General features: G+C 42.9%; 4 protein-coding genes across 7 annotated transcripts; 3 read left to right on the top strand and 1 right to left on the bottom strand.

The window, feature by feature from the left end:
• The first annotated feature begins 2,462 nt into the window (after positions 1-2,462).
• On the top strand, positions 2,463-3,429 carry LOC105355331 (ecto-ADP-ribosyltransferase 5-like). Its single transcript, XM_078956439.1, has 2 exons — positions 2,463-3,279; positions 3,367-3,429. Exons 1-2 carry the CDS (start codon positions 2,713-2,715, stop codon positions 3,427-3,429), a joined length of 630 nt encoding a protein of 209 aa, XP_078812565.1. The 5' UTR covers positions 2,463-2,712.
• A 5,429-nt stretch (positions 3,430-8,858) lies between these two features.
• pdzph1 (PDZ and pleckstrin homology domains 1) lies at positions 8,859-21,318 on the top strand. The gene is made up of 13 exons (XM_004075133.5): positions 8,859-9,000; positions 9,384-9,466; positions 11,836-13,725; positions 13,799-13,954; positions 15,145-15,306; positions 15,374-15,475; positions 16,762-16,872; positions 16,986-17,164; positions 17,238-17,395; positions 17,498-17,540; positions 17,617-17,803; positions 19,971-20,106; positions 21,015-21,318. The coding sequence occupies exons 2-13, from the start codon at positions 9,406-9,408 to the stop codon at positions 21,112-21,114; spliced, it is 3,285 nt and encodes a 1,094-aa protein (XP_004075181.1). The 5' UTR covers positions 8,859-9,000; positions 9,384-9,405; the 3' UTR covers positions 21,115-21,318.
• Positions 21,319-37,965: 16,647 nt separating this feature from the next.
• reep5 (receptor accessory protein 5) lies at positions 37,966-43,414 on the top strand. Its single transcript, XM_004075122.4, has 5 exons — positions 37,966-38,166; positions 38,305-38,398; positions 39,195-39,333; positions 42,691-42,859; positions 43,091-43,414. Exons 1-5 carry the CDS (start codon positions 38,049-38,051, stop codon positions 43,138-43,140), a joined length of 570 nt encoding a protein of 189 aa, XP_004075170.1. The 5' UTR covers positions 37,966-38,048; the 3' UTR covers positions 43,141-43,414.
• A 2,211-nt stretch (positions 43,415-45,625) lies between these two features.
• Positions 45,626-70,311, bottom strand: syk (spleen tyrosine kinase). 4 transcript variants are annotated; one of them, XM_023960615.2, is made up of 15 exons: positions 65,679-65,892; positions 58,619-59,076; positions 56,117-56,277; positions 53,396-53,534; positions 53,122-53,203; positions 52,985-53,040; positions 52,369-52,431; positions 50,888-50,972; positions 50,425-50,584; positions 49,541-49,750; positions 49,126-49,315; positions 47,347-47,487; positions 46,077-46,189; positions 45,908-46,000; positions 45,626-45,808 (listed from the first exon to the last, which is right to left on the bottom strand). In XM_023960615.2, exons 2-14 carry the CDS (start codon positions 59,018-59,020, stop codon positions 45,928-45,930), a joined length of 1,875 nt encoding a protein of 624 aa, XP_023816383.1. In that variant the 5' UTR covers positions 59,021-59,076; positions 65,679-65,892; the 3' UTR covers positions 45,626-45,808; positions 45,908-45,927. The 4 variants fall into 4 exon arrangements, with proteins under 4 accessions (XP_023816383.1, XP_023816382.1, XP_023816381.1 ...); XM_023960614.2 differs by lacking the exon at positions 65,679-65,892 and adding an exon at positions 70,123-70,311 and having other exon boundaries at positions 45,626-46,000; XM_023960613.2 differs by having other exon boundaries at positions 45,626-46,000.
• Positions 70,312-70,950: the final 639 nt, after the last annotated feature.

Raw genomic sequence — 70,950 nt, 5'->3', positions numbered from 1 at the left:
GGAAAACTTCAAAGAGCACTGTGGACCTCACAGGTGGAGTTTGCAGAATAAGAGTTGACCAAGATCTGGTATTGGATATCTAGGACCTAATGTTAGTTGTCTTTTTAATAAAATTATTTGCAAATTGCTCACAGATTACTGGGGAAGCTTCACTTAGCTGAGTTATGACCTTAAAAAGGTACTCAGGGATTATTTCTATTAGCATCTATTAATTGTGAGACATATGATCTTGCCTTTCTCATTTGACGGTTCAAATTATTCGTGTGATTTTTCGAGATTTCCAGTTTGCAGTTGACTTAGTAGCTTTCCACCTGCGCTCCGCTCTGCCATAGATTCTCTTCGACCTGCAAATACTGTCAGTTATTCAAGGCATGGATCTATTTTGGACTTTTCTGATCATAAAAGGAGCGAATTGGTCTAGGATGCGTGCACATGCGGGGTTAAAATTGGATAAAATACTGCTTACATCAGGATTTTAAATCCAAGGGACCGAGAAGACATTTCCAAATTTTGCCACAGTAGATGAGCTGCAAACCCAAGAGTAAATAAAGTTAGGCTTCAACTGTAGAGGAATACCATTTAGTTCTGGAGAAGATAAACACACTTATGGTCAGACATGATCAAATCAAAACATCTTACATGGGAGACTGAGATCCCACATGTAAGAATGATGTTTAGTGTATGACCTTTGAGATGGGATGATCCAAAAATAGTTCGGTCAAGGTTAAAAGAATCAATGATGTTTAAAATTCCCTTGCTAGGTGATTATCTGAACAGCACACACGGATGTTATAATCTCCAGCAATGTTAACATTATCATGTAATGGCATAACCAAGGACAGAAGTTCTGCAAACAGCGTTGAAAATTACGCTTGTCTTATGATGCTATCAGGGTAGTGGGAGCAAATGGGGGCAGGGTGGAGGCATGTGGGGCTCAGAGTTTGCTGAGTCCATACCACTTGGCTGGACAGGTGATGGTTCCTCCTTGGCTTCCTGCTGCCTAGGGGAAAAGCTCCTCGGTGACTGCAGGGATGGGAGCCTCTCGAAGTGACATAGTATGGCGTTTTTCAGGATCTGCCGCTGTGAGGAAGAGGTGGAGCTGCGTTGAAAAGTTACAGGAGACTTTCTGGAGATGTTCTCTGTATCCATCCTGATTTGCTTCTCCCCTACAAGACGGCGGGGAGCAGCGGGCTATTTACCATTGTGGGAGGGTTCTGATCCAGTTAGTGAGGAGCTGCTAAGTCATTGGCCCCGTGCATCACGATTGACAACTTCTGATTCAGGGTAGGACGCTGTGGAAATTCACCAGCAAGAATGTTCAGTGCATGACCTGGGCTGATAGGGAACGGCTTGGACCTTTTTGATTGCCACATACGACCACCTCAGTTCTTGTTGACCCCACATTAGGTGTTGAGTAGGACGGTGGTTTCCCAGGAGTCCAAGGCAATGTGTCCTGGAGGATTTGGTTTAGCGTGGCTAGCCTCTGGGATTGACTACTCGCTAGGTCCATGTAATTCTGTATTTCCAAACCTAGACTGTGTAAAGAACGGTTGTGCGTTTTATGTATTAAAAAGTTTAGTTTTAGTGTGTTCAGTAAATGCTTATCCTTCAGCGTGTTTTGTCTTTTGGCCCCCTGAGCAATCGTGTTTGACACCCCTGACATAGGGAATATAATTAACTTGTTCTGTTTATGTTGTTATTGGGGGGGTTACTAAGTGGAAACCCAAGTGCAGGGATAAATTGGTCCAGAACAGAGTTTAATAACAACAAAAAAAATCATCACTAGAAGTGGGAAAAGACAAAATAAACAAAATAGAAAAAGAGCCCAGAAACTAACCGCCCTACCGTGGTGTAGCGGTAGGGCGGTCAACCCATGGTGCCAACCTTCTGGTAGAAGGTTAGCGCCAGTGTTCGGCAGCGGAGCCGCCACCATTGTGTGAATGGGACTGTGACTGTAAAGCGCTTTGGGCCTCCGAAAGAAGGTAGAAAAGCGCTTTATAAGTACACGGCATTTACCTAGGTTAATGTAGGGGCCAGTGACTTATATTAATTATCTTTAAAAGGAAATGGCTAGCTAACCCTAAAAGTTCACCACTCCAAGGTGTTGTTTACACGTGGGTGTGACTGCCTGTATGAGTGTACATGTGAAGACACTTGTGGTTTTGGCCGCCTTCCTGATCCAAGCATATAAGACCCCTGAACTACAGACCAGCTCTCACTCGCTACCTAAAGATCTTTATCTTTTAGGAAACCGCTTCAAGATTGTGGTAAGCTGAACTTTCTGTTATTCCTCATTCCATTATTATTTTAATCTAATAGAACAATAAAAAAGTTTGCTGCATGTCTTCAAGCATTATGCTGATTTTCTTTCTGTGTCTAAAATCCAAAGGTTTTTTTTAGAGCTGCAAAGATGAATCTGTTGGCTTTTGCTCAGCTGTCTTTACTATTTAGTTGGACTTATGTTCATTCAATGAAGGTGAGTTTGGTTTTGTAATCTTATGACATTTACATTCTTACTTTACTATTTCATTTAACCACTTTCACTTTACCTAATGACATTTCAACAATGTTGGTTTTCTTCAATGTTTTCTTGACACAGATAGTCTACCTTTTCAAACCTCTTTCTCCTCATTTTTATTAGGTAGTATTAGCTACCATTTGGATTATGAATTTTTACTAAAGTTTGTTGTTCCCCCCGTCTAGATCCGCCTCATGACTGGGGCAAAAGAAACCTTCCCCTTAGACATGGCTGATGATTCTGTGGATGACATGTACTTTGGCTGCAGCAAAATGATGGAAACAAAGATCAACAACGAATTCTTTAAGAAAGAACTCAAAACAAATTTCTCTGATATTTGGAGAAAAGCACAAACTTGTGCAGATAGACCCACAAACAACAAGTTGTTGACTAGGAATCACAGACAGGCAATTTGTGTTTACACGTCCAGCCACAACAACTTTTACCAAACCTTTAATTCAGCTGTCAGGACCCAGAGAAATGCCTATGGCACCTCTTTCCCCTATCATTCCTTACTTTTCTGGCTCACAGATGCCGTTCAAATCCTCAACAAAGAAAAGGAGTGTTTGACAACTTACCGAAGAACCGATCTAGCATTTACTGGCAATGTTGGTCAACTGATTCGTTTCGGCAATTTTGCATCTACCTCTAAACTAACCAACCTGACCGACTTTGGTACTAAGACTTGCTTTGAAATTAGGACATGTCTGGCTGCGTATTTCGGAGAACTCTCAGAATTTAATGATGAACAAGAGGTGCTCGTACCTCCATATGAGTTGTTTAATATAACTGAAAAAGACACCACTAGAAAAAAAATCCCTCATTGTGAAACTGTTTATAATTTGCAGTATGCAGGAGTCCACAGCAATCTGAACTGCTACACTGCCAAGAGCAACATCCTTGATAAATGATACATGACACATGACCAGAATTTCCTTCTAACATTGAAATGCAGCAGTTGCTTGAACCCAAAGCACCAGATATGTGACTTCCTAAAGAGCAGGAGAGCACATGGTGGAGGATGAGAGCAGAAAAACACTTTGTCCTTGCTGGCTTTATCTTTCATCCATCAGATTGGTGTGTTTCTTTTGTTGCTTTTGAACAAATATAGAAATTCCCATTTTCAGAAGGGTCATTAATATCATTATAAAGCTTTTATTTTGATTTGTAGTGTGGAAGACTATTTTTAATGATCATTTCAATGCATTCTGTTTCAACATACATTGTACCACATTGTCCTGTTTTCCAACTTTTGCTATGGTTTTTGCAAAGCAATGCTTTTGTGTGCTGTATGTGTCTCAAATAAAGCTCATTTCAAGCAGCATTATGTGTGTTTTTCTTGGTATGAGTCATGTGATACTTTATTCATTCATTATTGATAGGAGTACTTTTCAAACTAAATCATAAAAGATTTCTATTTATGGTAACATAACACTTTTTTAAATGTAGATCATTTAAATATATACATACAAATATATATACAAATTTTTGACTTCAAACTAGTGTTATACAAATTCAACACTCTTTGTGTTAAAGTTCTACTACGAAGAGTGTTGCTCAAACTCTGTCCTGGTCTAATATGTTTTCAAAGGTGCCCAAATCCAGGCCTCAAGGGCCGGTGTCCTGCTGGTTTTCCAGAAACTCTCCCTTATCTGCCTCTGATTGGCTGGATCAGGTGTGTTTAGCCAACAAAGAGCATCAAAGGCAGGTTGGTTGGAAAACATGTAGGACACCAAACTCAGTGTCGAGTTAAATTCACTGTTAAAGTGTTGAATTTAAGTGCGTGAGAGTTGCTTGAGTTGACACATCACTGCTCTACGCCACATCAGATGAGGGTTAACACTGGTGGAGCTAACAACAGGCAGAAGCTGTTCTGGAGCAGAGATGACATCATTATTGAAAGAATCTAAATAGCTGCATTGCTGACATTAAAACCTGGATGGCTCAAAGTTTTCTGCAGTTGACTAATATAATATGTAACATATTTATATTTTTAATATATTTTCTTGTGTGGACTATTGTAACACACTCTGCACATGCCTCTCACAGCAGAGTGTGTATAAACTCCAGTTAGTCCACACTCCTAACCAAAACCAGAATGAGAGATCATATCAGTCCAGTTTTAGCGTCTCTGCACTGGCTCCCAGTCCATTTTAGAATAGATTTTAAGATTTTAATGATTGCTTTTAAAACACACTTTGGTCTGGCCCCTAAATATACGTATAGCTGATCTCCTCTTTCCTTATGCACGTGGTCGCAATCTTAGATCTTCGGCAAAAGGCTGCTGGAAAGTTGAGCTCTGACTTTTAGGGGTTTTACATTGTTTGGCTTTTCTTGATGTTTTACCACATTTTCAACAACCAACAACTTTATGTGTGAATAGATTTAGAAAAGTGGTACAGATCTGCTTTAATGTGACTCTTTCCCAATATGTAAACATTTGAATGCTACAGTGGAGAGGATGCTCACAGGTCAATTTGAATCAAACCTTCCTGTCACAAAGACTGTCTGCTCATGGATCACACGACTCTGCTCTTCCTTCGATCTTTGCTAAAGCTGCATCACTGTGACACAAAGGTTACCTTAGCAGTAACGTTAATGCATCTTGGGTACTGGTACCCAGCTTTGGAGGATTATTATCACTAGTTAGCAACACCAGAAAAGGCACTTGCAGTAGGGAAAGAGGTAGTTTGGGGAATGGGAAGCGCGAGCGGGGATCGGTTGCCATCGAAATGTGCATATGATGCTTTCATGTCAGGAAGCTAAATGTCATGGACCTTTCTGATCAGAGGTGGGTTCTGAGGAACAAGACGGTCATGGACCTTCTTAGTCAAGAGGATGTACTTGACTGATGGTACTGGAGCTTCCCACTCAGGTTGTTCAGGAGGTCCCTCTGGCTCAATGTCTGGATTTCCAAAATATTACAGAATTGCTCCTGCAGATGCAAAGCTTATTAGATCATCAAGCGAAAAAATGACGAGTGCATATTCCTATTTTATTATTCCGGTGATGTTGCAGTAACACAAGAAAATTAATGTTAATTGTGTGTGTTTTTTTAAATACATTGTGATTGCAGTGCTTAGTTTACACACTGTACTAATTAAAATATTAAATGATTAAGATAAATGATCCACTGCAACAATAGTCTAAAATAGTGAACACAATTCTTAATGAAGTATTTGCATATTTCTTTCTTTGAATTTTTAAACATTAGTAAACTTCTAGTAAGTGGCCAATAAAACACACAATAAGCTTAGTAAATAATCCTAAATAAAGCTGAAATAACATTAAGTGTGAAAATAACTTCCACTGAGTCTGTCCTCGGTCATTTCCCCATGCTACTGTGACAGAATGTGGCATCCGCAGGTTTTCAACGTTAGCGGCCAGCAGGACAACGTTTTCACTTCCACCTCTACAGCCACAAAATGTAACTTTATCTCATTTTCTTCATCAGTTTTTAGCATTTTTCACAACGCTGATATAACTCAATGTCATCACGGTGTTTGTTTTTAACCCCCAGCTGTCAACCACTCCCTACCTGAGGGCGTTGGTGGCTACATCAATGACTGTGTGACTCTGGGATTCAGAGACAGAATAATGCCAAAAAACAGCACAGCGTATCATTGCAGTTTGTTGTATTTATTGCAAACAGTGATTTTTAATCAACAAAGGGGTTTGATAAACACAGGAAATAACTACAGGTAAAAACTGACATTTTCATTCTCCTCAGAAGCCACTCAGCTTTGGGGCCCTCTGGTGGCTTGGGGGCCCTAGACAGTCGCCTAGTACACCTGTAGCAAGACACAGGCCTGCTAGCACCCATTCACAAAGACTGTCTGCTCATGGATCACATGACTCTGCTCTTCCTTCGATCTTTGCTAAAGCTGCATCACTGTGACACAAAGGTTACCTTAGCAGTAACGTTAATGCATCTTGGGTACTGGTACCTAAAGATCGCTACAACCAAACTTCCAGCCAACAGTGGTCACAAGATACTGTTCTATTGGAAAATACGCTCACCGGTCAGTTTACTAGATTCACCGTAATAATACTGGGTTTAGGACCCATTTTGCCATCAGAACTGCCTTAGTCTTTCAGTTGAATGGGTCAGTTCAAAAGGGGCCCAAGTGCACAATTTTTCAAAATAGAGATATTTTATGTTCTACGGTCTTCAAGGGAAAAGCTATCTGATTATGTGCAAAGAAGTCCCAAGTCCTTTGTAATGTATTGAATATGCATGGCATTTAAAATGCATTGAGTGCAAGAGAGGCCCAATTCCTGGACTTGGGCCTCTCTTGCATGGGTTTAGCTTTATCCCATAGATGGCAGCACTTCTTCTTCCACTTTTGGCTTCTCCCATCAGGGGTCGCCACAGCAAACAAGTCGCATGGTAAATTTTGGCAATGTTTTTACGCCGGATGCCCTTCCTGACGCAACCTTCTCAAGCCGGGCTTGGAACCGGCAGAGGTAGAGAAGGGAACAGGGAGCAGCCCGGAGTCGAACCCGGGTTTCACGAACGGAAGGCGCCGCAAACCAGCACGAGCTAAACTGGCTCAGCACTAGTTATCCAATATGGCAGCGCCCCTGTTTAATTCAAGAAGGGCCCAAGTCTAAAGATTTTAGTTTGCTAGTCCTCTGATATTATAAAAGTGAGGTGCTTCATATTATAGTATTTGTAAGCTATGAACTGGTGCTAAATCTGGGTAAAGTATTAATCATTTAGTATAGCCTCCCTTTAAGCTATGCAATTCAAATCATTTCCTGGAAAAAAAAAACTCTTGGACTTAGGCCCCTATTGAATTCACCGATTCAATTTAACAAGGTCATAGTTACAGGTTGGAACTCTGACCTGTGCATAAATGTGGTTTTGTCTCTGTGTATCAGGCAATTGGTGCGTACTATTTAATGATTTGTATGCGCAGAATCCATTATGATTTATTTTAATGCTGCAGTAACTTCAAGTTGTGCATGTGAAACTTTATATTTGTATATTCGTGATATTTGAGTGCACGTGTGGACGAATTGCAAATACACACAGTTACGCAAAAAAATAATCGTATGAGCTACTAATCAAATATAACACACAAACACAAATAGGGTAAGGCGGTTTTCTCCCCATAGGTTTTAGACCAAAAACAAACAAAAGTACAGCCCGGGACTCAAACAGAAAACAAACTATTAAAAAACTAAAACCAGAGCTTTACTGTTACTTTTCTGATCCTGAACAAGTTTCAGTAATTTCAGAAATCCACACTGGGTTACCAAACCCTTAACCTTGAACAGGACCACCCAAAAGTTCCCACATGATCCTCAGGGCAGCTCACCAGAGAGTCCTGCAGAGGGTCCAGCACGGGACAGACAGGTGGGGTGCGCCGGCGGGAGGCAGGGGGGCTGGCTGGGGGCAGAGGGCGCCGGTGGAAGGCGAAGGACCCCAAAGAGAAGAGGAACGGTAAGCCAAGAGCTTAGTGAAGAGATCTGACTGAAGGTTATTTTAAACCTCTTCTCATGCTTCGAGTGTTTTGCACGTAGTCCATGCTTTCATGATGGAGTCCATCTTTGCACATTCGTAGTTAAATTGAAGTGAAATATTCATTTATATGACTGCAGAAATTTTGTTTGCAGATAGATCTATGTCTCAATTTGAATAATTAATGTCTTCTCTCCTTAAAGACCTGACGTTTGCTGAAGAACTAAGGAAAAAGTGGTGGAAAGGAGGATTTTTGGGGGATTTCTCTTACAAGGACTTTGCAGCATCTTCTCTGGGCAGAAGATGGAAATAAGTGCAGCAAACTGGAGCTGTTTAAATGAACTGCAAAGAGATGAAAAGAAACCAGAACAGCCTGACATTTCTGGAGCAGGGAAAGAATGAAACTAGTGTTTAGCTGGATATTTTATTTTCGTTCATTCATCCATCGTCTAAACCCGTTTTGTCCCTTTTGGGGTCACGGGGCTGCTGGGGTCTATCCCGGCCACTCGTGCTAAAGCAGGGAACATCCTGCCTTCTGACAGGTCGCCAGTCTGTCGGAAGGCCACAATCACACACCCATACACACTCACTGTCAAATCTAGGGGAGATTTTATTTTAATAAGATAAATGTTTAAGGTCTGAATGTAATTCTTTGTCCTATAAATTCATCTCAGAAAAGATGGAGAAAGTACACTTTTAAAAAAACCAGAGAACCTGGGCTTCTACAATAAGGAGCATGTTTAAAAAATAACAACCGTGATGTAAGGGGGTAGAAAAATGGGTTTTGAGTTTGGTCTCTGAGGAAGATGTCATCATTTATCAGCAGACAATGAAGAGCGGCTGCATAAACAACCCAGCCTCACCTGAGCTCAGGGATTTCTGCAGTAAGCAGCTTAGGGTTGAGAATAGTAACAATAAGAAGTGGAGCAGTCTGAGACGTGCAGACAGCATGAGCCACGGGACCAGCAACAGCTGACTTCAGGGTCTGCAGGAGCAGAACAAACATCACCCACAGGTAAGTCGGCTGCTTTTATAGGGGAAAAATATATATGTGAGACAGACGGGGCTCCAACTGAGTTTCTTTGCTGTTGTTTACATTTGTAAATATCTGATTATTGAGTGTTTGAATGTTTTGTTTTAGAGTAAAACTGAAACACTTGATCAGTTTTTGATGGCAGACGGAATGAAGGTTTGTTCATGAGACTTTTTCATGGTGCAGCTGATCTGAAAATAATGCAGAGGCTCGTTGAAAACGCACAAAAGTTTCATGACGAAACCATGGAGATCAGTCCTGAGTTTGTGTGTTCAAATGTGGAGTGGAGACCACACACAGAATGTCTTCGATGTAAAGTCACGGCTTCGGGGAAAACACGCAGGTTTCTGTGCTTTTTGTTTCAGCATTGGCGTCCTAGGTTTAAGAATGAGCAAAAGAGGGAGGAGGAGGAGCAGCAGGAGGAGGAAGAGCTCCACCAGCAGCAAACGTGAGTGCAGACTAATCCTCTTTTAAACTCTGTCACGTTTTTCTCCACACCTCACAGGCCTGCTACACCCGGAACAGTTCCGTTTAAATCCAGCCTGATCCGTTTACAGCCTGGTTCTATCTTAGGTCACTTTGGGTTGTTTAAGTCACTTCAAGGAGCCGCACAAAGAAATTCAACAAGGGAGCTGTGGAAGACGCATATGGAGTTAAAATGGTTCTGTGAAGGACAGATTTCTTGCAAATGTTCAGACAAAGCTAGACAGAAACTATCCTGACAACAGGGAGGTCCGATGCTCCAGAGTCTGCTGAGAGGATGAAAGCTGCAGAAACATGTTCCAGTTCATGAAGAACATCTCTGCACATTGTCAGTTTGATTGCTTCATAAAGGTGTAGCAATTCATGTTAACAACAATTCATATCATAATTTGTGGTTGACAATATGATTTGTAGTCCATATTGGTACATTTTGAACAATCTGATTCTCTGACCTAAAATGGATCCAGGGGATCTTTATCCAAAACTTCAACCAGTGTGACTGAGAGAAAAATTCCTGCTACTAAACAGCTGAAGTTTTCCAGTTTCCTTGGATTTTTTTCAAGATAATCAAGTGTAAATGAAATATGTGTCCAAACAAACAAGTAAACAAGAATGAATGTCAAATCCAATCACATGGTCCTGCGACAGACTGGCGACCTGTCCAGGATGTCCCCTGCCTTCGCCCACAGGTGGCCTGGTTTGGCTCCGGCAGCCCCGTGACCCCAAAAGGGACAAAACGGCTTTAGGAAATGGATGGATGGAAAAAAATGGATCCATTCACATTTTAGCTTCCTAAAGTTCAGCCCACTGTTTTTTTTCCACATCCAAAGAATCCAAAGGGAACATTAGAACATTCTAGACACTGGATGGTCACATGACTTTGTGTTTCCACACATTGGACTGGAATGATGGTTTTTGCTGACTCACATGTGTTGTTTGTCCACCGTCATGCACTTCGTGGTTTTTATGTCATAGTCATATTAACCTACTGAACCTCATTCATTCATTCATCTTCTAAACCCGTTTTGGTCACAAGGCTGCTGGAGCCTATACCAGCCACTGGTGGGCAAAGGCAGGGGATGCCCTGGACAGATCGCCAGTCTGTCGCAGGGCCACAATCACACACCCATGCACACTCACATGCACACCTAGGAACAATATAAAGTAACCAATAACCTAATAGTATTTTCCAATATTGATTTCATCAATTTCTTTTATTTTGAAACTTTTTTATATTTTCACAGGTCAATTCGATTTGATGAAAATCTTGCCTTAGATCGATCTGGTTGGCTCATAGGAATAGAAATTGGTTTGTTGATTATTCTTTGAACCCCTGTTGCTTACAGCAGATCAAATCCCCATCGAATGAGCTTCAGAACTCTTATTTGGGCTTTTTTCGTCACTTGTGTGGCTCTTAACCTCTTATGTCAGCCGTTCAAAGCTCAAAAGGATACCAACCTCATTCATGTCAGTTCTTGGACACTTGCACTACATTTCCCTCTTTTTTCTTTATTTTTCTGTTCATATTGTATTTAGTTATTTGGAATATAGCTCTTACCGTACTTTACAGGTACATTTCTTTTTGAATCTTTATAAAACGTAAACCTTTTGGTCTGTTTAAATTAGCAGCTCCTACTGGCTCAGTGAATGAGCTGCTTCCGTTTTTGAGGCAGAGGAACCAGTTGAGAGTTGTTGTTTTTCCCCCACTTTTCTTTATCGAACATTTTGTATTAACAGACATTCCAGTGAAAAACATTTACAATTTTGAATGACAAAAAGAATCAGAGAACCAGTTCAGAGTTTTTAATGCAGTCGAGGCACGAGGCCATACATTTCCTCTATTATAGACTACTATCTTTGTTGCATTGTTCTGTTAAATGAAGTTGTGAGTTTACTGTGTGGAGAAAAACTCAACATGTTTTGTGATCCTGTGTTGTTTTTCAGCCATAACTTCAGAACCTTTTTCCACATAATAAAACTGTTTTTTATTTTTTATGAAAAGGCGTTTCAGGACCCACGTTAGCCCAGTGTTGTTCACATTTTTTACTGTTGGAAACAGTTTGGGTGTAGATGCATGACGCTGGCACAGACTGAAAAGCTTCCATAACTCCCACAGGCAGCATGACTCAGCATAAAAGGTTCAGATGGTCTTTCAGGTCTGAGGGTCTGTTGGGATGTTCAGCTGCATGACTGCATTTTTATGCTGGATTCAGGTTAATCATAACGGCAAAAAGGTTTAACAAGGCAGCAATTTTGCACAGGAAATGCATTTGTGTAGGCGAAGGATTTGAAGCTGTCAGCTGTAACCATGCATGTTTTCTTACATTCCTGCAGAGAGTCTGTCTCCATACATCTTCAAAAAGCAAAGCAACAGCATCTGCTGCTCGGATGATGTGGTTGAAAAGGGGGAAACTGACTCTCTCAGAAAGGAGAACATTCCTCTGGGATTTGAGGAAAAGGAAGCTGACAGCAGCGCCCCCCCTGAGGGGAAAAGGTTCAAGCACGGCTGTGGCTGGACTCTGTTTCCAGGCTGTGAGAGAGTTCACTCAGAAACCGTACGGCTGGAGGAGGCGGCGGTGAAAATAGTCACATCTGTGTCAGTCTCTGATCTGGGAAACCCCTCCTCCAAGGTCACGTTCTTGCAGTCCCACCAACCCTCAGGGGGAGAATCCCCACATGAGGTCACCAACACCTTCAGGGTCCACAGCAGTGGGGTACATGTGACCCTGGAAATACAGGAAAGGTTTCAGCTGGGTCCACGAATCCCAGAGTCCTCTCTTGCGTCGAACATTAGCAGAGCCGACGTGCCAACGGTGTGGTCTTCCACTCCTGACAACGAGTCATGTGACGGCAGGTGGCAGCACAGTATCAGAGTGGGCCCCCCCTCCTACACGTTCACAACAGACGCTTGCACAGACACGGGCGTCTCCTTCAGTCCGCAGGAGTGTCCCTGCTGCAGACATTACCTTCATCAGCACCGCCCTGCAGACCTCATGCTCCTCACAAACACAAAGGCAGAAGAGAACCTCAGCCCAGACCAGCTCTGGGACATCCCCCCACCACCACAGTTTGCAGACGTCCCCTACGGCAGTTTGGAGGACCTGACAGGAGAACTGGCCTCTTTCAGGATCGCCGCTCACAGTCCTGTGCTCAAGCAAAGGCTCTTCCACTACCCCACCCACAGCACCATGCCGGTAGGCATGTGTCCTGTTCAGGGGGAGGAGGGTGGAGATCAGGGCTCTTCCTCAGCTCAGCTGTCAGAGCCCGAGAACTACGATTCCCTGTTCCCCAGACCGTCCCTGTCCACCAACAGGTCCAGCTTCACCACAGACTTCATCTGTTGTCAGAGGCGCCGGTCCTGGGTCAGAAACAACAGCATCGCCACAGTGGAGCACAGATTCTGCTCCCTTCTGCAGCAAAGACGACAGACCTTTCCTGGGGTGTCCCAGGGCCCCTCTTTGACTCAGGAGGAGCTCCCGCAGCCCCTCAGCGAGTCCTTCTCCTCCTTGATCATGTGCTCTCTTCCTTACCTGAGCGAGGGGCTGGGAGGGGTTAAAAAATGGAGCGGCAGGTCTTCAAAAACCAGAGAAAGCCTGGAGATTTTCTCAGAAAACCCAGATGGGCTCGAACGGGGGGGGCTCTTCGTCAGTCCGTTCCAAATGAGGACCTGGGATGAAAATCCTGACACCTTCAGTCAGCAAAATAGAAGCAGCATCCTGACCGTTTACCTGGAAGCGGACAGTCCTCCAGATGAAGACACCTTTAACGTTGAAGCTATCGACCAAAAAACCAAGTATGAGTACCAGGACCCTCAGGGAGGTGGGGGCAATCATTGGGGGCTTGCCATCCAAGTTACTCCTCCATCCTGCAGTGGCTCAGAAGAGCAGATGCTGGACAGTCAGCCCTTCATGTCCCTGCAGGTGGCAAACCTAGAAAATCCCCATTCAGGGTTCTCAGTCCAGACAGAAACCAGTAGAGAGCATCAGGACCCCCTCCAGCAAGCGGACGCTGGGCTGTTCCCGGGAAGCTGCACACTCACGGACGTGAACTCCTCAAACAGGAATGAGATCACAGCGTCAGCTGAAGGAGTGGACAGCAGACCGTCTGAGAAGCTGCAGGAGGATCCAGGAGGAGCGGGAGACCCAAACACAGCTCCAGACAAACCCCCAAAACAGCTGTCCATCAAAGTGGACACGGCAAACCGTGCACACACTCTGCACAGATGTGAGTTAAAGCCTGGATTTCCTTCAAGTCGGTTCTGTGAAGGGATCCTAACATTCTTTCATGACTCTTTCAGCTTCTTCTGAGAGCAAAGAGCATCTGAAGCCTCTACCTCACAAAGACAGAGACGTGTCCGAGCACTGGGCCAAGAGGAGGAAACTCTTCAAAGAGAGCAAGCAGTCGAGCTCTGCAGGAGGGAGCTCCTTCACCAGTGACCTTACCGAGGAGTCTGGTAATGTCTGCACCCATCTGTCCACGCTGACGCTGCCCACAGACACCGAGCGTTCCTGAACGCAGCGAATACCAGACTCTTTGAAGCAATTCAGCCATCTTTAAATAGACAGGAGAACAGAGAAAACTAATATTGTGATGCAGACAATCACGTTCAGATGCAGTGGCACACTAACAAAGGTGCTGTTGTAACCATAGCAATGGTCATCGTATGCACGTCCCATATTTTTACTGCGGCTCTGTAAAGAGCAATCTTGGTTCTCTGTAATGGACTCCGAGTCTGATCAGGCTCCCACAAGTCTGACCTGATGATGACATAACAGGCTTCTTCATCCACATGGACCTCTCTGACCCTTTGCACAACACCAGGACCCAAAAATGTCTCAGAAACTGTCACTGTGAGTCAACTCCAGGCCTTAAAAGGCCGGAGCGTCTGCATGTTTTCCAGATATCATTGCCATGCTCACGGCTGACAACCTGGATCAGGTAGTGTGAGAACATGCTGGGAAACACACAGGAATGTGACCCTCATATGAACATTTGTTTCACCCATAAAGTAGTGTTCAATTCTCGATTGACAATTCTATTTGCACTTTAAAAATGCATTTGCCATAAATAATTTTAAAATGCAATTCAGGCTCGCAATTGAACTTAGCAAATGTTTGCAGTTGGCCGTAATGAGAGGCTGACAGATTCAATTATCAGTTTGAATTTTAGGGCAAAAATAGTGTAACACATTACACTATGGGGGGGGGTTACACAAAAACACCATGGCAAGTTACAATTGGATGGGCTGGATATCAACAATGCTTTCCAGAATCCATTCAGTTCGATTCACGAGAGCCTGAATCGGTTTCATTCATGATATTTTTGATTCTTTCGATCCTCTCGATTCAATTCTATTCAATTTTGAATTTACGCTATTTACACATTTAGACACATTTGTATAGAGATACATTAATAATCCATATGTGCTTTGAAGAAATTCATATTATTCTGAAGCAGTTATCATACTGTAAAATGTATTAGTGAAATAATAAACCAATGAGATGTAAAAATGTATAAACATTTGCAAAGAGAGTTTTGAAAGGATCCTTAATAGTGCAACTAAAAATAACGTCAAAGCTGAAGTTTGGAAAATCAGAATCCCTGAAATGTGGGATGTTTCCTTCTTATCTGTGGTTCCTGCAGTATCGGAGGACACCCACTCAGCAGACCTGGCTCTACAGGAGCAAGAGGACCGGGGCTTCTACACAGAGACCTTCTACTCAATAGCCTGGATTTTTTGGGGAGATGATGATAGCTCAGAACCCATCCGTGCTAACCTCAGCACCAGAACTCGGCCCATCTCCAGTAAGATAAGCTCAACTGTCTCTGGCTTTCCACATACATGAGGTTCTGATAGTTTTCCTCTGCCCAGTTCGAGAGCGGACAGTAAGGATCAACAAAGGCAGTGGCGAGTATCCGTGGGGGTTTCGGATTCAGTTCTCCAAACCAATTGTTGTCACGGAGGTGGACACAAGTAAGTGGAGCCCAACTGAGACAGTTCTAAGGTTGTTGGTTAGCGCAATGTTTGTGTTGTGGTTGGTAAAGGGTACAGCTACCTGAAGTTTTCATTTGTTTCACAGCTTATGTGAACCAAACTCACAATAAAGGCAGTGTTTGCAGATTTTCCCAAAATAATAACAGTATTTTTGCCGTACGATCATCACTGTAGCTCCAACCGCTTCAACAGCCTTATCAAGGATGAGCAAGAAGTTGTTGGGATAACACAAACGGACTTATGGGAATATGAAGATGTGAGGAAAGGTTACCCACCAAAGCGGCTCTGGCGCTGGTCTGATGTGTAAACTGTCATGAGGACTGTAGCAGCTACGTCTGCCACTTGATGAGCTAAGTCTAGAACTTGTTGAGCCAAGTCTAGGACTTGATGAGCTAACTGTAGCACTTAACGAGCTAAGTCTAAAACTTGATGAGCCAAGTCAAGATCTTGGTGAGCTAAATCTATAACTTGACCAGCTGAGTCTAGCACCCGAGGAGCTAAATTTAAAACTTGATTAACGAAGTCTACAACTTGGCGAGCTAAATCTAGCATTTGTCAAGCTGAGACCAGAACTTGGCGAAATAAATCTATGAGCTAAGTCCATAACCTGACGAGCTAAGTCTAAAACTTGACAAGCCAACTCTAGAATTTGGCAAGCTAAGTCTTTAACTTGACAAACAAAGTCTAGAACTTGGCGAGCTATATTTAGCACTTGACGAGCCATGTGTAGCACTTGACAAGCTAAGTCTAGCACTTGACCAGCTAGGTTTAGAACTTGACGAGCTAAGTCTAGCAGTTGAGACTACTTAGGTGGGCGAAACAAGATTGACCTGGTTGACGCAGTAGTACAGACTGTCATTTCCCAGCCCGACCAACAAAATGAAAGTCTTTCGCTTCAATCAAAGTTGCATTTGATCTTTTTCTTTGTTAACATCATCAAACTGGAATTCACTTGAATTCTTCCATTTCCTGCAACAGTGGTCAATACCCTTTTTCCTTGAGTCTAAAACTCAACAGCTACTAACCTGTATTTATGATTGGCAGCAAATATGATATAGCAACACCCACAGGAAAAATTACTCATTACTTACAAGGACAATTGAGTCCACAACAGAAAATTCTGTCTCTAAACAGTCAGGTCAGCTCAGAGGAAAATAAGATTGTACAGCCTATTGTTTATGAAGGAATTTGGGTTTCTGGAATCACTTTTTGGATCAAAGAACTTGTTTGGTTTATAAACTTTGGTTCTAATTGTTGGGTTCCAGATGGAGCTGCTGAGGAAGCGGGCCTGATGGTTGGAGACTACGTCCTTGCTGTTAATGGAGTTGATGTCACCAGCATCCCTCACTCTGAGGCTGCCAATTTAGCCAGACAAGGTACTCCACTTCCAGATTTGCCGTTCTGCAGATTTGCGAATCTACAGGTCACCTGCATCCTTTTCAGTCAAGCTTTCACTTGGAGACAAACAGTAATGCTGTTGGCCCTGCAGGTCCAGATGTTCTCACGCTGACCATCGGATCAGACATTGGTCGAGGCCCGAACACGCCAAGGCCACCGTGCCGTGGTTATCTGCACAAGCGAACACAGTCTGGTTTGATCAAAGGTTGGAGGAAGAGGTGGTTTGTTCTCACTCATGACTGCTGCCTGTACTACTACAAACACAAACGGGTGAGCTTCTGAGCCTTCAAAGATGACCCCAAGTCTGACAATAAGTTCCTGAGCTGAACCTTTGCTCCTGCAGGATGAAGGGAAGAGGTATCCGCTGTCATCAGTGAAGCTGGAAGGGGCTGAAGTGGGTCCTGATGATTCACTGGGAAAGCCGTTTGTGTTCAAGTGTCGGCCTCAGTACGGGACTCGAGTGTTCCTTCTGTGTGCTACCTCTAACCAGGAAAGGAAAAGGTGAAGTTCAAAAACATGGTCAATCAGAAGCTCTGAACCATCAGAGCTTCACACTGTTTTTGAGACATGGTGTTTCCACTGACCAGGTCTTTTTGACTGCAGGTGGCTGGAAGCCATGGAGAAAGCCATCCTCCCCATCACTCAGGTAACATCAGTGTGACGGCTCAAAAGGCTAAATGATTAAAGTTAGTAACCTCACGATGGTAACATTTATGTTTCAGGACCATGTTTGGGTCGATGTGACGCGGCACAACTCAAACCTGCCTCCCCTGGCTGTGAAGAGCCCAGACTGTCTGGGGCTGCTGCATAAAATGGACAGGAGCAAGGACATGTGGGTCCAACACTACTGCATCCTGAAAGATGCCTGCCTTTACTTGTACAGCGGCATCCGCGCCACCCATGCACAAGGTAGGCAGATCAAGCAGGTCATGCGATGTTTAAGATGTCTCGCAAACAGGAAAAGACTCAGCAGTAACGCAGCACATGCATGATACTAACATGCACTACTTTACTGTATTTTCCGCATTAGAGGGCACACTGTCAATAAATGGTCCATTTTTGACCTTCTGTCATAAATAGGGGGCACCGAACTACAAGGCTCATTAAGCAAGACAAAAAAGTTAGATTGCATTCTTACAATTACAATTGTTGAATACACTTTTTTCACATCCATAATGCACAGTTCTTATGCGTAGTTTTTAAGTCCTTGCACCATTCTCACATTCACAGTTTTTTTAATTCACGATTTGAACATACATGATCATAACATGCTTTACTCGTAAATGTATTACTCTCACATGCATGATTTGTAGTCTGCACAATTCTCACATGTACACAAACACAGAGAATGGATCAATCAATCAATCAATCTATTAATCAATCAATCAATCTTAACTTTTCATACAGAATTGAATGCGAAGTCCTATCCACAAAAACAAAAAAACATTAAAGAAGTACAATAATCAAAAAAGAAAATAATAATACCCCCCCCCCCCCCCCCCCCCAATGTTGTTGGTGAAAACACTGATAATTGGGACCCCCCCAGCGGATAGCCACATGGTCAGCCAAATGCAGCATCACAGTCGGGGACCCAACCCCCCCACAGCAAAGTGGCCATGCAGGTCCCCATTCAGAGCTGCAGCGAATGACCAGCAGCCGACCTAGAGGGAGAGGATCCAGCTAAGGAAGCAGTGGAAGTACAAATAAGATACATTTAAAACTGTTAATAAAAAGTAAAAAAAAGATAAAAGCAATAAACAGTTTCAGAACAAAACATTAAAATAAGGTATATTAAGATTACTTATGAATCCCATGTATACTCACAAGACATAATAAGATGAATACAAAATTGATAAAAAATAATCAAATTAGCTAAAGCAGGGTTAAAAAGGTGATTCTTGAGGCTTTTCTTAAAAAGTATCTTTTCTCTCTGCGGCAGTCTTCTGACAGACCGTCCTATAAAGAGGGCCGTAGTGCTGAAAAGATGCCTCTTTTTAGGTTTCGATTTTTACAGTCGGAATGGTAAGAAGACCAGTTCTGGAGGATCTCAGGGTCCGTGAAGGTTTATATCGTACTAAAAGGTCTGAGAGATAAAAAGGCCCAAGGCCGTTAAGATATTTATGTATTGAGTTCTGACCTCATTTTTTTTTTCTCAAAAGACAGTTACTTTTTATACTCAGCATCTTGGCCGCCACCTCCCAATCTATTATCCTGCATGTTTGTATTTTCGTCAACAAAGCAGCTTTGAAGTTATATTAAACTAGTTACTGGACCCCTTGGATAATTTTTTTTAATGAGAGGTCAGGAACTGGTGGAGATCGCTATGCCGCTCCGGCTGTCGGTTTTTTCCGTCCAGCTGGTTATATTATTGCTCTGAACCAGTTATATTATTTACAGTAAATGTGTTGCCGAAAGCATTTAAGTTGACTTCCGGTTGAAATTACGGAGCGTGTGAAAGGTCACTATTATTTGGAGGGAACAAATTACAATTTCTTTAGGAACAAATTCATGTTTTTTTTGTGTTTTTTTTACCCATGCCAGGTCACGGGCTCCGTAGAAGACCCTGTTTGAAAACCCTGAATTTTCATGAAACTATTCTTAATAATGTATTTGTTTTGCATCTTTCTGCTAGTCTTCCTGAATAACCAAGTTTTTAAATCACATACCGGTATCCATATACATTTGAACATGGGGGCTCATTGGCATCACATCCATCCAGAACATTCTTTAATTAATAGGAGTGAAAGCTTTCCAATGTCCTTCAGGATCAGCTGCGTGATGTCTGTGATTGTGAACCACTTTTAAACTTTATTAAAGAGCTCCTTAAGTTTTGTTCAATGGTAAAAACAGAAAGCGATGAGAATAGTTCTGCTGTTCCCTATAGGTATTTGGGAATACATCCAACTTTATTTTTGACAGCCATGAATATAGCCGCGGAAAGCCCATTCTCCCACAGCTTCCGAATGAAAACAATGCTCCTTTGGAAAAAAATTCTGTTTTATGTCTATTATAAACTAGATCTGTCATAAATGAATCAAAGTTCTATATTTTAATGGTCATATCTGCACCTTTCCAGGAGGGCTGTACCTTCAGGGTTACACTGTACGAGAACAGCCACATGGATCTAAGAAGTCCACCATTGAACTGAAGCCTCCATCGGATGAATTTAAGACCTTCTATATCTGTGCTGAGAATCCTGCAGAGAATAAACGGTGAGGATCAGATTCACGGGAACTGCTGCTGCTTTATGTTTTGATCTTACAGTGTGAGACACGCTGCTCTGTGGGGGAAAAACGCCTCTTCTGCCAGCTGTACCGTTGATGATTTGGCTCCCGAAACCCTTATTTGGTTTGGGTGAATCTCAGTCCGATAGACAATCTGTAGGGGGAATTGAAAGTCCATTTTGCTCAGCAACACCCCCAAAACGTCACAGCTCTTGAGAAGAAGTGTGTGGAAGAATGGACCAAAATAGCAGCTTCAGTTCAAAACTGCTGAAGACCCACAGGAAACGATTGACCTCAGCCTTGTTATTAAGCAGAAGGCCCTTTTTGCTATTTTGGAAAACCCTGATGAATCCTTGAAGCAGGCTGACTAACAAACTACGCCGCTGTCACATGAGAACAGTCACATCGTTTTCTAAAAATGTTAATTATTGACAAACTTTCTCCATCACTGTTCAGCCGACAGTGTCACTCTGGACCTGTTTGCCTTGGGAGACCCTATCAGGGGGGAATGCCCCCAAAAACATGGCTCCTGGGATCATTCAGACTCATAAACCCCTCCCCCTCAAGAAGGGGATCATTTAAGAAGGGGCTAAATAAATAAAAGCTTATCAAATACAAAGAGCTGGCTCACAATAACAAATAATGTACCAGACCTTATTGATTGTAAAGTTACACCCCAAAGAGAAAAACAACACACAAAATGATTTTCTTCAAAGAACAGAAGATCTCATCTGTGAACACTAGATGGTGTCCAAACCCAAAACATGCTGAGCTCAAGAAGCTGGGACCATAGGTCCAAATATTCTGCTTTATCCACCTTAAAGTTCTAGTGTTTGTTTGAAAAAGAGCCAAGACAGACACAACTTTACAATTTTGTGTGTTCAATCTTTTGACAGATGGATGGCTGCTATCAAAGCTTCAGTAAAGAAGTGGCTGCCCCTACATCATGCCCTTCAGAACCACATTAACCGCCCCCCTGAGGAGGCCCGAATGTGAGAGCCCAGAGAGGCTGTGCGGCAGTGGGACCTGCACCCTCAGTCATCACGGCAGTGGGGATTAAAGCACAGGAACGTCTTTTTTATTCTCACTGTTTCATCCTCTGGAACTGAGGCTCCTCTTAGCGAGCTTTTAGTTTCAACGTTTCTAAAGAGACTTTTTGTAAGTTTGTTTCTGAAATAAACACATCATGTTACTTGTTCATTCATTCATTCATTCATCTTCTAAACCCGTTTTGTCCCTTTCGGGGTCACGGGGCTGCTGGAGCCTATCCCAGCCACTTGTGGGACACCCTGGACAAGTCACCAGTCTGTCCCAGGGCCTTGGACCAGCACATTGATTCATTTAATAATAACAGACTAAATAAAATAACAACAATAACAAACCTTTCTTTTTTTTTTAAAGAAACTTGCATTTGTTTTAAATTTTGATGGTTGTGTTTCAGAGGAAAAACCCTTTTCATGTTATTTTAACTAACTGATGGGGATACTGGTATGAACTCAGAAAACAGGAAACAGGCATGACACTCACAGAGAAACTTTCCCTCATATAGATGAAGGAAATCAGCGTTACCATCCTGCTCTGCTCAAATGAAATTGGATTTAAATGGTTTATGAGGATTGACCTTCAGTGTTACTACCTACGAATGATAATAGATGCCCCCCTCCTCCAATCAGGTTTGGTTTGCTTCCCAGGCTGGAACAGATTGCAGAAAATAGAGAACCCGACCACCTGGAAAAACTATGCAGTTCCAAGAGCTGCTCAACTGAGGGCGCTGTTGTCTAAAATGACTGACCATTTTAGACAACCCAAAAAGCAGGAAGAAGAAGGCAGGTAGTCCTGCTGTCATTTGCTGCCTTTGCCTCTGGTTGGGTCGGCAGGCAGTTGTGTCAGCTTCCTCAAAATAAATTAGAATTTTGCAACAATTAGAACAAACAGAGTTCATAATAGAGGAATTGTATACCAGTCAGGGGCAAATCTGAGTAATCAGTCATTGTAATCCCTGCAAACAGCTAAATCATAAATCATCTGAACTGAACCACAGATTGTGGGAGGATTCATGTAATGTGGGGATTTTAATGCACACTGTGTGGAGGAAAGATGCAAACAAGGAGGTTCCTGAGCACCTTCAGGCTGATAGAAACGTCTACTGATGATGGACGCGGGACACAAATGAATGTTTAAAATGATATGATGTAAATGGAGGGAAGGGAAAAGCAGACTTTACTGGTGATCCTTTTCCAGTTTTCATGAGAGATCACAGAGATGGTGTCAGAGGGGAGGAAAGGGAGGTAGATGTTGAGATGGAATCGATGTAAGTGTCGTGTGAAAGAGGAGGCCTTAGGGTTGACATGACTCAAAATATAGAGTGGGGAGAAGAAGAATTACAGGAAAGCTGTGATTGAAGCTGCAGAAGTAACAATTAGCAAAAGCAGAGAAAGTAGGAAAAGAAAAATGTGTCAGACGTGTGTGAGAAAGCAATTAGGAATAGAAATGTCTGAAAGAAGAGTCAACATTTTCTAAACTTATGTCAGAATGAAACATTTCAGGTTGAGGTAGAAAAGGGCAAAGAGAGAGAGCTGGAGAGGACATTGTGAATAAATCAGCAAAACCACTCAACTTTGTGATGTTTGGGGAATGAGGAAAAGTGTTTGAGAAGAATGGAATTATCCAAAGTTCAACTGAGGGGGGAATTAGAAATAGCTAATGTGGAGACAGAAAATTTATAGGGTCAAGACATTTGTCAGAATATATTGTTCTGGATAATCTGAGTGCTTGCAAAATCCAAATGACCTGTGTCTAACCAAAGCTCCTCTCCTCTCCTCTCCATAAAGGCTAGCAATTCACATCATGTCCAAATGTCTAAAAGTTGTTATGAAAGTACAACAATGGGTTCAATCTTTTACCAGCCGCTGGCTTGAGACCAATTCAATTCAATTTTATTTATTTAGCCCATTTTTAAAACAATAGTCATCTCAATGGGCTTCATACCGGTAATTGTATGATAAACATGAATCATCAAGAACATAAAGTCATAGAATTCAATAGCTGATTGCTAAACTAAACTAAACTAAACTGGGCATCCCTGCCCTCGGACTTCCCTTTGCGGTAAGGAACAACTCCCCGTGCGTTCTCAAATTGTTTTTCATTTTTATCCATAACTCCTGAAACATTCTGACAAAAATTCCCAACTATAGAAGTTCATTTCAAAGATTTGATAAATATAAATTTCTGTGGCAACAGTATCTGCACAATTTTTTATAGTTTAAAGATCATTGATCGATAAATTTCAATCATCATTATTAAAACACGTCTATCCATTTTCCAAACCCCCTGAATCCCTTTCAGGGTTCTGAGGATGCTGGAGCCTATCCCAGACACTGTTAGGCAAAGCCGAGTTACACCTTATGGTTTGCCAGTCTACACCAGGGCCACGTTAAAATAGGTCCTGGGGCTGTGGTGCAGAGGAAGAGTGGTCGACCGCCGATTAGAAGATTGCTGGTTGGATTCCTGCCCATTTGTCGAAGTGTCCTTGGACAAGACACCAAACCCCACATTGCTCCTGGTGCCTATGGTTAATGCCAGTTTTTGGCAGCACTGCTGTCAGTGTGTGAATGTGTGTTTGGGTGAATGGGACTGTGACTGTAAAGCACTTTGGGCCTCCTAAGAAACGCGATTTGTATATATTATTTCTGGTTTAATACAAGTCTAAACCTTCAAGGCCTCACAGAAAATCTTTTAAACTGTTGAGATTTATTCAGACAATTTATTATTTTATTTTTTACATTTTAAAACATAACAATGGGTAGATTCAAATAACCTGTGAGTGTGCAGGCTCCTTTTTTCCAGCAGGTTCATGTTCGACAGAAAACAAAAACATGTTAAACGTTGGCATTCCTAAAAATACAGCCAGAGTTTGTCAAACTGCTTCTCTTAGCCCAGCTCATTTCTGATGGACAGTCTAAATATCCCAACTATCCTTGAGTTAGTTGTTGGTACCAGAGCATTGATGGCTGTTGAAGTGCTACTTTTAATAGGATTTAAATCTAAAATGTAATTTCAGTGTTCATGATATAAATATGAAACGTTTATCATACATAGCAGAGCAGGGCAACAGGCAAACAGCATGACAAAGTGGACAAAAGCACTGCAAGAAGATACATTTAGTAAACAGCAATCACCCTGATGTCAGCACAAACTTTGTGTTCAGCTTCTTAATGAGGTGGTGTGTTCAATATAAGTGAGTGAGAACCAAAAATGACTACTAAAGGTTCATAAGCAGATAGTGATGTTGATCTAAAAATGTCTTCAAGATGAGAAAACATTCATTCTGTTTTTCTTCTTCTGGTTAAATGAAAATCCTGAAACAACAGGTACAAATGCTGAAGATCTGCATTCAATGTGTTGACTGTGTCAGTGTTTGGACCAGACAGAAAAGGAGAGACTGAGGAGTTAATAGTCACTGATGTACATCATTATACTAAGATTGATACGTCTTTGTATGAATGTATAACTGCTGATTGTATTGTTTTGTGCATTATTCTTGCTTTGATTCCTTGAAATAAACCATTTCAAATTAAATCAAATCAAAAAAGGGTTGAGGTTTTTGGAAAGTGAATGCATACATCTTTAGTAACACGTCTTCTGTTCAGAGCCCTTTGTATTTATTCAAGATAACAGATTCTCTCATGCAACACAGAAGCCAGGTTCTCATTCCAATCAAATTCTTACTTTGTTAGCCACCCTGTATATAAATGAATATATAAAAATATAAAACTGATTAATGTAATAAATAAAAAGAGCACAAAATAGAGTGTAAAAACAGAGAAAACAATGAGTTAAAATACTAAAAAAAATGAGAAATCCAAAAAGTAAACAGCAATCTGTAAAGTGTACGATGTGCATTGTGTGTGAGGGGGACATGATTGTGCAGAAGTAGAGTGTGGTGTGACAGAATGATTGCACGAATCTGAGTCCTGCCAGCTGTTCAGAGTCTGATAGCAACAGTCAACAAAGGGTTCTTGAGTCTAGTTTGTATTTCACATTTCTGCACCTCCAGCCTGAGGACCAACGTGTGAACAGTGGGTGGGTGGGTGGGGTCCAGAGGCAGCTCCTCTGTGGACTCTGCAGTGACAGATGCTCTACAGAAAGGGCGTCCTGGGGATCCTCTCTGCAGGCAGCTGTGATCTGCAGCAGTGGTGTTGCCTACCATGCTGTGATGCAGATGGTCTTAGTCCTTTTAACCCTGCAGTTGTAGAAGGTGCTGAGGATCTTGGACGACACTCCCCAGGAGTCGCCTAACCAGCTGTGTGGTGTTGAGAGAGCCTGGAATGGACACTGAGGTATTTGAAGCTGCTCACTCTCTCCACTTCCAGATCCCAGATGGAAAGTGTTTGATGAGGTCTCCTCCGCTTCCTTCTTGTTTGTGTTGAGGGAGGGGTTGTTGTCATCACAGGATGCCACTTAATGAGGTAGACCAGCCACCTTGCCCCTTCCTGTAAGCATTCCAGCGACCACTTGCAATAAAAAGTCTATGTAAGCGCATGGATGTGCATGTTTTGGGCTTCCACGTTCGAAACGCTCACATTCACATGTCATTATGCAAGTTCGTTTTTGGGCTCCATTTACGAGGGGCATGACCATTGAACACCCATTGAAACATAAACCAGGTTGTACTGTAACCAATCAGGGACTTGGATTTGGTAGGTACATGTGGGTAGCGTCCTTCTCAATTCACTAAAGTGCCTTTCCGTTTGTAAATATTCTGATCACGAGGGACAAACTGATAAGTGGGGATTGTGTTCAATCAGAACTAGACAACCAAGGGCCTCATTTATAAACGTTGCGTACGCACCAAAGAAGGCGTACGCCACTCTCTACGCAATAGTTGATTTTTATGAAAAGCAAACTTGACGGGAAAATGTGCGATCCTTCACGCAAACTCTGACCCAGGCGTACGCACAAAAACGGGTGAAATGAGAAACGGCGACACCGTCAGCAGATGGAAGAAACACGTGAAAGTGAAAATGACAATACTGCCTCTCAGAAATAACATGAAGACTTCACAAAGCAAGTCTGACAATTAACAGCTACACCAACACCCGTTTGATCGATCAGCAGTGAAACAAACAAAAACAATCAAACGAAAATTACAGCAGAAATTCAAATGAACACTTATTTGCAAAAAGAAAAGTGAAATATGTTCTGCAATATTGGCATGTTGTGCAATTCATCCTCATAAATAATATAGTTAACAGAACGAAATAATGTACAAAACTGATATTCTCGTCAATGTGTCCGTCTGGCGGAGCAGATATAGGTGCGGATGGACAGACGTACTAATTTTCCACTGGGGAAAGTTGTTTTCATAGCAAAACATTTCTTCATAAGCTATGGAATTATGGTATTCATACATATGCCTTTAGTTTGTTTTATTTTTGATAAAACAATGTATGGCGTATATCTCAACCATTCAGAAAGCAACAAGAAATTACATTTGCGCTGATCAATTTCCCATTTCCACGTCGATTATTACCGACATCTGTAGCTTGTCAGATGTAATTAAATGGATGGAAATAAAATGCCCCATCACAATACGTAATGACGCACAATGGCTGATCTTGTGCTCTTAGAAGATGTGGCAAATGGAAGAATCCGGAGGGAACGCATCTTTAGACAGCAAGGAGACTTGTTGGCAAACAAGGCCGAGTGGCTTATGAGCCGGTTCCGATTCCTCGAGCCGTCCTGTTGGACCTCTGCGGGCGTTTGGGCCCAGCGTTACAGAGGAGCACTCGGAGGAACCACGCATGTCACCCGGTCCATGCATCTGGCGCTCCGGCCCCCCCCCCTATGGAGCGTGCTGCTGTAGCCTCACAACCTCGTTGTGAGGCTACAGCATTTACGGCGTCTGCCACGGTTTGTCGCTCACGTGCCTTTTTGGCATTAGTAATGCCCACACTGTGCCCTCCAAACAACATTTTTCTCCTCTTTTCCACCTCGCCAACGATAACTTCTACTTCACATTGAGTGAAGTTACGTTTTTTTCATTTCCTCTCAGTGTTTGCCATGGTTTCGCAATCAATGAATATTCATTTGTGGGCGTTTCACGGACTATTTATGGGCAACTATGGGCGTGTCATGAAGCCGCAAAAGCTGCGCTGCATTTAGAATTGGTTGTGATTTATTAAGGGAAAGATGCGTAGGATGTGCGTGGGCAGGGTTTTATAAATCCGAATATTTCTGTGCGTACGCACATCCTATGGTGCAACAACTGTTTTCAGAGTAAGGAGGCTTTCATATGAAACCTTTCTTCTGCACCCTTTACTGAATAACGGGAATGACACGATCAAAACTGTTGGGCTTTCTGACTCAATACAACCGAAACAGGTATTTTAAAAAAAGCTTAGGCAAGAAATCCAACTGTTTATGTCTGACTGTGAAAATGAGGCTGCTACACAACTACTGAAGTGAAATTTCATAAACCCTTTTATAAAACTTTCTTTTTTCACTGGTTTGTTTTTCGAGATATTCCCAAACAAGTTCTGCTCAAATGCAGCAGTTTAAAAACATATATTCCTGTTTAATGACCTAAATGGTTGTGCAGGTCGCTTCAGAAAAGTGTTGTCACTTGTGATCAATAGTGCAGCAAATGAGTCTCTACAGCCACATCCAGCCGTGCTCCACCCATCTTTGGGGTCTTGTGATGGTCACCATTTCAGGAGCAGGTAATCTACCAAAATGGTAATTATATATTCCATATATTTGATTATTTTCAATGACAAACTAATCCAATAAATGTGTTATGCGGCTCAGCAGCTCTGCTGTGTGTCTTTTCAAGCAACATTGTCACCAAGCAGGTTGCAGTCTCAGCAGCCTGCTGGGAGTGGGTTAGATCTGTTTGCAAGTCAAAGCAGCACATTTCACCCAACTGCAACTTTACCAAAGGAATCTGAATGAGACCCTTTCTTTGTGCATTTATCTGTTTAAGTACATCAGAGGCTCAATCTGTCAGCCCTTTTTACTCCAGCCGGACCGCAGCAACCCGACCTGTAACTTGGCTGCCGTGAAACCACATCATGATCCGTCCTGATTGTGTTTTGTGTTGATCACAAAAAGTCTGTATCTGTGTCCTTTTTTGACATTTCAAGTTCATCTTTGGGGTCACGGCAAAGTGAGAAGGGAAAATTGAGAACAAAGAAGGATAATGAACAAACAGCAGCTAAAATGAAGTGAGCGCCAACCTGAATGTTCTACATGACAGAATCACCGCAGGCTGGAGCCACGACTCCACAAGCAACAGAAAACTCTGAAGCCCATGTCCATCCTCGGTGGCGAAAGAGAAGCTCTGTCCTTTGGTATTTGTTTAAAGGCTGGATATGAATCACAGTAACTGCTGTGACGGAAGTCCTGAGTGTTCTCCTTTGGGTCTCAGAGGCAGAAAAAGCACCATCTGGGGGTGAGGGATCATAATAAAACTTGTGTTTTTTTTTAATGTAATCACATCACACCAGAGATGCTCTGTTAATGAACCTGACAGTTTCTTTCAATGCTCATTTATTCTAACATTTGCATAATTTAAGTTGTTTTAATGTGTTTGTTTGCGCTGGTTTGCATCTCGGGGCTAAAGCACACCACAATTAACCCTTGTGCTATCCAAGGATCTTTAACGTTGGGAGTGGAGTCATCTGGACCCCACAAGATAGCACAAGGGATAAACCGTACAACAGCCAGGTTGTTAGCCAGTTTAATTTTCCAGATCGTCTATTAATTTATGAGATGATGAAATGTCAGTTGTTATTTGCTCATTTTTTATTTTGTGACCATATCAGGCCAACATGCATTTCTGTTTATTTAAAGTATTTATTTTATGTCTATGTTTTCATGAGTTGAGGGAACTTCAACATCAATTTAGATGCTCAATAAATGATATATCTCAAAGAGTGTTTTGCTCTACTGCATACACACACACACACACCCACACACACACAAGGACAAATAAAAATAGAGAAACCGCTTCAAAAAGTTTAAAACAATGGCAATTCACATCATGCTCTGAGAGTTATTTCTTTGCAGCATCAGTCACCTTCCACTGAGGGCCTAAAAAGGCTCCTCAGAGGCAGACTGGAGGGAGAGATCTCCTGAGCTTCCTCCACAGCCACACCTCTCAGCAGACACACCCACTGCCAACAGGTATGAGTCCAGGCATGGTTCATGCAGGCGGATAAAACACAAATCAGACTTGTTCCTGTTTTTCCAGAGAGCTTAGCTGCTCTTCTGGTCAAACCAGTCTTTTAACTTTCATTATCTGCCCACTCGTTAGATCACTCTGAAAGATTACTGACCTGTATAATGAAACAAGCAATCTTTGGCGTCACCACAAAACCACATATTTAAACAGAGGTGTGGCAAAGGTAGACCGACAAAACTACTTTTTTTTTTTCTTGGTGCTGCTTTCAGGATCATCACAGAAAATTGCCTTTTAATTTGTGATTTTGTGTTTTGGCTTCAGTTTTTACAGCTGTTATCCTTCCTGGCCCAACCCACTGACTTTATGGCCATGTCACTGCAGCCTCTACGTACATTTTGCTGATTTTCCACGTATAAGAGTTTGGTCTTTGCGTGATATACCTAATACATACAAGTTTCTTGCGTTGTTCATTCATCGATGTGCGCAGATGTCCTTTAAGGGTTCCGGCTGACGTCAATTTGGATTCGAGCTGTTGAAAGTTAAAGACACAAACTGCGTAACAAACAGAATTTATGTGCATTTATTACATAACTCTCACGACATTGTGCTCAATTTTTGCTAGATGCATACGCAAATTTGTGGATTTCCACGGCAGCTCCATGTATGTCAGACTTTTCACGCATGTACCACTGATGTATGACTCTTATCAAGTATATGGCGCAAATATCACATTACAGTTACGTAAATGACGCACAAATCACTAATGAATGGCATATAAAAGCGCAATGATTATGCACATTCATGTTCAGTTGATTTACGTGGTGGATTCGTACTTCTTCCGTGATGTTAACTTGGTTCCTTCCTGATACATCTGTGAAAATTTCACGTAAAGACCACAACTTTTCTCACTTTTTCCTCGTATATTCATGAATGGCCAACTTTCATCTGTGTGCAGTATGCACTAAATGCACGTAGTGTGACACTGCCTTTACCTACACTTGGGACTGGGACATGGAAGCACTAGAATGTACCCATGTGTTTGCAGTAACTTACAGGACCTGGTTGGTCCAGGTTGAGTCCCATCCAGGAACCAACCAGGTCCAACTCGGCTTACCAAGGTCAGTGGTGTCCAGGGTGATGCGGCTTTGCTGTTATTTATCACAAACAAAGTAAAAGCTGCTCCTGAGTCCTTATCGTTTATCTGAACCCCCCAACTGCATCCTCTAACACAGTGGTTCCCAGCCCGTGTCATTACTGACCGCTGATGTTTATGCACCGGACATAAGATCAGATGATAGTTTAGCAGAGACTCAATGCAAACAAGTATCAAATGTCAAGATGAACTGACAGCAGCTGAAGTCAGACAAGAGGCCAAAATGTTCATCTGACTGCAGAAAGCATCAAAGACAGGATGTTGCAACATGAGCTAAATATAAAGTTTCTGTGGGTTTATTTTAGACACTTTAGTGTCAAGAAACCGGACCTGACTGCTGATATGCACCCATGCTTCTCTAAAGAGTACTGGAGCCTGAAGAGGATCATGGATTATCATGAGAGAACAAGAAGCATTTGATGTTGACAAGTATCTGTAGAAGCTTGTGCAGATATGAGTTTAGTAGAAAAACCCTGAAATTTTAAAATGGAGCAGAAACGTTTGCAGCCAAAGAGACGAGAACAGCAAAGGTCAAAGAATCAAACAACAAGATGCACATTAAAAAGAAGCTGGAGCAGATAAGCGTTTACACCACAACTTCCTCTTCAACATGCATAAGAGTTGGTGTCATCAGTGCAGAGAGAAGCAGAGATAAGATGTTTCTGACCATGACTGAACAAGTATTTAATTCTTCAAAGTAATGGGGCCTGGAAAGAAAGGCTGCTTTTTATTCATCTTCTAATGAGGTTATTAGGTCAAACAACAGGAAGAAATGCTCCTATTAAGTGCAGATCAAGGCAAAGAAATGTGAATTCAAGATGAAGGTAAAAACTAATCAGCCTCAGTAGTCATGCTTTTGTTTTTCAGTCAAATGAGAGACAAAAAATAGGAAAGAACGGCAGAAAAATGACACATTCACAATAAAAACCAACAACTTTTTGTTTTTTGTACTTCAGAATTAGCTGAAGTTATAAATAAAGATAGATTGAAATTTAAAGAAACGATTTTTAAGGCCAGAACTTTTAATCAAACCATTTGAAAAAGCATCTAAGCTTCTTTTAGTAATGGACCCGATCAGCAAAGTTTTTGTAAAAGCAGATCTTTGACCAGTTTGACAGTGGATGGAGATTAAGATTAAGATTAAGATTGGTGAAAAGAGACCAGTGAGAGCTGGACTGAGTGACTCCTCCCCCCTGGCATGCCAAACAGGAAGTACGCTGCCTCCAAGAAGCTAAAATCCTATAGACTTCTATTGGTCAGAAGAACCATTCTGATACCTTTTTTTACATTTAACTTATTTATTGCAAGTTATTCAAGTTATAAACTGGCCAATCAGATGCCTCAGTAACAGGCATCTGATTGGCTTGTGGTGTTTTACAGTTTTACAGTTTTATTGAACTGGACAACTATTACGACTGAGAAGAAAGAGCTGAGAACCGCAAACGTTTTTGTAGAAGCTTAATCAAGTCTGAAGTTTTCCCCCAGTGCTGCAGATGAGAGAGGAACATTATGAAGAAGACGATTCAGAGCATCTGTGATGACATCCCAACCAGAGCTGGTATTGTCATAAACACACAACAGAACTAGCAACTTGCTTTAATGATATTGCCATGCAACTTTAGTCACATCTCAAGTCAAACTCGAGAACTTTACTGAAAAAAAGTCATGGCAACAACCAAACATGGCAGTGGTAGTGTGATGGTGTGGGTTAATTTCTGCTCTACAAAATCCTTAAGGAGAATGTCTTCCAGCTCATAAATCTTTGGGTTTTTATTTTCACCAAATAAACCATTAGGATTTAAACAAGCAATAAAGTTTCTACTTTGGTTATCTATGTGCACTGTTAAACTGCATTTTACCTGAATCCTTCAAGTTTGACAAATATACCAAAAGAATTGGGATTTCAAATGTGTAAAGACACTACAAAACCTCCAAAACGTGCTGCAGTGCTGTGCCTGCTGTGTCCTACAGCACCAAACAGAAGCCCCTCCTACCGGCAGTTCTGGACTGGACCATGGACAGTCTGTCAGTCTATATACAGTGTGTGGACTGGACTGAAGAACCAAGTCAGTCACTGGTTTTATAAAGAATCACTCTGGTTTGGTCTGACAGTACTTCACCTATCTTTTTATATATTTATTCATTTTGCAACAGCACTTAAATGTTTTGACACGTGACACACGGACAGGAAGAGTTTCACAAAGGAACTCCAGCCCTTTGATGCACAGTGGTCTATACTGTACAGTGGACAGCTACCAAAACGTAACTCTGTCCTTAATGCACTGGTTTCTGTGGTGGAACAGCATGCCAGTCACGGGAGTGCTCTCTGCTGCCATAGTCCGTTGAGTTTAATTCAGTGGTCAGTCAGTGTAACTGCAAGTAAATTCACTTTGAATCCAAGATGACCATAATACAGCCACCCCTCATCCCTCATGACCACCGCCTGCATATCCTTTCAATCCTTCACTAGAGCCTCACTAGGAGAAAAAAATGATGATTTACAGTAATATCAAAGGAAGAATAGTATCTTTTTGGAATAATATTTTTTTTACAAAATGTAGAAAATTATGATTAACAATGTGTCTAACAAAACAGACATTATGTATCACCTACTATATTTTCTAGAGAAATCATGTGATTGCTTAACTATTTCTTGTGACTGTTTAGGTTATGAGTCGGTGTAAAACTGTTGCATCTATAAGCTATTTATTTCACAAATACATTACTGTGCAGATTTGCTGTAGTTTGAGTTACTTTGTGTAGACTTCAAACTCAGTAAAGAATAAGGCAGCCTACAGAATAGTGCATGAAAGGCCATCCAGCCCCTGTGATGATGAGTGCAGTGATAGCAGTGATGATGATTAGCGGCCAGAGAATAACAGACATAGGAGCTGAGGATGATGGAGATACAGACAGTCAGGATGCAGAAAGTGAGGATGATAAGGAGCAGGATGCAGAGGATGGTCAGCATTATCTGGGAGCTACTCCTCCTCTACAAAGCTTCTGTGGCTCGTGCTCTGATACATAATGGCACCCCACCGCAAAGCAAAAGTGGAAGATCGAGTGGGAGCTGCGAAATGGAGAGCAGTAGACAAAAAGCCTGTGAGGTCAGGTTTGGCACGGGACATTGCTGGTCCTAACTCATGGAGGTGGAAAATGCAAACAGATGCCGTGATGCAAGAACTGTATCTGCATGCAATACAGTGTGCAACTGTGGCCTGCTGGTTTTGCAAAGTTTCATACAGCCTAAAAGTGATAAATATGGAATTATAAGGAAATACAGAGACTGGTGTAATAGGACTGGAAAAGTCTGGCCAGGAATTACAAGGGCGGGGCAAATCTGGTAAAAGCAGAAATTATGGAAATCCTGTGCTTTGCAATCTTTGTTGGGATAGTACACTTATTGAAACTTTATATTTAATGGACCGATTCATATCAACATATCAACATCAGGTGCAACTGGTACAGCAGAGGCATGCTGCAAGGCGCTTACAGAGGAGACGGTGAAACGTGACATATGACGTATAGATAGTTGGGAAAACAATGTGAAAAGCAATATGTATCATGTTAAAAGTTGTCTTAATGGGCCTGCATTCATCTGACCTAATTTCAAAGGGTTGCTGTGTCTTGTTGTCGTGGTTGCTACATTCCAACTGCTCATCATGTAATGCTCGGCCACAGTGCCCATTTAGGTTCAGTTGTTCCGCACTGAGCACGGAGGGTATTCTGACTGAAAAAAAACTGCAAGCTGTAGCTCAGTCCGGTTGGAATTGAACAGAGACCACCTCAAAAGATGGTTCGAAAGTGGTTCCTGGTCCCAGCACTGAGCCCTGAGGCACACCATGGAACAGGGGAGAGACTTCAGATAATAGACTTTTAGCACACATGAGAACAGGTCTGTTGGAGAGATACGAAGAAAACCACGAAACACCAGTCCCAGAAATACCTACATCATTTTATAGTGGACGTAATAATGTCATTATACAGTGAATACAGTGTATCGACCAGAGTCTGCAGCCATCAGCATGTCATTAGAAACATTCAAGAGAGCAGTCTCTGTTGAGGGCAACTTGCAAGACTCAGATTGAAATAATGAGAATGCCATGTTTAGTCACAAAAAATGTCAACTGAACTGCTGCCAATTTAGGTATTGGCCTGTTATCGCTTGGCTCCAGTTGGTGCAAATTTGGCTTCATCCGAATTTAATTTAATGCTCCCAGTTTGAAAGAGTTGGGCATAAGACTGTCCTCTATCCCTGTGGAACCGTTATGACTCACAATAATGTTAACCTATCAGGGAAACTCAAACACATTCAGGTGTGAGATTCATTGCTGACTTTCTCTAGTTGTCTTATTTAGGGTGAAGCTGTTCATCTGCAGTGTTGAAATCGACCAAAAGTTGGTGAACTGTTTTTCAAAGCATAAGAAGAAATATTAGTGAGTATAATCACAAAAGAATACAAGTTACTTTATTAGTTCATTATGTTTTATGTCAGGTGCTGAGGTGCATGCAGTCCACTGGATCAGACATTTCTACATTTATAAAATTGTTTTTTTAAACAAAAAAACACTTTTTCCGTTACTGTTGAAAAAACACTTAAGAAAAAGATCTTGACCAAGGCTTTCATGATTCATGCATCAGCAGGCTAGAAGAAATACTTTGTAAAATTGGTAAACCTGTTAAAACTTTCTTCAGATTTTTATATTTAAATTAAAACTCGAAATCTCTTTTGGAGCAAAAGTGTTGCTTATGAATTCATGAATTTCTTCATTTTGTTTCAGTGTAATCACTTTAACAGGTTACACAACCCTCAGTCAAGAATCTGCGACTTGGACACAGCCACAAAAACCACAATGACCAATTGTGATCCGTCATGTGATCACATGATAAAAAAATGCATGAAGAATCTTCTGGATGCCACAGGGGGATTATAGACCGGCTGTAGCTCCAAACTAAACCAGTTTGACGCAGAGTCTGGAGCCCCGATCTCTGAGATGCTTGTTTGTAACACAAATTGACTTTCTTACGCAAAAGTTGGGGATTAACACACGGAGGAGGAGGAGGAGGAGGCGGATGCCTCCTGCGCCTGCGCAGACAGCACAGGCGCCATTAGTCACAAAGGCAGTTACCAGAGCTCAGAGGAAACGTTTGCCTCCTCTGATCTCTGAGAAAAGTCTAGAAACACCTTTCTGATGAAAGGACGTTCGTCGCTACAAATTCTTCAAAGATTTTACAACAACTGTGGTCCGACAGAACTTTGTCTGAATTCAGTCCGTCTAAGACAAACTGAAATTTGATGCTGGCTCACATATTTTCAAGCAACTTCCAGATTTTCTTTTAAAGAAACCAACAGCTGAGCAGACAGTTGAGAGCTGAAATTTTTTCAATTTCCAGATTTTTGTAGAGACCAATTTCCAATGGGAGCTGGACTGAGTGACTCCTCCCCCCCTGGCGTTCCAAGCAGGAAGTACGCCGGCTCCAAGAAGCTAAAATCATATAGACTTCTATTGATGATTAAAATGCTGTTGCTCAGTCATTCTATTGGTCGGAAGAGCCATTCTGGCTCTGATACCTTTTTTAACATTTATTTTCTTTAGTGCAAGTAAATCAAGTTTAAACTGGCCAATCAGATGATGCCTCAGTAAAAGCTTGTGGTGCCCGCTGACCCCCACCTTGAATGTTTGATTGACAAATTCTCCCGAGCTGCTTTCAGTGGAAGGGGAGTGGACTTAAAAACAAGCTCACTCCTGATTGGTGACAGTAGTTGTCTCGCTCAATCCAGTTCTACTGTACAGTCAATCCTCCAGGATGGAAGAAGACGCTGCCACAACTCTTTCCTGAGTTAAGCTTGTTAGTGGCGATGTTTTCTCCCACTGCTGCAGATCAGAGAGGAACACGATCAAGAAGAAGATTCAGAGCGTCTGTGATGACAACCCAACCAGAGCTGGTACTGTCATAAACAACAGAACTAGCAAACACAAATGAACTCAAACTTCTGTTGACATTTTTTATTCCCGAACCACACGGAGGACCAGATCAATTTTGTTATTGGCCCTCATCACATAACTCACATAACTCGTCACATAACCCCTTAGGCGTACCTGCTGATAATACATTTTTGACATAGGAAGTGACATCCCACCCACCAAAATGATGACATCACAGCAAGAGAAACCATAATCCACAAAAGAACACACGAGTTGAAGATATCCAAGGGAAGTTTGAAATTATTATTGGATGGCCACAGGACCTACGGCTTTGGTGGCCATTTTTCTTTTGGCAAAGTGGGACATTTTGCCACATTTTCCCACAATTTGGGAACAAAACTTTTTTCATGCATCCAGTCTACTAACAAAACTGAAGTTTTTTTTAACCTTTGACCTGGGGAGAAGGACACAATCCTGAATTTTCCTAAATAAATCACCTTTAATACCTTCTACAAATTTAAACTCCTCACATACATATGTTGTGACATTGCAGGAAATACACAAAGAGTAGTATTACAACATCAACTTGAAGGATAAAACATAACCTTGGACATAGAAGGAATTTGAAAGAACACACACAGATATTATTTTTATTGAGACTTCTTACGAATACGAAACAGATCAGTCGGTTGTGAGGTAGGTGCATCTCGATTCATAACAGATTCCCTTGGTGGCGGTAAATGCACCAAAACATTCAGTGCCAACTGCCATAAAAGAAAAAAGAAGAAAGAAATAAAGAATCTATCGCTTTCTCACTCCTTGAGCATCATTGGGAAACTACTTTGGGGAAAAAAGGTTATTTTAAAGATAGTACATTTTGAACAGTCTTAGGGTAGCAGGCTTCAATATAACTCACTCAAACAAATCAGGAATGTGGGTGTGGGAGATTAAGCAGTTGATTTCGAAACTTTTCATAGATCTGGATGACTAAACTCACCTGATTCAGGTAACCATCAGCAAACAGGGCAGGGACTACTAGAAAGCAGACAGGGTGGCAGGTGTGGTGTAGGGTTGGGCAGTCACTCTCTTATCTAACAAGCTCCAAGAACTGAAATGACAGTTTCCTCCTTTATTCAATGTTTCGATGGGGGGTTGGTGGTTGTTGCATCATTTCATTAAGATTTGTTGTAGGTGTCTTTAAATACTGCATTGTTTGACGTTAAAATTAACATTGACATGTTATTGACCAAAATGCCAGTACATTGTACATGATTGGTGAAATGTATATCAAATTCTTTAAGGATTTGGTTTACACTCAAAAACATTTAATTTAAATTTTTTTGAAGTCTTCTTTCATTCTGTGATTGCTTTGGTTTTTATTCAACACCAGTTTGTTTAAATTTTTTTTATATTACTTATAATTTTGTTCTAATAGTTAAGATTATCAAAAGGTCAAAACATTGTTGTTTTGTATTCAGAACTATGTTTCATCCTCATATTGTATAGCTATAAATGTTGTATTTTTGTATCGTACCCTACAAATGTCCAATAAATAAATGAAAGATGCTCTTATTCTGAAGGTGCTCTCGCTTGATGCTGCTGCGCATGCGCGCCTCAGTCAGTCGGGTGTGGCAGACTTTTCTCAGCGTTTCGCATCTCCGCAGTCATGGCGCAGGGCCTCCGGGAGCGCTTCGAGCGCTTCCTCCATAAAGACAACGCGCTGACGGCCGTCCTGGCCAAACTCGAGGCCCGCAGTGGAGTCAGCCGGACCTACATTTCTCTCGGTGAGTTTTTACCTATGCTGAGCACCCGCGCGCGAACCCGTTAGCGCTCGCGGGGATTCAGCATCGTTTTGTGATACACGATGATGTCGTCATACGGTGACGCGTGTGCGCCCCCCCCCCCCTCCTCCTCCTCTCCAGGTGTCATCGGAATCATCGCGGTGTACCTGGTGATTGGGTACGGAGCATCCCTGCTGTGTAACCTCATCGGGTTCATGTACCCCGCCTACATCTCGTGAGTGCTTTGATGTTCTGAAAATACCCCTCCCCTAGGCAGAAGACGCTGTCAGATTGTCCCGCGTGCGCGCTCGCTGACACGATCACATCTGCATCCTCAATCTGAGTGGGAGGAGCCTCTAGTAACTTAAATGCCACCGTCCGCGCATGTGTTCTGTTGTGAAGAGGCAACTGCCGTGAATCATCAGAAAGTGGACGGAACCGCGCATGTGCAGAGTCAGCATGAATGAAGTAAACAAGCATCAGCTGTTCTCTATGGTGGCCCAGAGAGATCAACATGACAAAATTCCAACGCTGAACGCACGTGCACGCGCAGCATATGCGTGAACTGAGAAGAGGAATTTATTTAAATGTGTTCGCCAACAGGCCGAAACCCATTAATAGACGAATTCACAGACTAAAATCACAGAATTTTCATATAAAATATACAGAATAATTATAGTAAGACTGTAAATAACGTGAATAAGATAGAACAAACATTCATTATTTCAAATTATGTATATACCTTGTCAAAAAACACGATTTGAAATGCAGGCGTCACCATTGAGCTCACCACTGACACAGGAAGTTGGCTTCGGCATTGAAATTCTGTGTTTGCTGGTAAGAGGAAATACACACATGCACTAGATGTAAGTGGTTGTGCCATCTTAACATAGATCCCACCAAGTGATGCCTTCTGGGCCACCGTAGTTTTCATATGACCTGCATTCAGAGCACACATCCAGGCACACGCGGCCATTTCCAAGAGACGGGGCTGCTCCGGCGCTTCTCTGACTGCAGCCATGTCTCTCCAGAATCAAGGCCATTGAAAGTGCCACCAAGGAAGATGACACCAAGTGGCTCACCTACTGGGTGGTGTACGGGATTTTCAGCGTGGCGGAGTTCTTTGCTGACATCTTCCTGTCTTGGTTCCCATTCTACTACATTGGAAAGGTACAGAATCGTGGTTTCAGATTGTTTCTTGGCTTCTTGGGCTAGCTCAGGCAACGGCGCCTTTCTTGTCTTTCTAACAAATGTCACTTTGTGTATAAAAAAAGATCAAAACACTTCAGATACAGAGTAAAAACCCACAATCTTTGCATGTGTGTGTGTGTGTTGCATTAAGTTGCAAACATCAGAAATATCATAGAAAAAAATGTCAAACTGTGGCTGTAAAGAAGCAATAAATAGCACAGTGGAGTGTCAAACCTTCAAACTGAAGGATGAAAAGTGTCAAATGAACAGACCCTTAGCCAGCATTTATCTGGCTCCTCTGACACTGGAGGCAGAGGATCCAAAGAACACACACAGAGGCTGCACATTTTCTTAATACCACAGACACACACTTTGTGATCACCTCTAACGGCCGTGGTCAGTCCGTGGAAGAGGGTAAAGTCAAGCGGACCGTAGCGGGGAGACCCGAACCCGAACAGACGTTATGCAGCCGTGGACGCACTCACAAGAACAGACCTGCAGTTCCATGGTTTCCTGTTTCAAACACATGGATTTTATGAACGGCGTTAGCTTTCAAACGCATTTTAAACGCTCTTAGAGACGGTTCCTCCAGGATCCTGCAGGCAGTTTTGCTGCTGCACAAAAGCCTGAAGCTGCGGCAGTTTGTCTAAAGAACAACAACAATTGCTGGTAATTCTTTTTTCTGAAACTTTTCAGCTGAGTTATTAAAGTGCCATATTATGTAACTCCACAAATGATTGAGGAAATTCCTTGTTAAACATTGATTTATTTGAAAATGTAATGGTTTTTGTGCGAGAGCAACTGTAAATCTTGAACAGTTATTTACCAGCTGCACAACACAAAATGATAAACATCATGTTCATGTTGGAACAATGTTCAAAAAGTTTGACTAGATTTATCAACAAACTAACTTTAAACAAATAGTTTTATCTTCATTTCTCTTCAGTGAGACGTGACTTTTGGTCATTTTCACCTTAATTCTTGTTTTCATTAACTTTGTTGACACTAATATTTAATACATTAAAGTCAAGCTTTTTAAGGTTATAATAATCATTAAAACCAAATTGCTCCCCTCTGCCTTCCAGCCAGCGCTCAGGTCATGTGACCAACAACCAAATCAGTCCAGCAGCTCGGTTTTATGACCAGAACGTTTTCTCCGAAACCAAATGAGAGGAGAGATGGCGGTAGTTTATGACCATGAATCGACTTGACCAATGAATCGTTTGATATTTCTACGATCCAACCAGATCAGTCTGATCTGGACCTGTACTGCTATAAAATCATTCCAAAATGAAATAAATTGATTATAATCGATGTTGGAAAACACCGTTTGGATTCAGACATGGTAGGTTTATTTTACTCCAAGGTAAAAAGGACCAATCACAGCGGACAGCACACATGTGATGTCATCAAAACGGATCAGTCCATCATTCCAGTCCAATGTGTGGAAACCCTAAATTCAGCAAATTACAATACAATCTTGGGTTAGGGACGGCTGTGCTAGAATGTTCTAAGAATGTTCCCTTTGGATTCTTTGGATGTGGAAAAACAACAGTGGTGAACTTTAGGAAACTAACATGTGAATGGATTTGACATTCATTCTAGTTTACTGGTTTGTTTGGACACAGATTTCATTTAACTTGATGATCTGGAAGAAATCCAAGAATCTGGAAAACTGTTCAGTAGCAGGAATTTCTGTCTGAGTCTCACTGCTGGAAGTTTGGATGAAGATGATCTAGATCCGTTTTCGGTCAGAGTATCAACAAATATTGGCGATGAACCGGATCGGAAACCACAGGTTATAATATGAATCGTTAAAATGAATCGTTGTGCGATAAGTAGTTTAGCAGGGCTGAACCGGGTCACCAACCACAAGTCTAAAGTGGGATCCTGCAGATTCCAGTGCTGTGAGGACGACCACAGTATTAAAACTCAACGGAACCAGCAGACCAACCGGACCAGAACCGAGCTCTTTTACCCAAACCCCCCAGGGTTCACGTTCTTCCATGTTTCTGTGAGGAGGTAAGGTTCCTCATCTGTTCTCAGTTCAGGTTGTTCCAACAACAGCAGCAGAACCGCGGTTTGGACCGGGACTGGAGTCCACCGGAACCCGATGCTGTACTCACCGCTCTGCCAGGCATTAACGGCCTCAGAACTTTCTCACGGCTGTCATGGGTTTGATCACTGGAGTGGCTTCAGTAGATAACACCCCCCCCCCCCCCCCCCCCCAGGCCTCAGAGAACTAAGAGCAGACTCCGCCCCCTGCTGGATCTGACCTACAGTAACCTCCCTCTCACAGAGACTCAGAAACCCGACTTCCCTCCATCCTGTTGCTGCCTCCGTTCTGCAGGTGAAGCCGGGATTTCCAGGTTCACCCCCCACCCCCCGTCAGGTCTGGTCTGAGCCTGGCTTTAGCTGAAACTCAACGTAATCCAGAAAACTGCAGCTCCTCCATGCTGTTCTGCAGAATGAGCTGCTGGTTAATGAGTGTTGGACTGAACCGGATCCAGCTAACCAGTGGAGCGGTTTGTCTGAAGGCCCGCCCACAATGGTCACAAATGGAGTTTGACACTATTTTCATGCTTATAACGGACCAATCCAGGACCAGAATAAGAGGACGACAATAAAATATTTTATTCAATAACATATTTAGTCAAAACAGTTTTAGAGTAAAGGTAAACAAACATGGAGCAATTCACAGGGTTAAATCCAGATTTTCTCTAATTGACGGCAACCTGATTCAGTTGTGGGAGGGGCTGAGTCACAGCTGCAGGGCCATACAAAGACACACAAACCTAAGGGACGACTTGGAATCATCAGTTGTCCTATGAAGCATGTTTTTGGACTGTGTGAGGAAACCCGACACATGCACACATGCAGGTCTGGGATTTGAACCAGGGCCTTCTCACTGTGGGGCAAGAGCGCTAACCACTGCACCACCCACCATGCAGCCGTTCTCGACATAGACATTCAAAATTCTGGTGGCTGTAATGCTTGGAGGAGTTTAGAGGGTTGATCAGCAGAACCTGAGTCTGAATTTGGGATGGAAATGCCTGATATGAGAAAGCAAATGTTGGTTCAGATCCACACGGACGGATCTGAACTGAGCACGGATGTGAGCCACACGTCAGGCTGTCAGACGCAGATCTTTGTTTCTCAGGACCGACAGACCCCTGAAGGTTCTGGCTCTTGGTGGGAGGGAGGTGTCTGCTGTCTTTTATGAACGTGCAGGTCTGACCCGGTCAGAAACTCCCTTCTTTGAAGTGTTTCCGAGCGTTTGAGCTCCTGGTCTTCGTCACCAACGCCCCCCCCTCGGTGTCCTCTCTCTCTTCGCAGTGTGCCTTCCTGGTTTGGTGCATGGCTCCCATCCCTTCCAACGGGTCCGTTCAGATCTATCACCGCATCATCCGGCCGTTTTTCCTGAAGAACGAGGCGACGATCGACGACACGGTGAAGAACCTGAAGGACAAGGCTTCAGACGCTGCCGACAAGATCAGGGATGAAGGTGGGTGGAAGCTGCAGCAGGAAGACAGGACTCGCACCTGAGGTCAGGTGACACGGTCAGCTCAGGTGTCAGTACACCTGCAAGCGTTGAGGCCTCACCGGCAGCGTTAAAGCGTAGAGGCAGAGATCAGCGTGAGGCTGCAGCGCTCCTCCTCCAGAAGCTTGTGTTAGTTTCGGTTTCTCTGTCAGGGAGCGATGCTAAGACGCTACACTTTGTTTCATTTCTCCACAGCCAAAAAAGCCACAGCTAACATCATATTTGAGGAGAAGAAGAGCTCCTGAAGGAGGAGGCCTGACTCCACGGAGGCGCCGGTCTGGTCCTGGTGTTCCCATGGTTCTGCTTCCTGTCAGTGAAATGTTCTCATGATAGAGATCAGCCTGAGCTAAATAAAAACCGCTGAAGTGAAGCTGCTGCCTGTCTGCAAATATCAACCTGTCGTGATAAAACACATTTGAATCCTCAGATTAAAGTTTAGTCTGTCAGACCTTTGGGTGTGTTCATGTATGAAGCAGCTGATCAATAAAAGCTACGCATAAACGGAGTTGGATCCTAAAACCATCTGGATGTTTAATATTCATCTGTGACCCTGAAAGAAGTATCACCACCAAAGCATCCGCTCACCACACCAATGGAGTCGACTTCCAGAGATTTGGGTTCAAACTGAAGCCCCTCTCCCTGCAGAGCGTGGCGGTACTGGCTTGAGCTGATCTCCCTCTCAGTGCGTCCCTCATGTCCTCTGCCCCGGTGGTGGGTTTTCTCTGCCCCGGTGTCCAGACGGCGTTCTCTTCACCTGACTGTCAGAGGTTGGAGATGCCGGCTTTTCTCTGCACTCTTACGATGACAAGACTCTGGGATTTTTGTCCCTTCACAAACTAGAGCCGCTCTCACTGGATTACAGAAGCAACTGTTCAAAGTTAAAGTGAGGGGGAGCTGCAGACACAGCTGTACCCAGGAAGGATTTGGTGGTTTAAGCCCCCAACTCAACCCCTTAATGCTGAGTGTCAAGCAGGGAGCCATTGGGTCCCATTTTTCGACTCTTTAGTATCACTCAGCGTGGATTTGGACCCATGACCCTCCAGTCACAGGGCAGACACTCTTCCACAAGGCCACTGAGCTGCTAACCCAACTGCATCTCCTTTTAGCAGTTGTCAGCCCCCGTGGTCTCCCTCTGCTGCCTCCTGGTCTCTATCGGGGACACTTTAGCAGCAGCGACTGTACACTGTAAAAACAGGTCCCATAAAATTAGGTCCTTACCCCATTAGCAAATTTTCTTTAAATAAGGAAAACAATCTGCTAATGAGGTCAGAAAAATAGTCTTGCAGAGAAACATGATTTCACTGTGCAACACTTCTGATGAGACTTTTTCTTGCAAGACAGAAAATAAGACCGTTTTTCTTGAAAAAGGGTCTTTTTACTCTCCCAAGATTCTGTTTTTAGTGTACGCTCTCTGCTGATAAACCTGCTTGTGAACACGGGAGTCGCCATTCCTCATAGTGAGACATGGGAATACATTTCGGGAAAGAGACTGGGTTGCTTGTTATATCCCAGTCCTCTGAATGACGAGTCCTTTTTAAAAAAAATCAGAAAGCCCTTCATGCTGGTGCAAAATGAAGAAATTCTTCATGCATGGCAGAGGGTCACAACCACTGACTGTATAAAAGAACTGGACTGAGTGACCCCTCCCCCCTGGTGTTCCAAACAGGAAGTACCAACTGGCTCCAAGAAGCCAAAACTCCATAGACTTCTATGTCATAAACAGCTACTACTCAATCTATTGGTCAGGACAACCATTCTTGGTCTGATACATTTTTTTAGCATCTTCTTGATAATCCTTATTTTTCTGCAGTGCAAGTTATTCAAGTTATAAACTGTCCAATCAGATGTCTCAGTAAAAGCATGTGGTGTCACCTCAAACGTTCAACCCTCAACAGATTCTGTGGCAGCCCGCTGTCAAGTGGAAGGGGTGTGGCCTTCTAGCAAGATCATTCCTGATTGGAGAGAGGGGTTGCCATAGAAATGTTGACCCAGACCGGCTCGGACCAATCACGGCTTTCTGACGACCTCTGGTTCCAACATGGGGACAGCCATATGGTGGGAAAATGGCGACCGAATTGACTTGGTATGAATTGGAATTAAATCATTTTCTATGCTCTGTCCAGTTCTCATATACAGTCTATGGTCTCAATCACCAGCCAATCGGGATTGGCGCAGTAAGGTAAGATTTTTTGGGAAACATAAATGGAGGCATATCACATGCTTCCCATTTTCACCTGGTTCTAAAGTCACCTAACATTTGGACGATGCTACCTGATGGGCTTGTAGAGAAAGCGCTCAGTGTTTCTGCTGCAGGTCTGTGGACCAGTCTCAGTCTGGAGACTCGGCCTGTAAGTTCTGAGAGATCCCATCAACCAGATTCTGCCAAAATGCAGTTTTTCTTCCCCGTTCAGGTTTTTTGTCCTTTCCTGCTCCTGCAGACTCACAGAGCCTCAGTCTTGTCTCTCAAGGCTGATATTTGCTGCAGGAAAGTCTGTGCAAAACCTGAACACCACTGTTTTTTACCTGAAGTTCTTTCTTTCATTTCTTCTTAAGACATGAATTCAGTTGAAAAATATAGAGTCTTGTGTAGATCTGGAGAATGCATTACAGATTAGGGAATTGTTAAATTCAATTGGCTTTCAGCAGCATCAGATAGCTGTTAATTTCAGCCCCCCCACCCGGCTTACTGCTGCAGCTTCAGCAGCAAAGAGGACATAAAACAGTCTGATGTTCAGTCTGCGCCACAGCTTTACTCTCAGCAAGCACTCATACATTTCATCCTGTCTGCATTCAACATAGAAGGAGAAGTCGTTAATCATGTCCGGTTTGCATCACGATAGCAATCTTGAAGCTCTTCTTCACAGAGTCATTTGTGCATTTCTTCCTCTTTGTCTGCACCGGCCGCCTTCCTCACTGATGAGCAGAGAAATGTGCTTTGGTAAGGGACTCTCCAAAAGGACCGGTTTGATGCCGATCCAGAGCGTTCATTTCCCGCTTTAAGCGTGTACATACAGCCGTCCTCCCACCACGGCTCAGTGCGAAATATCGTAGTAATACTCGCGCAGTCGGGGTTCAACCACGGCAAAGCTGGGCCGCTCATCCACCCTGAAACCGAGAAAAGACAGTCTGTCAGCGTGTCCGACAGCGTTGCGCCCGTGCCTCGTGCTCGCCCGTCACTCACTTGTAGGTCCAGCAGCTCAGCATCATCTCGTACATCTCCTGAGGACATCCCACCGGAGCCTCCATCCGCCTCCCACCCTCCAGCATCTGCATGACGTCGTTTCCTTTCATTCCCTGTGGAAGGTCGCCAACACGGTCACTGAAAGATGCTGCATTTCCCATCAGTCACTGCTGACATAAGTAATCCAATTACTTCTAATGTAACCAGAAGGTAACTCAGGAACTGACGAGGTCAGCCAGGGGCACGTGTGTCATATGTTGTTGAATGTTTTATTTTCCTTTCTTTAAAAAGATTGATTTATTCTTTTTTTCTAAGGCAGATTTTCACCTCTGCATGGAGCTTCTGCAGTAGAGAAGCCTTATCCTCTGCTCGGTCCAGAGGGTCAGAGCAGGAAGTCAAGACCCCGCATAGAACAGAGAACCACATCCTCAACCAACCTATGAGGCTGTTTTTGTGATGGTGGGAGGATGGAAGGAGTGTCTGGAGAAAATCCATGCATGCACAGGATCTGAACCCAGACCTTTTTGCTATGAGGCAACACTGCTGACCACCAGTGAGCAGCCCAGAGCTCATTAATGACGTATTAATAATACTTTAATGCAGCGGTCTGCTGCCTTGAAGTCTCCTACTAACCAAAACCCACTGAGAGCCTCACCTCATCATTTAGAAAATCCACTCTGTTTTTGTGGCCATCAAATCATTCATTAATACAATGTAGCAATGTACAATAATCCAATTATAGTGCTACATAATTATTGTGGTACAGTGATACATTTTTCTATATACAGTATAGCAATTTGACCTTCTTTTACTTTTGCAGCCGTGCACGTGCAGAACATGAGTTTGTTTCTTTCAGTAAAACTTAACGAGCTTCATGACGTTGATAGTTCACCAAGAATCAAAGCCCTGGAAGTTGTTGTTTGACCAGAATTCACGTTAGAGGGAGTCTTCTACATTCACACTGTATACAGAATTACAGCTAAACTCTGATGATTACTAGTTTGGACTGGTATGAGAATGCATTAAGAACATTTGGTCTTTGTATTTAATTTGCTTAGATATTTCTTGCTATTTGGTGCAGAACTGAATTTGCATCTGTCCTGATCGTTGTTCTTGTCAGTCACACAGATAATGTTTGTTTTGTTCCTGACTCACAGCTTAAACTGTCCCGACACAAAAATCCCAACACTGCTGCAGTGACCAGCATGACCAGCAGGTGGCGACACGTGGCTGTGTGTGACCTGGAGCATTGCGGTTGGACTCTTCATACCTTGTATGGTTTCTGGCCGTAGGAGAAGGCCTCCCACATGAGCACGCCAAAGCTCCACACATCACTTTTGGAGGAAAACTTGAAGTAGTTGATGCATTCAGGCGCGTACCACTTCACAGGCCACTTCCCATGACCCTTTGCCTGCAGGAGAAACACAGCGCCAAAAACCAGTGTCAGGTGTCACTGACAGATTCAGGGAGAGCCACACTTTGGCAAAAGCTGAGCAAAAATATGAAATTAGAGCTAAAAAAAAAAAGAGGACAGAGAATCACAAAAACACATCAAACAGACTCGGGTTTCTAAACTAGACGGTTACGTTATCAGAAACATCTCAGATTATACATTTATCATAGATGACAACAGCTGTTAGCTCTGCTGCCAACCAAGACCGAACACACTCACGCCAGCACCGAAAAAGGAGAACAGAAAAGTCAAAAGCTCTCATTTACCTCTGGTGACCGCAGAGGACACAATGTGACAAACCCAGAGGATTCTGGGAGGTGTTTGAGGCACAGCTATCATCAACTCAAAGTCAAAGAGGAGAGCGACTCTTCAGGACTGAAGCCTCACAGAGCATCTTGGATCTAGCACATTGACCATATAAGAGAACTGGACCGAGCGAGGGTGACGTCACCCATAGAAGATGGTTCACATGCAGATGGCACAATGCAAAAGAAGTGTTGCAAAATCACAAGTTAATTATGTTACATGAAATGCCCAGTGGGAGGGGCTTGTTGTTCTGAACCTCAGCCCTGAGGTAAGAAGAAGTCATGGCAGACAACACTTTTTCAAAATAAATAATACGCTCATTATATTGTTGTTGTATGGTTGGGCATTTTACTTCCACAGGTTTTCTCTAATCCTGGGAAATCTCCGACTGTAATAACAGTGGTTTTGTATTTGCTGGAGGAAATACACAAAATGTCGTTCTGATGGAAGAAGACACAACAGGACTTCTTAGATTTATCAAAGAACCTGAAGAAAGATTTGTCTGTAAAAGATGGCAGAGACGGCTCACTTGTTCCCAGATTGTATTCTCCAAGTGTCTTTTTGTGCTTTCGAAAATCTTAAAATACCTCTGAATGCTTTTAAACATCCCTAAATTTGTCTGAATGTATCTGCCTCGTTCCTTATGGTCCCTCTCTGAAGCCAGAGGCATACAGCCACTATTGCACGGATGACAATTGGTCATACGTGAATATACGTGGGAAAAGTGAGAAAAGTTGTAGTCTTTGCATGAAATTCTCACAGATGTTTCCTGTAAGAACCACATCAAAACCACACAGCAAGTACAAATAAACCACGCAATTCATTATATGAAACTCATTAGGGATTCCTGCGTCAATTCCAAAATTCTAACGTGATATGTGCGCTGCTTACGTGATATAAATTGTACTTCTGTGGTCCATGCATGAAAAGTCCGTTAGACATATGTGGAACTGTTGTAAAAGCCACAAATTTGCATATGCATCTCACAATAGTCATCCAAAATTGCATAAGATTTACGTAATAATTGCATGTAAACTATGTAAAACAGGCTTAAACTGCATAATTTTCAACCGACCACAAATTCTGAACAGCTCCAAACCGATTTCACATGAAGACCTGTCGGCCGAAACCCTCAACGAACATCTGCGCACATCAACCAAGACACACAGGAATTACGTACATCAAGCGTGAATCCCGAAAGACCGACATTTCATACGTGGAAAATGCCTAAAATGTACGTAGCGGCCGTGTGACATGGCTTTGAGCCTCCTTTCTCTGAGCCTCTATCACCTTGTAGTAGTTGTGCTCTTCTGCGATGGCTTTGGACAGGCCGAAGTCGCTGATCTTGGCGTAGTGCTGTGTGACCAACAGTACGTTTCGGGCAGCGAGGTCTCTGTGGACAAAGTTGTGCTCTTCCAGATACTTCATTCCCATGGACACCTGGTGCACCAGCTCCGTGATGTTCTTTGTGGAAGCGTGCCTGTGAAAAATCAGCCCCTACTTAGAATAACTGAAGTCCAGGAAAAAAACCGCAACAACAGACGTTTGCAACATTTTCTTCTTTTTCTAAGTTGACATAAGACTCAGTCAGAAGGTCACAGACAGTCAACCAAAATATATATATATATATATATATATATATATATATATATATATATATATAAAGGTTGTATACGGTTGAGAACAGACCCAGCTGGACACCTACTTGTTCTTCTGCAGGAACTTGTTGAGCGGCCCCAGATCAGCCAGCTCCATGACCAGCATGAGGTTCTCCGCCTCACAGATGCCGATCATCCGGACGATGTAGGGGTTGTCCAGCTGCTGCATGACGCTGGCCTCTCGCAGCATCTCCTCGCGCACAGACGGGTTGTTGTCATCGTTTTTCAGGATCTTTACTGCAACCGGTTTCTCTGATCTGGCACACAGGATTGAGGGGTAAGACTTCATGCACATCTTTTCAAGTTCATCAAAAAGGATCAAGGATGTTAATTTAATCCCGTGGATTATTCTTTTGCTTTTAGGTTGTTTTATTAAGTTAAACGTTATTTTGCCTTCCTTTAAGAAGGACTTACTGATAATGTTTTTTTTTACTTTTGCATTCACAGATTAGCGTGTGACCTGGAGTGATCATCCTCCAGCCACGCGGTTAAGAGTTCAATTTCCATGTTCTCTAATTAAATGTCCTTGGGCAAGACCGAAAGTCAATTCCTAACACTTGGACAGTCCCACGGATTCTGTCGGAGGTTAGCTTTGCTTGCATACGTGTGCCGTGACTCCAAGTGCTTCCATTCTGCAGATTACAACTTCACATTGAGGTGGAGCAGGTGGAGTCAGCACTTGGTGTTTTATTTGAAAATCAAGTTAATGTTCCTCAGAGACTTTCTGCCATGGTAAACCTGACTCTTATGTAAATTTCAGTTCTGCTTCAGGGCTGCTCACCTGGGAGTTTCTGTCCAGCGAAGTCATCGTGACTGAATCTAATGAAACATTTTGACTTTTGTTCCCGCTCTGCGACACAAACTCTCTCTGCTGCCTGACCTCACCAGCTCAGCTGACATCGTCAGTGGAGGAGAGCTGAAAAGAACATACTTTCTCATCTTGTAGATGCCTTTCATGACGGTTCCGAAGTTCCCTGAGCCCAGTTCTCCATCCTCCAGGAAGAGCTGCTTGCGATCGACTGTGGAGCTTCTCAGTTCGTCTGGATCTGCATAAGGACTCTCGTACACCTCTGTGTCCATGGGCATGGCCTCTGATGGAGAAAAGTAGGTTTCACACTAAGAATAAAGAGAAAGACGTCTCATCTCTGAGTCATCTGTTGCTGTTCTCCACATTGACTCATGTCTGTACTCTCATCAGCTTCACAGGCTCATCATTAGCAGGTGTTTGTGTTTCAGGGCTTTTGACTCTGTAACCACAGAGCGTGAACCCTTGGTGTGTAGCTCCTCAGTCAGTTTTAAGGTTGTGAACATTCCTGAATTTCCCTGCTCATCTCTTAAACACAAACAGACCCTGAAAGGAAATGTGCTTCCATGTGCGAGCACGATGAACCTACCTTTGCTGGCTGCTTGATTTCCGGGAACTCGGGTTTCGTACGGGTTTGAGCTGTCTGTGGTGCTGTGTTGCGATCCACGACTGGGCTGTAGGTTGTACAGAGAGCAGAGGCTGAAGTCAGACTGAGGATGCAGACACTAGGCGTTCAGAGAGACTTCTCATGTCAGATAAATGTGAACACATCCCAGCATGGTGGCCGCTGAAGGTTCTGACAGCAGAGAAGCCCGAGTGCACCAGACCAATTGGACCATGGAACCCACGCTCCTCCTTCCACTTCCAAACCCACTTTAACACGCCAGATTCTCTTGTTCTTAGAAGCATGAGGGACTTTAACTCAGTTCTATATGATGTTGTTCTTTAAAAAAAAAACACTGACGCATCTTTTTAGTTAAAACAATGACTAAAACTGCTCTACACGGCTCGTCATTGGGAACAGAACTACCTTAAACTAAGTTCATTTGATGTTTAGAAGCTGCTATGTTTTCATTTTCCATCTGAACAAAAACATTTCAAACAGGGTAACAAACAGATCCCCTCAGCACAAATAAATAAAACTGTGTGCACAGCGCGGTGTGTTGTGGCGAGGTGTGGTTAATTCTGAAACCTTTTTTAGACATCTTTGGGCAGGTTGTCCTGTTCAAGTTCTGAGTTTGACATGTGTTCTCTGCTGTCCAGTGTCAGAGGCTTTGCTGCAGGAGAACTCGTCACAGGACAGCTTGGTTGGATTGTTAATTTCTTACTGTTAAAAAAACACATCAAGCAATGCCTGACTATACCTGGAGCCTGGGTTCTTTATGCTTTCAGTCTGCAGGACCCAGAATCTGGAATCACTTCCAAAAAACCTTAGACTTGACACTCTTATTTCAAGGATCTTAAGGATCATTTTTAAGAAATATATTGCTTTAACTTAGTTTAAGGATTTTAATTATTTTATTGAATTAATCTTTTTTTTTTATCGATTGTTTTGTGCTGTTCCATATTTTTTCTGTGTGTCTCTTATAACTCACTTTATTTCTGTTTTTACCTTTTGCCAGGCTACAATGGAAAATAAGAATTTCTCTCTTTTTTTTCTATATAAATAAAGATTAAATAAAAAAATAAAATTGTATTTTATCAAAGCAGATAAAAATATGAAAAAAAATAGTTTGCAGAGCCAAAGCAGGGTCATTTTTGGCAGAGGTAGAGCAGTCGACCACTGATCAGTGTGTGAGGATGAATGTGACTGTAAAGCCCTTACAAAAGGTAAAAAAAAAAAGGGCTACATAAAAGACGCTATTTACCATGTACCTTCAGCAAACTTTCACTTATTGTGTCCAATACTTGGACAGTTTGCTTCTTTATGAAATGAAGTCAAGGGTCATGATTCCAAATTACCGTAGATTCCAAAACTCTGCCCAAAATTACCGACAGCAAAAGAATTTGACCCTTTTAGAAAATGTGTCCTTGCTGATGTGCTTGGTGTGGTTTAGAGATTATCTGTACCTTTTTCCTCCCAATTCTAGCTGCATCCTTGATCATTGAGAAAATTCCATCTGCCACGTGGTGCTGGAAACAAAAGTTCAGGGAAATAATCAGAAGATCCAAATCTTGTGCGATTCTCATGATTACAGCGTTAGATATGAGAGTCTCAGGCGTGGCAGCCTCAGATCCAGATTGTGCGTACTGCTTCTGGTGTAAAAGTATCAGATGCTATAGTTTTGTGCGTAACAGACTTTAGTTTTACTGCATCAGGTAGAACAACCTCATGTTCCAGGCTCAGGTGGAATCCCTTTTGGTGTCTCTTTCCCAACATTCACGTTTCTGAGCTTTCTAACTAAAGTCCAACCATAATCCAGCTCTGTAACTTTGACCTCAAACAACAAAGTATCTGACCAGTTCCTTTCTGATCTGAAGTTGATTGTAGTTTGAATACACCAAAGCGTTTTAAAGCTTTTAATGTCTGCTTGACAACATCACTGATACTTCTTCATTTTTGATATTAAAATGTGTCTTTTCAAACCAGCATTAATTACTGAAAAAGCAAAAAACATGGTGTTTATGATGAGAAGTTTCTATTGACAACCGTTCGGTGTTCAGTTGATGAGCACACACGACTTACAAGCGAGTTTCCTGGCGCTGGGTGGTTTGCTGGAAGCGAGGGTCGTCCTATGAGTCCTGTGAAAAAGGAAAATGTTTCTTTTGGATCAGAGCTGCATGAGGTTCTGTGTCTCTGGCCCGTCCTGAGCGTCATCGTACCGGCATGTCCGTCCTGTCGTGGGCTGGGCTCGGTGAGGACTCGCAGCAGTCCGTCTGGTTTGTAGGAGTAATGCTCCACCAGCTGCAGGTAGGAGGGAAGAGCGGCGTGAAGTTCTCGCACAAACGTTAAGCTTGCAGACTGAAAATCGTAAATGCTGCAGGACAAGGAACAAAGGCCTCTCAAACTGGCTTTTGCTGCATTTCTACAAATGTGGTTCTGTTTTGGACCAGACATCTGCTGCTCGGCAGAAAGGAGAAACACTTCATGACAAACCTGCCACAGAGTGTCAAACTGTTTTCCGTCTGGGATGGAGAGCTTGTCCTTCCGGTCCCTGTCGATGCGATAGTGGATCACCTCTCCTTCGTGCAGCAGACACAGGGCGTAGGAACCGTTCTCGTTCCTCTGCCGAATCCTGCACACAGAACCTCAGTCAGGAACCTGGCTGCTTTCACCAGCTGCCGTCACAGTCATCAGTGGACGTGGCACGCCTGATCCCACGCCATGCACTGCTTTTACTCTGTTCATGCAGACATGAGGGAGAAAGCTTAACCACAGCTGTGAAGATGCTCACAAACGTGGAACCTGCCAGGAAAAGGAGTGAAAAAGAACTGATGATCTGGAACCAGGAGCTGCCAAAAGCTGCTGAAGGATCCAAACCCAGACCAGTCCTGACTGTGGGCTTGTAGCACTGACTGAAGGATGAATTCAGACTAAATATAAATCTGTGAGCAACCACCTTCATGCAGAATTTCCCCTCCTCTTATTGTGAAACTCAGCTGTGACAACAAGAACAACCTCAACTAGATCTCCTGAGCAGAGACAAAGAACAGAGAGAACTGGATCTATTCCTAATGTGGTGCCACTCAGAGGACAAAGGTCCACCTGAGTCCAAACAACTGATCGCAGTCTGCAGCAGCGTCAGTAAATGATGTTCTGGATGAAGCCGGTCCTGTTGGAGGTTTTGGTTTGAACGTTTGGGCGCCTGCCTCAGAGAGGACAGAAGTCCAGACCGATCTCAAACTTGCTCGCAGTTTTTTGTAGCGACAGTTAAAGCGGATTCTGTCAAGTTCACCCATTTTTTCTTTGAATCTTCTGTTATTTCTTTGCCCTTTTTTAAATTTACGCTCTGTGAGCTCCAATGGTCGCGCCAACCCACACTGTCAACATTTCACGCTCGTCTGATTCTTACAGGAATCTGACTTCATTCATTTGCCTGTTGTTATTTCAGTGAAGCTTTAACGCTGTTTGGATCCACCTGTTACCGCAGGCAGTGGGCTGTGACTGGAAATGAGCCGGAACCAGACCCAGAGGAGCCGCAGACACCAGCAGTGCGACAGGAACCATCAGGATTCCAGCCTGAAACCTCCCTAGCTGTTGTGGGGCGACAGCCCGTTTCCACTCGAGCACATCTGCAAAACGTCAGGTCGAGTCTGAGTGGAAAAACGGCACTTCCTGCTGTGCTCTGATGAGGGGCGAGGGTTTTCTCCTGTTTGGCTACTTCCGGAAGTCTTGTGCAAACCGTCAGAGCATCAGCTTCAGCGCGGGGTCGTGCTCCGGCTGCTGTCGATACATACATTCGAGGCAGACCTGGAGCCACCGTGCACGAGCGCGTGCACGTATGGGTGCTCACATTTACAGCAGACTTTCACTGAAACCTTTCTTCCTTTGACTTGTTCTAAAACGCTTCAGAAAACGAGAAGGACAGAGGCGAACTCATGTCTCAAAGAGCGTCTGCTTCTAAAAGAAGACCACAGGACAGAAGAGGAACTGAGCTGGGGGGGTGGGGGCTCATGTCCTCAGGCTGGAGCCTTTTCTGCTTCACAGAACTGTAGATTGATGCAGTTTGCTAAACAAAGAAGTTATGAAACTGGCTATTTTGACACCACTTGTTGAGTTATGTACGTACAACTTCCTGAGCTCAAATGTAATACGCAAAATCGCCCCCTTCTTCCTCAAGACACACCTTTTAGAGCTACTGACATAAATCCTGTAACACTCCTCTTTAAACCACAAAGGTTTATTATTTAAACGTTCTGAGAGATGAAACTATGAAAATCCTTCTAGTCTGTCAGAAAACCCAAAAGATTCTGAGAGCAACAGAAGGAGAAACTCATCTTCTGCACTTCAGCTCAGAGAAATTCCCTTCGTTTAACAGAAGAAAAGAGAAACTCCAAAAATGGAGGATGGAAAGTACATAAACAGAAAAAGACGGTTTCATTTTAAGGAGGACAAGATGATCTTCCAGAGAAGACAGAGCTTCGTCTGAGCCCCGGCACACTTCAGCTTGTTCAGGCTAAAGACCTGAAGAACACGGAGCACGGCTGATGTTCACAGAACTGCATCTGAAAATGGTACGATCCAGGCTCTGAAGGAAAATAAATGCTCCATCTGACAGAGGAGCCTCCAGAAGAAAAGGCTGACTTTACCTTAAATCAGAGGTGGGCACTGAGGGCCGCAGTCCTGCATGTTTTCCAGCATACCCTGCTCTGGCATGTTCTGATTGGCTGGACACACCTGAACCAGGTAATCAGCCATGAGTAGGGGAAGAGTATCTGGAATTCATGCAGACACACCGGCCCTCGAGGCCTGGAATTGCCCACCCCTGCCTTAAATGATGAAAATGACATGACACAGGTCCTAAAACACACACAGACATACTTCAACACAAACTGTGTGCGACAGTTAGGAGGCTTAAGCACAAAAAGCAGAAAGAATTCAAGACAGAGAAGACACGGAAGGATTGTGGGGGATTTGTGTTGAACTTAATTTGTGCTGCAGTGTTCATGCTTGCACAGTAACCCCCCTCCCCTTAAGACAGTGGGTCAAATGTGGTTTCAGCCCACAGACGAGCGTCGCTGCAGGAGCAGAAGCGGCTTCCTGCCTGTTCTCTCACATTGCTGGTCCACACAGAGGAGCAGTGACATTTGGGGCAGAGAGGACTTTTGTAGTTGTATAATGGACGAACATCAGACGCGCTCTAAAATAGACGCTCACAAGAATTTTCCGTTGTTGCGGGAGCCGCTCTGCAGCCGGGCCGCAGACTCCTCCCTGCTTATGGCGCCGTGGAACCAGGGCATGCTTTCATGCGCCGTGGTGGCGATGAGCTTCTCCAGCTGTGGCCGCTGGCTGATGATGGCCTGCTCCAGGGCCGCCCCCTGCACACAAAACACACAGCACCTCAGTCACGCAGAAATGGGTCCTTCACATGAAGCAGCAGAAGGTCTGGTGCATGACTCCACTCTAGATGACGTGGAACCGATTCAGGTAAAGGTGGGAAAGACAGGTTTCTCTGAGATGTGAGCCGCTGACATCACGACAGTCTGTAACTGGCAGCTTTTTCTTCTCACACATCAAGCAGCTTCAAAGGCCGGAGATCAGCCTCCGCACAAGTGTGTAAAAATATCTGTGTGAAAACTGCCTGTTGCTCCATTCACCACCAAAGCTGATGAGAAAACAACCATTTGTCTGGTTGGCTGCAGAGACCTGCGATCAAACAGGTGAGCCAGTGCCTCACCTGTCATCCTCCTTACCTGCCATCATTAAACGTGTACCAGTAATACAATAAACCTTTAGTCTAATCTGTGCTAAAAAGGTCATTTATACGTATGAATGTAATCATTTTTATCCTCAAAATTACTGTATTTACCACATTTCCTGTTCATTTTACAGCTCACGCAGGCTTGTGCAATCCCATGCAGACTGGGTTGCCTTTGGCTTATTCAGCATATGCTAATAAATTTAACACTTTATTAAATAGTTTCTATGCATCTTTTTACGTGTCATCGCTTTCCATTTAACAGTTATTCTTTCATGTTTGTCTGTTGTTTCTTTAATGGATCCGACATAAAGCTGCACTGAAAAAACACAGAAGGTGAGGTAAGCAGTAACTTGGCCTCAATTATATTATAGAGGGTGTTTGTGGGCTCACGCTGGTCTGGAGTCAGTATTCTGCTTCGCTCTGGCTGACAAAAATGCTGGATAAAATGTCATTAAGAAATGTCTCAAAGTTGGACTTTCAATCAAAAAAATAAAAAATCAACGTTGAACTGACACATCTGTATTCAGACTGAGAGACTTCTGAAATTTCTGATAGAGGGTAAGGAGGACTTTTATGCAAAAGTCACAGGCTGTTACCCAGACGGAGAGACATATGGACTTCATTGTGTTGCACACAGCCTGAAAACATATAAACACAGAAAAACGGCTTAAATTAAAACCAGTTTTAGTGGTTTTCAACCTAGAGGTCTCTTCTGAAGACAGAAAACTGTGAAATCTGCTAGAAGCTATTGGCTGCAGAGATAACCCCCCAGCCATGCCAGCGATGTTCACACCTGCTCAGGTAGGATGCTGCGTTGTGGTAACGTCATCATTTAAAGGACCGGAACCAGAAATTCACACCTCACAGAGACCGCCTCTGAGTCTTCCTCATCCGTTCAGAACAAAGGATGAGAGAAACAAACAAACGTCCAAACTGAACTTATCGCTCTTCAAAATCAAACTGCCCCCCCCCCACCATCATTGGGTTGCAAGGACGGCAGATGAAGATGCAGTTCAGGATCTGGAATCTGGAATCTGAGCGCGCTCAGTCGCTCTTTCTGACTGGCTGTTTTTTTAAACCTTTGCGTCAGAATACAGTAGAAATGTTCTATTTCTGTTATCTCCGGGTTCCTGTTCTTTTACTTTCGGTCTGGGCTATTGGGCAATTAAAAACCTCCAACAAAAGCTGTGTTTTGAGATGTGGGCTGGGTCAGCGGATCTCAGCAAAGTTCAGCTTCTTTCTCGTGAAGGAACTGATTCCCAGAACAGACAGATTCAGGAAGGCTTCTGACAGAGCGGTTCTGAGTTCATGTTTTGACATAAACGTCTTCAAAGAGGGGACCTCTGCTGCAGCCAACCGCCGATCAGGAGACTTTAAAGTTCACATACGTTCACTGTAGTCTCTGCCTTTCACATTTGATGATTCATCGATGGTTGGGGTTGGATCGTGCCCTCACAGGTTGGTGAAACGCTCGAGCAGTGAGGAGTCAAATGAGCCAAACGTGTTTGCAGGACTCCATACTGGTCTGTCTTCAGCAGATTAGTCTAGGTGTGATGAAGCGTGGAATCAGAGTGGAAGGTGGACAATACGCTTTGGCCAGCCATGGAGACATCTGTGACTACTCCAGTCTCCTTCCAGGAGTTTACATGTCAGAGACCACAAAGGCGTGCAAAATAGTGATCCGTTATAACCTGACAGTGTGTCCCAGAGGACAGAGGGAGGAGCCACCAGTGCAGCCTGAGACTCAGACAAATGGGGATCAGATCAGGAACAACAGAAACAGTATGGGAGCCAAGCGGGCTTAGAGATCCACCAGCCCGCCTGAACACCTGGATCCTCAGGCCATCATAGTTTATTGATTACTTGTTTACAATCTCTCACCACCTTTCTGAAAAGATGCTTCAGAAACAGAAAAACAACAGATTTCTGAACAAAGGATCCCTGCCAGGCAAACTCACCCTTAGGTTCCAGGTCTGCTTCACGTACTCTCGGATCAGCTTCTCCTTCAGGTCCTCAAAGGGTCCAACTTTGGGCTGCATGTTCTTGGGTCGGTTGCAGGGCTTCTTCAGGAGACACACCAGGCCGTCTGTCTCCTGGGAGTGGTGGTCAATCACGTCCACGGGGCTCCTGTAGCTCTTGCCTCCAGCGATGGCGTACGTCTCGTTGGGCTTTTTCTCGATGGTGTAGTGGTAGCAGTGCTTAGCATTGGCGACAGAAAGGGCAAAGCCTCCCAGGTAATTCCGGCTTTGCCGTAACAGGTACAGCCCGTTGCTCATGCCTGCCTGCCGAAGGTAGTCCTCCGCCTCCTCCCTGGCGATGTTGCCGTAGAAGAACGGCAGTGCGTTGACAGCGTCAGCCATCTTGGCCGTTGGACACTTGTCTCCTCACAAAACTAGGCCACCAGGATGAAGTGTCCCTGAGAAAACAAGAAGGTCACCTTGAGTTACAACTGCAAAATCTGAAAGGAGAAGCTAAAAAACAGATAAAAGTTGTTCTTTACTCCAGAAACAGGGACACTCAAGCAGGTGATGCTGGTATCGCCTGCTTTTAGAAGCAAAACAATTGTCTTTACTTTTGTCAGGTTGATGTCAGTAAGCTGCTGTAGTTTTTATAAACAGCAGTTTATATGAATCGTTCCAACAAAGACACTTGAAGAAAGTGTGTTTAGTTCTTTTTGTTAATTCTGTCCCGCAGCAGACCTGGACCACAAAGACCAGATTGCTTTTATTAATTCTTCTTTCTTACTGCAGCTTTCATACTTACTCAAAAACTCATCAACATTTTCATAAATCTAGAAAACATAGACAATGAATTTTAGGCATTGTAACCCCCCCCAATGAATAAATCACAGCAGAAGGAAACAACAAAAGATGAATTAGCCAAAATCTTTTATAGGTCTCCAAAAAATATTTCTAAATCCTATATTGAAAACCAAAACAAAGGGAGTTTTGTAATTATCATGAGATGGCCGTGGGACCTACGGCCGTTGACTGTATATGAGAACTGGACTAAGTGACCCCTCCACCCCGTGTTCCAAACAGGAAGTACCCGCTGGTTCCAAAAAAGCTGAAATCTAATAGACTTCAATAGAAAAAGAAACAGCTGTAATCAGTCATTCTATTGGTCAGAATAACCATTCTCACTCTGACACATCTTTTTAACATATTCTGGATAATCCTAATTTTTTTAATGATATTTTTGCTGCAGTAAAAGTCATTCAAGTAACAAACTGACCAATCAGATGCCTCATTAAAAGAAGGTGGCCTCACATTGAATGTTCAAAGCGTTTGATTTCCGGATCCTCCTGATCCTGCTTTCAGTGGAAAGGGTGAGGCCTTCTAACATGCTCACTACTGACTGGAGAGAGTGGTTGCCATGGAAATATAGACTAAGATCGACATGGAGCACTTGGAAATGGAGCTTACTGACGACGTCTGGTTCATGTCACAGACAACATGGCGGCAGACATATCGTGAAAAAATGGCGACTGAATTGACTCGAATTGAATTGATTTGGTTGGAACCGGGGGTTAGGCATTTTTCAATGGGTGAAGTCTCACTCGCTCAGTCCAGTCCTCCATATACAGTCAATGGTTCTAAGGCTTGGTGACCATTGTGGTGATATTTCAGATTTTCCACAATATGGGAAAAATCGATCTTCACACACACACCACCAGCTTAAGTCTACAACAACGCCCAAAGTTTTGTTGACCTTTGACTTCTGGAAGAGGCCATGGTCTTGAATTTAAAAAAAAACCTTTAATACCCTCTACAAATTGAAACTCCTCCCAGGGATTTCGACCTATCGCCTCCTAACTCTTCGAGCATCATTGGGAAGCTACTTTAGAAAAAATGTTGGAATTAGAAGTTGTGTGTGTGTGTGGGGGGGGGGTGGCATTCCCCGTTGCACATTTTTAACCAGAATATTATAAAAATTGAATCCATGAATTGTTGGCTCAAGCTGAACAATACGACATTACAATATGACCATGCCAGTAATGTGGCTGACAAAAATATCTCCATTGCTAAGGAAATCCAAAAATGTACTAGTGAAAATTACATGGACCTGCCCGTCACCAAAATAAAATGGTTGCCATGGAGATCATAGCAACAGAAAAGCCCCCACAAGTGTTTTTTTTATGATTCTGTCTCATGCAGCTCTAAGCGGGGCGGCAGAGTGAAGGGGCCTGAACCAGCTGCTTAGCCAATGAGGGCAGGTAAAAAGGGGGCAATGAGTGGTGGGGAGGGTGGGGAGCACCTGTGGTCCACATAACGCCCCTCACGGCTTTTTAAACTGTCCAATCATTTCCGTGAGCGTTCATCTGATCACTATCGGTGCTGCATGTCAGCTCCTTTGCTGCTCTCTCGATTTCATCTAACTGACTTTTGGGGACTGAGCGTCTTTCCCAAGGGCATGATGATTGACAGCCTGGGACTTAAAAAAAGGACTTGAACCCCCGAACAGCTGCTTGGCAGACAAGCCGCTCAAGCCCGTGACTTAAACCCGAGCCTCTAACTTCCTTTCCCCAAGTGTGAAGCAAACCCGAAGGCCGCAGTTCCTCAAATGACCATTATTAACCGTTGGCTGGTTTTAGAAGAGAGACTGACTCTCCTGTCAGAGTTCACACCAAAAGGCCTGATGATGACAAACATTTTTGGAAGGATGATGCTTCATTTACTGTTCATGACAGCTTTTTAAAATGGGAGGGTGTATTTCACTCTTCAAGATCACACAAGGATTGATTAACAGTTAAGTGAACTCAACAAAACTTCCATTTACTTTGTGTCTCCCATTTTTGGGGCAGAGATAATTCAAGTCAGGACGGTTTTCCTGCTTCAGGCTTCATTTTCACAGAGCAACATCAGAAGTTAAGGTTCAGAAATACAGAAAATAGATTCGGTCCGACCTGTGAGATCCCACCAAAAACACCTCTGAAGCAGAGCCCCGTACCCACCAGCTTGACCTACTTTCTACAAAGCTGAACACCAACCTTTGAATTTTCTATATGCAGAATGGAGACGGGGTCACTTATCATTTTAGTGCATATATATTAACGTTTCTCACACATGTCGTTCATGTCACGTGTGTCTCCAAAATCCAATTATTCGTGGGAAACAACTAACAGATCTTGTTCAGAGCATCCATTTCTGCTTTCACCAAACCACGTCAACAAAAAATAAAAACATATTCTGAACTGGAAAGGGTGTCGGTACGCGTGTTGGCTCCATTTTGGTTTCATTTACCAAAACCTTCTTCACAAAGAGCTTTGTTGTTCTTTAACTGCAGGTTCTAGGTTAGTCAGAAACAATGTCTCCTTTTTTTTTACAAATGTAACCATAAAATTCTGATCCATGGAATAACCGGCTAAAACGGACAAAGGTTTCATTCCAAGCTTTAATTTGGCCACTTTTGTTCAGAAAACATCTAAATAACTTTTAGAATACAAACTTTAGTTTGAGTAGACTTGTTTAGTTTTATAAGTCGTCATGACAATGGCTGTCCTCCCTTTGGGCTCACAGTTCTTGAAGTGTGTCATTTGGTGACTCACATCAGTTACATCACACACCATGGGGGTGGGGGGGTGGGTATATTACACATGAACCTAACATCTTGGCTTAAATGCATATCTTCTTTGTTTGCACTTGTAATCAATTAAGAGGGTCGCTCCCTTGTCCCTTTTGTTGTCAGTGGAGTTTCAGTTCAAATATTCATTTTCACTTTGCATAAAAACACACCAAGCAGTCAAATAACAAACCCGCTCTCAGTTTAAATTAAAGTGTTTGTTGAAAAATGGTGTAGGGTGGATGTATATGCATTAGGGTTAATATTTTAAAACAAATCCTTCAACCACTTTTTGTTAATATCTATAAATGAAGATATATAATATATCTTAATTAATTTAACATGGACGACAATGAACTAAACCCTAGTGTTCAATAATAAAAAGTTGTTACGGCTGCCTTACTTCAGGTTTTCTGCCTGAAGTTTCTTCCTAAATAAAATTAAATATGGTATCTTTGTGGGACAAACAGGTGAGTTTTGATAGAAATGACAGGTTAGAAAAACGTCCCTCATTGACGGCAACATCAGGACTCCTGATTTGTTTCTGCAGCCTTGCGGGTTTGTTTCATCTGTCACTTATAGAAGCAGCTGACTGAGACCCTTTCTGTCTGTCTGTCTTTTTTTAAGGGGGGGGGGGGGTCTGCATGCCACAGCAGTAGCATGGCATGTAAATATAACAGCTACAAAAAAACATACAAAAATATTATATGATAACACCACATTATGATAAATATAACAGCAACTTTATCATAACAACAGTCTGAAGCTTTAAACACTTATGACCTTAAATTAATTCATCTAATTGATCACATCTGAATCATTTTGATGTTCATTTAAATTTGCGACATTGTTGTGCCGTAAAAGCTCATAATACAACTGAAAAAGTGAAGTTAAGAAGTTTTAACAGACTTACAACCTTTACTTTTACATCACCTAAGGGTCGGTATTTGAATCCAGAACCGTTAAGAAAATAAATATCTGACAACATCAGCGCTCTACTTTAACACATCAAAAAACAGTTGCAACACTTTTCTGAGCAACCAAAACATTTGACCACAAACGTCTTATTACTACATCTGTTGTCAGACTTTATTCCACAGTTCATCACTACAACAAGAGAAGACATGAGTGATTTCATAGTTTAGTTAACCTGTTTAGTGCATTTGATCATTTTCAAGTCTGAGAGGCAGCCGAAGAGAAAATGATCCTCTGGGTAAGTTATCATGGCGTTCAGTATGTATGTCGTCCCTTCCCTTCGCTGCTGCACTGCAGGTCGGTACAGGCTCTGTAGCCGTTACCATGACAACACATCACACAGCGCATCTCAGAGTCCCTTTTTGAGAAAGAATTATCTAAAAATAAGAAGACTAAATTGCTAATAATTGATTTCATATTTATTTCTTTTGTAAGTGGCCATGGGATGAGTGGGATAATGCCCTTTGGGGTGTGCATTATCAGAGATGAACAGACTTCACAGAGAGGTTTCTGGTTCCTAAACAAACTTTATACCTGGCAGCAGTGGATGCGCTTTATTTTTTACGTACAAACATACAAACAGGTGAGTTTTTGATAAAAATTACAGGTTAGAAAAACGTCCCTCATTGACGGCAACATCAGGACATCAGGCACCTGCAAAGGTTTTATTTGATTGTGCCTGTTTTATGGATGCCAGCTTAAATAAAGTGGATTTGCTCCTAAATCAGGACGTCTTGTAACCGGCCAGGAGCCTGCTGAAAAAAACTGATGAGTCCGTGTGTCACGTTTGTCTTTGCAGCAAACAAAAAGTGCAGGGGATTCTTTGTTTAAACACTCCTCTGTATTTATTTTAGACAAACCAGATCATGGTGAGGTGGAGCCGTAGCTGCAGTGAAGCAGTTTCACCATAAAGCTAAAGAATTGTTGCATGAAAAACAGAAAACAGCTGCATGGCCAGCAGAATCACTGTGGTTACAGAACCTCTGGATCCTGGATCACTCAGAACACAAACATCAGACTCTGAGCCAGGCTTTGGACCATGACTGTTGTTCCTGATGTCTGGATTAAGTCTTAATGTCCTTTTGATCAAATTTATTTGATCTGACTATAAGCAGCTAAGAGACAATCTATTCAGAGCCTCTAATTAATGCTGCAGCTATTGTTGAAAGGCAGAGGCGATTCAGAAGAAAACATGCAAAGACCTGTTTTCAGTTCTTCTTGAAATTTACTGCAGGTTTTGTTGAAGTTGATATTTTTTACTATTTAACAGTAAAAGCTGCAGGGGAATGCTTTAGTTATATCTGTCTTTCTGTATTCTTCATGCAATTTTTTCTATATCTATATTTTCTTTTTTTATGCCATTTATTAGTTTTCTTTCAAGCAGGAATCGAACCCTCGCCTCGTGTCACCATTACTCACAACACAAACTAAAAGAAGATAAATTAAAAACATTGAATTTATTTTCTGTTAGAGATTACCGAATTAAAATAAAATGAACAAACTTTTATTCAACTTACATTTAGTTATGCACAGATTAGTTTTGTAATATTTAAAGCAGTTTCCACTGAAAGACATAAGAAAGGAAAAAAAAAGGGTCAGAGCCGTTGTGTTGTTTAAGCGCCGTAATGAAAAATTCAACCGCAAGAAATGTGTGGAGGGCATAAAGAGCTCAGGACAGAAGAAAGCGAGCTGCTGTTCCGATAAAATCTGATGCACACAATTTATCAACTAAATAAAATCTAAAAACAAATCAGGAAAACGAAAATATGATACTAAAAACTTCATTTATATTAGTTTAATCATAGTAAATTTACTGTCAAACTTATTGCATTCTAAACGGATTTAATAGCATTTTATTCTATGTCATTTAAAATAAAATGTAGAATTTTTGTGTTTCTAAAACGTCATTAAGTAATGTTGTTTTTTTCATCTGTAAACACGCGTGGAGTGCAGATGCGCACAGCTGACCTGGTTCGCCGCGCGCCAGACACGAGGCTTTGACCTTAAAAACGTCGACGGGTGGTTTGGTTAAACTTTTATGTTTCAGTTTTGATGATTTAAACGTTAAACAAAAAAAGGTAACGTTATTCATCAGGAAGGAAAATATTATTTGTTCATTTCATTTTGTTTTACATTTGTATTTATTTATAAATGTAACTGATTTTCAACTGAAACATATATTTTAAAAAGTCCAGAGCAAAAAGCAAACATTAAGAGCAGCTTTTTAGTTTTTTCAAAAATGCGTTGAAAGGAGAACCCTGAGTGACGGAACCGAACAGAGAACTTTTCTGGAGCTCAGGGTTTCTGGAGATTCCAGGCAGAGCGCTCCGGTCGATGCCTCTGAAATCACCCGCGTCCTTCTGCTCGTGACTCCGCAGGGGAACCTGAAGGCCTCACGAGAGTCCGACAAGAACCCAGGAGCCTGGAGAACTTCCAGAGCCGGGCAGAAGCAGAACCGAAGCGGTGTTTGCGGGGTCTTACCGTGCGCAAAGGGGGGGTTCCTCGCCGGATCGTGTGGGGCTTAGCTCCGGGCCTTCAGCGCATCCTCCATACGCGCCTTTATGTGTCCAACAGAGCACAGCTTCCTCTTTTATCAACTTCCTCAGCTGCTTTTCTTTCACTTCCTTTGTGAAACATGCAACTGACCAACGTGCACGCGGCACACATAGGAAGTGCACGCAGCAAACTGCCAGCTGCAGCTCAGACCAAGGCACCTGGGGGGCCTGCAGCCCCGGCGCTGTTGAGCCCAGGTGTCTCCTTTTCCCTCGTGGATGAAGAAAATAAGTTTTTTGTTTCAAAGGATTTGAAAATATGTTTTGAGAAATGTCAGAGCAGCTGGAGCTGATGGTGGATTTACTGCAGGCAAAAAAAAAATGGACCTAGCTGCAGGCGAAGCTACACATGATGCTGCTGCAGGTGGAGCTGGAGGTGAAGATGAAGGTGACGCTCCTGCAAGTGAAGATTAAGATGCAGGTGGAGCTGCTACTGTTTCTCAGAACATTTTTCCACCAACCGTAGCATCACTCGGTTCATTTTCCTCACCTGAAGGTCACACGACCTCTGGCTGTTTCCTGCAGTTTAGACGCTGCAGAGTCTCAGAACAAAGTTAGTTTGTCACGAATGCAACATTCCTGACGGGGATCCTGGAGCTAAGGGGGGGGGGTTAAATGGTGGGAATCTGGATGTATTGGGGGGGGGCTTCATGACAGATTTCTGCTCCCAATAGTTTATTTTCCTTTTTTGCTTGACCTCCTACATTACAATGCTGCTGTGTTTGTGTGAACTCTGGTCTCCAACATGGACGTGAAGGCGCCGCCAAGACGCTCAAACGGTCCCACCGTCACAGTGAAGCTGAGGTACAGATGGGTGCAGTGGGAGGGGAGGGGGTAAGAGGCGGCGGCGCCGTGGCAGATTTCAATCTGCTGACCTGAAGGCGGCGCTGGAGCTTCAACATTTTCTGTCTCAGTCCGCACACTCACTCAACCCCACCCCCAGGAGCAAAAGGCTAACAAGAGAAGGAGGCTTTTAAATTTACCCCCTCCAGGCCTTAAACTGTGCAAATGACTGCACGTTCGTCACGCTCACCTACCCCAAACTTCCTGCCCTGCGGGTAGGAGGAGCTGTTAAATCTAACCCGAGCATGCTCAGTGCTACACACCTCACTGTTCATATGAAGGATGACAACTGATGGAGGAACAGCTCCACCCTGTGGCCCAGCAGGGCCTTGGCATCAGAGACCAGCCCCCGTCTCAGGGTCGCCGTTCAAATCTGAAAAAGCCTCAACCATAAAACTGATGCAGCTTTTGTTTCTGTTTCCCTCTGAACCTTCAGCGGTTCCTGCTGTCCTGAAGAGTTCTGACAAAAATGGAAGGGATCCGCCCTGATGTGATGTGAAACCACTGACTGTATATGAGAACTGGACTGAGTGACCCCTCCCCCCGGCGTTCCACACAGGAAGTACCTGCTGGCTCCAAGAAGCCAAAATTCCACAGACTTCTATAGAGAAATAAACAGCTGTTACTCCGTCATTCTATTGGTCAGAATGAACATTCTGACTCTGATTCCCTTTTTTACATGTTATTGATTATCCTCTTTTTTTCTTGACATTTTTTTGTAGTGCTCATTAGTTAAATTATAAACTGGCCAATCAGATGCCTCAATAAAAGTAGGAGGTGCCTGCTGACCCCCACATCACACGTTCCAAACGTTCAAATGACAGATCCAAGCCGTTTTTAAGATCCAGCTAACTGTTAAGTTATGGTGCTGTGAAGACCCTCAAACAATCTAATTTACTTTTCAGTGGGTACTTCCTGTTTGGAATATGGGGCTGGGGGGGTCACTAAGTCCAGTTCTCATATACAGTCATCGTCAATGACTTGATTTCTATGCTGTTGGCCTTTAGCCTGAAGAGTTTAGTTTTAAATGATGACTGATGCCTCTGAACTTTTTCTATTTAACTTTACATCAGTTTGTGTCATTTACTGGGCTTTAACAGGAACGTTTATCAGCTCACATAGTCTTTAAAGACAGCTGAACTGTGATTGTACGAGAGATGTTGTCCAGCTTTATTTTAATTTACTCCTGGCCTAGTAGCTTCTCATTGGTGGAGCAAAACTCCCACCTTTCATTCTTGAATTTGAAGCAAACATAGAACTACCAAATGATGCAGTTCAATAAGTGACCACTAGGGCCATTGGCAGAAGGGGAGAATTTCCCATTAACTGCATCAATTTTTCACTAGAACTAAAATATGTACAGTCCACGGTCAACACCTTTATTGTTTTATTCGTTATGCATGGCGACTGTCATTTTTATGAGCTATTTTAATTTAATTAAGAGCTCATTTTTTGCTCATTATGTCTTTGATTGACAATCAAACATGGCTGGGTGCTTTCAGTTTTCATTTTCACCATTCATTTACTCAGATCCACACCATTAGGACATTTAAGAACGACACCATAAAGACCTTCAGGAACAGCACCAGAAGTACATTGAGGAACAACACCAAGGGCATTTAAGGACAACATCACAAAGAAATTCAGGAACGACACCAAAAGGACATTTTAAAATGGCACCACAAAGACATTTAGGCTAGAAAAGTGTCTTCAAAAGTCAACAAAGACAAAAAAGGTTTTGAGTTTTGAAAGTATGACACGAGACAGAAACAGGATTTTAATATTCTGGAGGGGGGGCTTCCATAGAGAGGCCAGCAGGAAAACGGCCACAGCTTAAAAACTTAAGTAAGCCAGGTTCTGAGAAGATCAATGGAAAACCCAAGACCCAACTATGTCTTTGATCATACTGGGATGAGAAAGCTTTCCACAAAGCCTGATGGGATCCCAAATCCAACACCCTGAGGCTGTACACTACACACGTGGAAGACCTGCCATCCATGTTCATGGAACAAAGATCCATCAGCAAATGCAGGTGTGTTTGTGAGCGGGGAAGGTTTGAAAATATGCAGGACAGTGTTCCCCGAGGACCAGGGTTGGAAAATGCTGTCCTAGATTCATATATATTCAATTTGATATTGATAATAATTCAATCAACGACATGCACCAGACTTTATAGAAACCTGTTTAGAGATTTGGACCTTTCCTGTTCCAACTGTTCCAGATCCTCAAAGACGTGACTGAGTGCTGCATCTTTCTGGTCCCCATCTTTGCTGCATATTCTGTAACTTTTCTTTATCTTTGCAGCATTATTTCAATTGGGCTTCATGTCAGTTTCAATCCTGCTTCATGTCTGTTTCACTTTGCCTCCATGTTTGCTAACAAACTTTATTTATAAAGCACGTTTCATATAAAAGCATAACACAAAGTGCTTTACATTAAAACAAAACAAAATAATCTAAAAACAAGCATGAAAATTAAAATTAACAAGCACAAAAAAATAGCGCCCCCTCCCCGTACCTAGACACAGCCCCCCACTCCTTTCATACATCCCACCCCCTAATCGGGAAAGACAATGAGAAATAGGCTGAGCACGAAAACAAGATGTTGGAAACGCTAATAATTGGAACCTTCCTCTCTGTGAACAGCTGCATAGACAGCCAAATGCAGCATCACAGGCGGGGACCGCTCCACCACAGCTAAGCGGTGATGCAGGTCCCCATCCAGAGCCGCAGCGGCTCAACAGCAGCCGACCCAGAGGGGGGGGGCCCAACTGAGGAAGCACCGGAAATAAAAGTGAAAATAAAAATGAGAATGAAAGAGTAAACATAATGATAAAAGCAATAAACATTGAAACATGGTAAATTAAAATAACGCGTTAAAAATCTAGTTTAACTTCATAAAACAAGATAAGATTGATAAATAAATAACAATAAATGAACAACTAAATAAATAAACTTCTGCTTTATGTCTGTCTCCTCCTAGCAGTAAAGCTGCTTCTCTGCTTTACTTCTGCTACTGGTCTGCTACACTTGATCTGCATGTCTGCTCCAGTTCTGCTCCCTTTCTGCTGCATGCCTGCTTCACCTTTTCTGCATGTCTGCTCCCTTTCTGCTGCATGCCTGCTTCCCCTTTGCTGCATGTCTGCTCCACTTCTGCTGCATGTCTGCCTCGTGTTCACATCTTCTCTGCTCCATTTAACTGCATCACTGCTGCATCTTTGCTCCATGTCATTACCCAGGATACATGCCTGCGCCTCTTGCGTCACGCAGGATGCAGTTCGTTCCGCAGAGGACACGCGCGCACACATCCTCAGCACGCGGTGGTTTCCCATTGACTTTGATCCATCTTGATGTTGGCGACGGCCCAGAAGCGCATGCGAGAACCGCGCACAGATCATGTGATCTGTGGGATTCTGTAACCGCTTGGTGCGCGCCCACAAACACGACTCCATGTCAAGCAACGTCAAGATCCACTTAAAGCGGGACTCTGCTGCTCCTTCCAAAACCCACCGCTCCTCACGGGACACTCACCTGAGTCCTTGGGCTCCGCCACGTTGACTGCAGGTGCACGCGTGTCTCATCATGAAGGTGGCACGAGCGTCTCATCATCGCTGCTTTCCACGACCCGACATGCACAACATGAGAGCAGCCTCTAATGCAGAACCCCACCCGTCGGTTTTTTAATGTTCCTGTCCCACGAAAAACCAAGATCCCCGTCATTCCTGCGTGCTGCCAGCAGGCGGCAGCACTGCTGTCAATGAGGAAGACTGTCCAGGATCAGGAGAACATCAATCCCTTTTTCTATGACATTAGTGAGGAGCAGACTTGGCCATCCAAATGTTGTTGTTTTTTTTTATTTGAAATGGTTTATTTCAAGCAATTAAGTAGAAATAATACACAACAGCAATATAATCATCAGTTATACATTCATACAGTAACTAATCAAACTTAGGATAATTAGACATATTAATAAATATTGCTTGAAAGGGAGTGGGAGGAAGCGAACTTATATAATCCCACCCCGTTATACTGTAACCATTTTATTACATGATTTATCAATATCCGGTTCCCAGTTTTTATCAGACAGAATTAAAAATCATAAGGTATCGATAAAGCACATGACAAAGATGAATTACTTAAGTATTACGTCAAAAATAACTATTTTAGAAATCAACATGGCAAATGCACATCAGTCATCTGAAATATATGCAGATTATGTTACTTATAAAAGCCATTCATATGAATAAAGCACAATACTATATCAGTAAAGTAGACACTACACTGTTTCAGGAATTTTCATAGGAAAATTTCATCAAGTATCAAAAATTAAAAACATGTGCAAAATTATGCTACATTAGG

This window comes from Oryzias latipes, chromosome 12, assembly GCF_053564925.1.
Source record: "Oryzias latipes strain Hd-rR chromosome 12, Olatipes_Hd-rR_3.1".
In the NCBI taxonomy this organism is placed as follows: domain Eukaryota; kingdom Metazoa; phylum Chordata; class Actinopteri; order Beloniformes; family Adrianichthyidae; genus Oryzias; species Oryzias latipes.
This window is presented reverse-complemented; position numbering and strand designations above follow the sequence as displayed.

Excerpts from the sequence above, each read along its gene's own strand:
- pdzph1 (XM_004075133.5), top strand. The coding sequence starts at position 9,406 with ATGAGCAAAAGAGGGAGGAGGAGGAGCAGCAGGAGGAGGAAGAGCTCC. Across the intron at positions 13,955-15,144 it reads TGACCTTACCGAGGAGTCTG|TATCGGAGGACACCCACTCA; the intron begins GTAATGTCTGCA and ends TGGTTCCTGCAG. Across the intron at positions 15,476-16,761 it reads TGTCACGGAGGTGGACACAA|ATGGAGCTGCTGAGGAAGCG; the intron begins GTAAGTGGAGCC and ends GTTGGGTTCCAG.
- LOC105355331 (XM_078956439.1), top strand. The coding sequence starts at position 2,713 with ATGACTGGGGCAAAAGAAACCTTCCCCTTAGACATGGCTGATGATTCT. Across the intron at positions 3,280-3,366 it reads ATGATGAACAAGAGGTGCTC|TATGCAGGAGTCCACAGCAA; the intron begins GTACCTCCATAT and ends TATAATTTGCAG.
- reep5 (XM_004075122.4), top strand. The coding sequence starts at position 38,049 with ATGGCGCAGGGCCTCCGGGAGCGCTTCGAGCGCTTCCTCCATAAAGAC. Across the intron at positions 38,399-39,194 it reads ATGTACCCCGCCTACATCTC|AATCAAGGCCATTGAAAGTG; the intron begins GTGAGTGCTTTG and ends ATGTCTCTCCAG. Across the intron at positions 39,334-42,690 it reads CATTCTACTACATTGGAAAG|TGTGCCTTCCTGGTTTGGTG; the intron begins GTACAGAATCGT and ends CTCTCTTCGCAG.
- syk (XM_023960614.2), bottom strand. The coding sequence starts at position 59,020 with ATGGCTGACGCTGTCAACGCACTGCCGTTCTTCTACGGCAACATCGCC. Across the intron at positions 53,535-56,116 it reads CGCAACAACGGAAAATTCTT|GATTCGGCAGAGGAACGAGA; the intron begins GTGAGCGTCTAT and ends TTCTGTGTGCAG. Across the intron at positions 46,190-47,346 it reads ACGGCCAGAAACCATACAAG|GGAATGAAAGGAAACGACGT; the intron begins GTATGAAGAGTC and ends GACCTTCCACAG.